General features: G+C 44.4%; 2 protein-coding genes and 2 long non-coding RNA genes across 4 annotated transcripts; 1 reads left to right on the top strand and 3 right to left on the bottom strand.

The window, feature by feature from the left end:
• Positions 1 to 10360: 10360 nt before the first annotated feature.
• Positions 10361 to 23084, bottom strand: LOC135820142 (complement component receptor 1-like protein). Its single transcript, XM_065333454.1, has 7 exons — positions 23069 to 23084; positions 22800 to 22970; positions 21848 to 22021; positions 15342 to 15515; positions 12327 to 12497; positions 11724 to 11894; positions 10361 to 11396 (listed from the first exon to the last, which is right to left on the bottom strand). The coding sequence occupies exons 1-7, from the start codon at positions 23082 to 23084 to the stop codon at positions 10378 to 10380; spliced, it is 1896 nt and encodes a 631-aa protein (XP_065189526.1). The 3' UTR covers positions 10361 to 10377.
• On the top strand, positions 17319 to 18782 carry LOC135819749 (uncharacterized). The gene is made up of 2 exons (XR_010553971.1): positions 17319 to 17475; positions 18198 to 18782. It is a non-coding gene; the product is annotated as an uncharacterized LOC135819749 (long non-coding RNA).
• Positions 18013 to 19487, bottom strand: LOC135819750 (uncharacterized). The gene is made up of 2 exons (XR_010553972.1): positions 18925 to 19487; positions 18013 to 18330 (listed from the first exon to the last, which is right to left on the bottom strand). It is a non-coding gene; the product is annotated as an uncharacterized LOC135819750 (long non-coding RNA).
• A 17449-nt stretch (positions 23085 to 40533) lies between the features above and the next one.
• Positions 40534 to 65148, bottom strand: LOC135820141 (sushi, von Willebrand factor type A, EGF and pentraxin domain-containing protein 1-like). The gene is made up of 11 exons (XM_065333453.1): positions 64959 to 65148; positions 64161 to 64325; positions 63299 to 63478; positions 61390 to 61566; positions 51891 to 52067; positions 50317 to 50487; positions 49365 to 49538; positions 45512 to 45685; positions 42500 to 42670; positions 41897 to 42067; positions 40534 to 41569 (listed from the first exon to the last, which is right to left on the bottom strand). The coding sequence occupies exons 1-11, from the start codon at positions 65146 to 65148 to the stop codon at positions 40551 to 40553; spliced, it is 2769 nt and encodes a 922-aa protein (XP_065189525.1). The 3' UTR covers positions 40534 to 40550.
• Between the last annotated feature and the right edge of the window lie 6941 nt (positions 65149 to 72089).

Below are 72089 nucleotides of genomic sequence, written 5' to 3'. Positions count from 1 at the left end.
GATATCTTGAACTCTCTTACGCTCTCCTAAGATCTCAAAGACTCATAACTGTCAGCATTCCCTAAACCCTGGACCCTTTAGATCCGTTGCATCATTTCCATGAAACACTTCGTCAAATTAAAATTCGTTACTTGTAGTACTCCCTCATTGATTTGTTTCCGTCTTCTCTTTGGGCTTTGATCATGATTGTGTTTTCCTCTTCCTCCTTTTTTCTTATATGACTATTTATACAATAGAAGAAAGGGGCCAAGGAACTAAAAGTTATGCTATAATGTCCACTAGCAGCACCAGTTACAAAACAATCAGCTAATGTTCATGCGATAACTTATGATACCATGCGATAAAAGGGCACTGACCGACACTGACGAACTAAAACGATGACTACCTTCATCATTTTGCGAGAACTGTGACAATATGCCCAGCGACAAGGCAGATTTTGCCTGCGCTTCTGACGAAGAAAATTAAAGCAAAACAAACGAACAATCAGTCATAATCCTGCTGGTTTTTCTGTGCTCTAGGTGTATGTCAAACAATTATACCTAGCCGGCTGGACTTCTTACAGATTGTTGCGAGTGGAAATCTTTACAGGCGATTCAGAGTTTGAAATGCGTAAAGTTGATTTTGGATCCATAAACTCTGTGTCGGGAAGAGGGGGGGGGGGGGCGGGGGGTCTGGGGGGATACATGATAGAGCCCAAACTCCCTGCTAAATCAAACAGATAGCTCACGTACACTGTTTTCAGGTTTCCTGCGCATCTTATTAGACTTATTGTCGTTGCATCACATATGCATCCTCTACAGTCATAGGTTCCTTGGCAATATCCAATAAACGATGCACATAGCACCATTATGGTCCAGGTTAACATCTGCGCACAGGAGGTGGACAAGAAACATAAGAAAATAATCTGCATAGTTGAAGAATGGCAACTCACTAACACTCAGCCCTGCGCCCTAACCAGCACACTGGAAATTCACATACAATCAAAGCCGCTTAGCACATACTAGTAAGAACTTTGGCTAGGAAGAAAATTTTGATGTGCTCCCTAGTGGATAAATCCTATCAGGTTGCTGACTGCTGATTCCAACTCAAAACAGTGTATAACCACACCTACATGTATATCCTTTTATTTATGGTTGAATAAAACACTCTAGCACTAACTACCCTTCTCAATAGGTCATCTTGGCACCCACTGCGAATGGGCTGCTCTGCTATGAGTCATGGGGAAGCCCCATATGCACGCCAGCCCTTCTCGAAATCGCACTGCCACAAGTGACGCATTGCTGGAAAGGTCTTTGCCTTACCTTTCCAACAAGCTATCTTTTGAGAAAATCAAAGAAAGGACAACGTAGATATGAAGGTTTGTACAGTGACCAATGCTCGATGCGTACACAGTGCGTATTTGGACAAGTATACTCGTCCTTGGGAAATCACTATGGACGAGTATACTCATACTTGGGCTTCAAAGTGTTAAGGTAGCAGCCTACCCAAAAATTCGCTGAAAATGATTTTGTAAATTCATATCGAGTGCTATATCAGTTGAAAGAGCATGAATGGCTGCAACATCTCTGAAAATGTTGTCTCGATCTCACCAGCCGTTCATGAGTTATGGCCGAAAATGTGCCCTTGCAAGAAAGATTTTTTTGTTGCATGCCGTCATTTTTTGGCAGCACTGTATTTGATTCTGAGCAGACCGTGCGCAACTTGTCGTATCATGGAAACACGCGAAAGTGTGCAGAATTTTGCTCCAAGTCCAAAAAAAGTCCAACAAATCACGTTTTCTAGCCTCGTATTGGGCTGCACGGTGGCGGGCTTTGCCCGCCGCCGTGCAGCAGGACTTTTGCCAGCACCCTCGTGCAGTAGTGGAATGTGAGATGCGGATTAGACGGATTTAGACGGATTCATTTGCACCATGTCTACTCAAAACTCGAAATATGCGTACACTAGGTCAAGAGCTCACCATAATGGGTACAGATACAGCTAAATAGTGCGGGATGAACTGTAGCAATTTGGTTGCTGGTCTTGAAACGGTTTATCAGTTGTGCCAAGAGGGCCTGAAAACCAGAGTGTGTAGCTTGGGGCCTTTTCTGCTATGGGTGTCTGTCGCGGCGGAATTCCGTGATTACATCCTATTTGGCGCAGATCTGAGGCGGGAAATGGTGTAGTGCGTACAACTGAACTGCAGTTGTGCAGGAGGAGACCTGCTTGAATCCTGCTTGTACGCACTACATCACTAAAATGATGTAATCACGGAATTCCGCCGTGGCAGCAACCCTTCCGAGCTGCACACCCTGGTTTTCATATATTATTGGTTGTGCACATTCGATTGTATCCGTCGGATCAAAGTGATCTTGTCGGCTGGGATCAGGATCCAGTTTCCACAATCGAATGCAGCCTAGGAGAGTGGTCTGTTTGAATTCTTTATTCTCACAATGGCAGCATCGCCAATAAGAGATACGTTTATGAGAAGGTGAAATGCTGTGGGAGGGGCTGTGGGTTATGCACGTGGAAAGTAATTTACATATCTTTGAATTTTACAAGTATGGGAGAGGGTCAGCGCTGCAGGAGGAGATTGTGTTAATCAGCAGTGAGTATCTTTCTTGTTTGAAAGCAGGTCGGCAGGGGATGTCACGAATGCTAGTTGTTGTGGTTGTTGTTGTTGTTTGAAATGTATTATTCTCACGATGGCTTGTGGCCAATAAGAGAAAAATAACTACAGGCACGGATGTTGTTGTTGTTGCTGTTGTTGTTGTTGTTGATTTTTTTTAAGTCCCAACACAAGCAGGCGATGGCCTTCTTTTATACAATCATGTGAGTTACATGACAAGGTTGATAATACAGTAATAACACTGGTGAGGGGAGCAGAAAAATCACAAGTGAAAGAAGTCACCGAAGGTAACTGAATATCGGTATGTTACAGATGGAGCTGCGGGAAAAAGAACCCTGTTGAAAAACCGACAACACGGAGTACAACCGACCGATTTGAGGTCGGGAGGTTCGTTTATAGGGGATTCACACTCACGGGAAAACCCGAGGTCACGAGACAAGGTAAATGTTCAGGCCTTCGATCAACGGAGTGTTCACACCCGTGGTCAGTTTCCACTTGGCCGCATGTTTGGCCATGAATTTGTTTAGGGGCCATTAAAAAAATCTGTACTGCATTTTTGTATTACATTCTGTACTATATTTTGCATTCGCCATGCACGATTTTCCGATGGGCAATGTCTGAAAAATTAATGCAGGTTGCGATGCACTCGTACAACTAGGGTTCAGAGTTCTCGACAAAGACAAGATCTATGCATGCGCGTCTTAACCCTAGAACTACCGCAATTTCAACTACCCTAGAAGTACCGGAGGCATCATATGACTCCACCGGAATTAAACATACCAAATTGGAATTATTTTCGGCAATATGTGTAGAAACAGAAGTCCTCGGGGTAAAAGGTACCTTTTAAAAGGAAGAACCAATGACAGGTGCACTATCTTGGAGACCAGCAGCTGGCATTGCGCACAGCAAAAGGGCGACCTCTCGTCAGTTTACTGAAAAATATAAGAGCATTTGCTTGCCATGCTCATACTGCAAACTCTACATTTCAGTCCATTACCCCGGAAATGGCTGCTGCTGGGCCAACTTGCTGGATTTTTCTCAGCCAGGTTGGTCATTCTTTGAATGCTGTGATAAATACATTTACGAGCGAAAGGAGAACGTGGTGTCGCAACTCATAGCGAATGAATAATTTCGGTTCGACGTCGTGTCCGGAGACCATATTCGTGATCAAACCTCAAGTAGCAGAGTGGTTCCTGGAAACTATTTTTAGGGGTTTTACTTGACTAGATTAGCCAGCGCACGCGAAAATCGACCTTAGTGACACGCACTTCAAACTGAGAAAACGCACTTCAAACATTCTCTGTTTCTCTGTTTTCGTGTGATGTGTGATATATCAGGGAAAATGCTCTATCTTCTAAGACCCGTAACTCAAGTTTTACTCAAGATTTTTCAAACGTTTTTGCATTGAATTCTGCATGAATCCATCTGCCTTTATCCACTGTCATCTCAGTTTCTGAAAATATGTCACTAAGGGTGATTTTCACGTGTGCTGGCTCGTTCACACCCGTGGTCAGTTTTGCCTTGGCCGCACGTTTGGCCATGAACTTGTGGCGGGGCAACTAAACAAATTATCTGTACTGCATTTTTGTAGTACATTCTGTACTGTATATTGCATTCGCCATGCATGATTTTCCGATGGGCACTGTCTGAAAATGAAAGTTGCGATGCACTCGTACAACTAGGGTTCAGAGTTCTCGCCAAAGACAAGATGTACGCATGCGCGTCTTATAGCCATGGGATTTTTCCCTTGACGAACGCTCTGATGCCAACGTCCACGGCTTTGCCAATTTTTTTCCTGAGAGGTTCTTCCTTTCCCCCAGTACCATAGTTTCCATAACAACTTTCCCATAACCGTGGTTTTACCCGTGTGTGTGTGTGAATCCCCTATTAGCTACATTGTAGATGTGCTGACCAGGGGGAATGTATACCGATATGTACATAGTGGGGTGTGTGATTTGGTTAGTGCAAACAAAATTGATATTTACGTCAGAATGCAATAGCCACACCATGACATGTACGGGTTAGAGAAGAAAGACAAACAACTTCTACGTGACAGGCAGGATTTCCCTAATCAGGATCAGGACAAACCAAGCATACCGAGATTGTACTAAACCCTTGCATTACCGATTGAGACTTTACAAATCAAACACTGTTCAAAGGTCCTCACCTCACTTCTACTCGATTTCCAACCGTCCATCTTGATCGCATGACACTCTGTCTCCAGACGCTAAAATTATATTCGCTACACTGATAATCTCTGATCCGACTTGTCCTCCAGCAACAGGGTGTTCGCACGCTGTGATATTTTCAAAAACACTAATTTAGAAACGCGATCCTGTCAGCTTATCTATTGTAGTTCCTTCTGCTGGAGCTCCAAATTCCATGTCGAAATTTAGTTTTCCACAAGTTGCCTCGAATACTTGAGGTAAAGGCATGATTCAGTCGTGCGTAGCCCATGATTCGGTCGTGCGTAGCGTAAGTCTTGCACCGTAGCCCAAAAGCACGACGCATCGACTATGCACGATCACTAGGAAGAGTACATAACCCACATACACGTACTCCTGCCACCAGCTACAAAAATCGTGCCGAGAGGTTATGCGATAACGTCAAATCCGCCATATATAGGAGCCAGTTGGGGTGGCAAAATGCCCAAAGCGAATACAGAAACCCCTTATATTGAAGAATTTGGGGTGGCAAACGTACTATAATTATCGTCAGTACGATTGAGCATGGAGCAATACTTTCAGGCACCCGAGGGGAGGTACCGTGTGCATGGGAGGCCTAGGGTGACACTAGGGGCCTTTCGTACCACGCGTACGGATACGAAACGAATGCTGATTCGTCACCTGGGTTCGAGGATTCGTCAGAGTCGCCGCGCGGAGAGCTCGTTTTCACGAATGGAAGCAGGGAGTAGTACAATACCGGTATTGTACTACTCCCTGAATGGAAGCCTCTTCATTCGTGGCACGCTCCGAATCCGTCAGGTACACATAGTTTTGCAAGGTACACATGTTTTGCCAGGTACACATTTTTTCCCTTGATTCCATGATTCATATCCATGCATGTACGTGTGCGCGAACACACCCGTACGCCAAACTACCGGCCGTATTCGTAGTTGCCATGCACATTTGCATTAATACGACTTGCGAAACCTGAATTCTGTTTTCAACGAAACGATTACGAGCCGAATCAAACTTTCGTTTCGCATTCGATTCGTAGCAAATGCGAAAGGTCCCTACTACCAATAAAGCTCCACACCAGCCACACTGCACGAAAGCAAGTAGTAGTACTCTTGACAAGTCTTGTTTCGTTCCATAGAGATGATAACGGGGAACTCATCAGAGGAGAAGCAGTTGTTGAATGATTTAGCACTTGTTATAGTAGCACTTGTTATAGTTGTGTCTGGTAGGGTTCAGAACACCTCCATTCTGCACTATTCCTTTTGTGTTGATATGTCACATATGTGAGTTAGTTGAGCGGTTTACACCTCAGTGCGCCAATATCTTGTCCATAAAAATAAAAATTAATAGCATTACAGGTCTACTCTCCATATAACGTAATGTCTGGGACCACGCAAACATTATGTTATATCGAGAGTTAAGTTATGTAGAAAACCGTGTGTAAAATACAATATGCACCTCAAAATGAAGGGTATTACAAGGCGGGTTTAGCCGTGCAAACATATACACACTGTACCACTATCGACATCAGATACCATCAATGCCGCAGAATATATGCACAATAGGACTAAACTGGCTGGATGTCTTCAAATGTAAGAACAATGTTTATCTAACCAATTCAACCCAAACTACCCTGTGAGTGACATCTTTATCCTGCCCACATTCCCACACTTCAATCCTGTTGTGGACATTGAAATCCGGTGGAATGATTGGGGCCGGTGTTACATAGCACACTGTACTGGTAAACCTCCCCCCCCCCCGAATTTGTCCCCCGGGCAATCTGCTATATACATGCAGTACATTGACTCCGCGGGAAGAGTACTATGTCCTACTCCCCCCCCCCCCCCGGGCCCCACGCCTTCCCCCCACCATAGCAGTTTTCTTCTTCACGCTCTGTTACATCACAACCGGTACATGTACATGTACGTGCCACACCTTACTTCTACAGTCACACTTAGCACCACATTCGTCGACCCCCGCTCTTCTTTTCTATGTGTTAATACTTCACCTCATTCCGCCACTCTTGCTGGTTGTAAGCCGCATTATGTTGCTCTCATTATAGTTCACTGCTTAGTTTAGGTTGGTTGTCTCAATCTGACATCCAATGAATATTGTTTCAGTAGTTCCCGTATGTCACATGACTGTCGCCTTGGAGTCGACCAATGACTGATCAAACTGCGCGGGCTGGAATGCGCGGTCCAGCCTGCTCAAACGGGATGGAACTAGTTTCACAGCCCATTGTCAAGTGACGACGGGCAGTGGACAGAATCCACTGCCCGTCGTCACTTGACGACGGGCAGTGGACGGAATCCACTGCCCGTCGTCACTTGACGACGGGAAGGAGCCACTGATCTGCTGATTTTTCGTTCACTGACATGATCATTGGACATGATTGGTTCAGGAACTTGGCGCGTGTTTCGTAAAATACAAGGACAACGGACAAGGACAAGGACAAGGACAATGCGCGGTCCAGCCTGCTCAAACGGGATGGAACTAGTTTCACAGCCCATTGTCAAGTGACGACGGGCAGTGGACAGAATCCACTGCCCGTCGTCACTTGACGACGGGCAGTGGACGGAATCCACTGCCCGTCGTCACTTGACGACGGGAAGGAGCCACTGATCTGCTGATTTTTCGTTCACTGACATGATCATTGGACATGATTGGTTCAGGAACTTGGCGCGTGTTTCGTAAAAAAAAAAGGACAACGGAAAGAGGGACTAAGTAGAAAAACAACAGGAACTTGAAGAAGAGCGACCGTTTCAGTGTTTGCAACCACAAGAGTCATTAATTTTATTATGGCGCTCCCAAATTTTGATCTGGATCTGGAAGAATCCCCTCAGTGGCTGGACGATATTGGCGATGTGAATGAGCTCCTCCAACAAGTTGAGGACGAAACGGAAACTTTCATTGCGGAATCGCTCGCAAAGGAGATCTTCGACGAGCTGGATGAACCTCAGCCAAAGCGTGCAATCGCTCAGCAACCTGCAGGACCCGCGCGATTTGCCGAAGTTTCGGATAAAGACCTAGAAAACCTCCGCTTGGGCAGAACGCCCCAGTCGACTATGGCCGCCACGAAAAAGTGGCTAAGCACTATCAACTACTACCAGAAACGGAAGGGAATAGCACTGGACTTCGCAACCGGCGGCAACGAGCAGCTGGCCTCTTTCTTGCGCGGAATGTATGTAGAGCTGCGCCAGAAGAACGGGCAGCCGTATTCAAGGTCGAGCCTATTGGGATGCCGCGCAGCAATCCAAAGTCACCTGCGCATTCTGAAACGGAAGGTCAACATCTTCACCGATTCTCAGTTTCAGGATGCGAATGAAACCCTCGATGGCCATTTGAAGGCAATGAAAAGGCAAGGGCAAGTGAAGCCAGTACAGCACAAAGCAACCATTACCAGTGAGGACATGGCCAAGCTGGCCTTGTATTTCAAGCAGTCGGACACTGATCCTGTCGTGCTGACCGAAGCCGTTTGGTTTCTTGTAACGTTTCATTTCTGTCTGCGCGCCAGAGAGATCCAGTCCCTCCTTCGTGTGTCTGATTTGGAGGTGAAGAAGGACGATAATGGATCAGAGTACGTCGTACTGAGCACCGCATTCGCTCAGAAGAATTACCAGGGTGGCAGCAGCGACAGTGATGCGGTTTCTGCCGGACGAATCCAGTCACCAGAGCAAGTCGCCGCCGTCAAGCTTCTGATACGAAAGCTAAATCCGAAACATGACCGGCTGTTTCAGATGGCGTGCAAGAGGAAGCCAGTAAGCACGACCGAGCCATGGTACACTGGACAACCGCTTGGCAAGAACACCATGGCGGTGATGATGACCCGGATTTCGGAGAAGGCCAAGCTCAGCCAACGTTACACAAACCACTGCATCCGAGCATCGGTCATCACCAGGCTCACCGAAGCCGAGGTCGCACCGCATGTGATTATGGCGACTTCACTGCACAAATCTGTGCAGTCGTTGTCGTCATTCAACCAACCTACAGAAGCTGCGAAGAAATCGAATGCCGCAATCCTGGATGCCATGCTGGAGCTACCAAAACTAGCTGACGAGGAGAACTGCGCTGGAAAGGAGTCCAGTTCAGTGCCGCTCAACCCAGCTTCAACAGTCGCTGCTCCAACAGCGGCTGTTTCGTCAGCTCCTGCTACTAGTACTACTGAAGGGTCCCGTCGCCAACTTGAAGTCCCTTTCCAACCTACGTTTCAGAACTGCTCGGGCAATGTGTCTATTGTGTTTAACATGACATGCTAGTAACATATTTACCGACGTGAGTACGTTCTCTGCAGCTGTTTTCTTGTTGCCTATTTGGTGCGTTTCTTTCTGTACTGTAGTAACTTCAGTAACTTACTTCCGTGACAGTCACAATGTCACGCGTGATAGCTTGGACTATTTGTATTTTAGTTTCATTCTTTTGTTGTGAGGAGCAGCTACCGAACGTGAATGTCAGTTTTGCGTTTTTTATTATTTTGTTCCGAGTCACAATCACGCCAACGTGGCCCAACTGAGTTGTTAGTTTGCTTATTATCATCTCCGCGTTGAAGTGCATTTTCATGATGAGGCAGCTGAGTCCAGTAATCATTACTGATTGACAAGCTTGATTGGGTCATTTTGTGGTCTGAAATAGGGAAAGTACACGGTCGGTTGTTGTGGAAGTCTCTCTTTGGCTTTGGTGCATACGGGAAACACGTTCCAGTCACTCATACTCGGTCAGTACCGCTGTTCATCCAGCCCTTGCCGCTATCGCGGCGCGGGCTGGATTCCGCGGTACTGCCCTCTTACTCGTGCAGGAACCTGTACTTCTGCCATGGATATAGAAGAGTTGGAGACAATAATTATGCCATTGCAAAACTACTGGTGTCTGTCCCAAATCCATTGTCAATATGGACGACAAGGTAGAACGCACACGCAAAAAAAAAGCTGAAGCAGAACTTGAGAAAGAAGTTTGACACTTTCAGTTCCTTAGTTCAGAATGAGGTGCTGTTTCACTCGCCAACGAAGCCGCGTTCAAACTTGATGCAAGAGATCCCTACGATACAAGTCACCTTTGCCGATACTGGCTTTCATGTGTCCTGCGTACGTGTTGGCTAGTAGCAGAGCCCCCATGGATACCGAATCCAATACTATACAGAGCTTCAAGTTGATGATAGTGGGTTTGGGAGGATCATAACTCAATATTTTGTTCCGTGAAAAAGATTCTAAAATGACGGATGGATCCATTATAGGGATACGATGGGGAATTCTCTGTGTTGCATCGCGCAAACAGATTAAACACAAACCTTTCCACATCAGCCTCTTCTACAGGTTAAAAAATAATATTGAGCAATAGCGACTCTTTAACCATTTCAAAAGTTGTTCGTAACAGTACAGATTGTGTTGAAAACATATACGTATGTGAATTGCAAAGTGCAATTTATATGCCGAAAGATTGGACTGGAGGGGGGGGGGTTGTACAAGTAAAGACATGTGAGAGAACAGAGAAATACCTCAAAATCCTAAAAAGAAACGAAACAATTTTAACCGATGAGGGTGATTTTCACACCAGGGTTCTGCACAATTCTGCATGCATGTCAGGCTACTTCGTGCAGCCTCATTGCAAGACTTTATCAAGAGTGGCGTATGCGCTAAGGTCGTCAGTTTTTGCTGACGACGCTGTGTCGTTGGAAATTCGGCGTTCTGGGAGTCTCCTGGTGGACGTCCGGTGTATTGGGGTTCCCGTGCCTTTCACAACTGTAGTATACACGTCGTCCAGAGACTGCAGGTCAGTTTCAATGTCCTTGTCCAGTTGAGAGCAACCCACATCCGTTCCCTTGGTTATTGCTGAGTAGACATCAGTCTGGGAGTGCATTGTGACAAGAGTGGCCCGCTTGTCAGTGTGAACGTCTCCAGATGTTCTTTTCACTATAGGGGAGTACCCGCTGTCCTGCTGTTGCGTGTCTGCGTAAACACCCACATCAGTCTCCCCGTCCTCGTGGGCTGAGCTCGCCTGAGAGTATAAATCAGAATGGGAGATCAGGCTCTGCTGTGTGCACAGAGCGTGAGAAGAAGGTGATCCACGGGATGCCTGTGGGGAGAGCACCATCTTCGACTGGGAATACATGCTGGGCCGAATCCTGAGGCTGCTGCGTTGAGCATCCTTGTTGCCATTCGGCACACCAGTGTACACATCTGTCATAGAGTATATGCTGTCCTGAGCGCACAGTTCCGCCTGTGAGGTCCCATTTCCCGTCTGGCCTGCAGAGAACGAATCTACCCGTGAGCATTTTTCTCTTTCGGAATGCAGGGAGCCTTTCACCTTTGCCCAGTGGTTGGCCGAACGAGCATCCTTTCCTGAATGAGAGTGAGTGGTGCGTAAGGAGTCAGGTGTTGCTCTGAAACTTGAGTTAGCCGCAGTTTTGTGTTCCTCCATCTGAAAAGGACCTGCACTTGTACGGTTGGTAAGTGTGAGCTTATCCGGAGGGCTTGGGGTACATGACCAATGTCGCCGTGTGAACTGGAGGATGAAGACGAACGCCATTGCAGCCAGTATTGGGAATGCTATTATCATGATGAGGTTCTGTGTAGACTTCGACGCCGCCGCATTATTGAATGTGCCTGTTCGTGATTTATCTAATCAGGAAATGAACATCACATCAGAAAAGCAAACAAGAACAGGTCAGGCTCCCGTTGAAGTATCAGCCAAACATGATAAAACCTTAAAATTTATGTTTCAACAATAACATGTATGCACACGTAACTCCCTTTCCAATAAAAAGATTATATAGTCTGAAGTCGTGATACCTGTCACGGCAGCATTCGTGTGGTTTCTTTGGCGGAAGTCCAGGAGTCTATCAGCACCAGAAGCCGACACGCAGCCCCCCCCCCCCCCCCCAGCCTGATCACAGCCTAAACATTGAAACCAAAGACGCAGACTGTGAAGGGGACACATAAACTTACCAACGCAGTATGGGCTGTCAGACCAGCTCCCATTGGACAGACAGACAATGATGCTACTTCCATTGACTTTGTATCCTCTATTGCATGTCACATGAGCAATACTGTACACTTCAGTTGAAGACAGTGTGAGATTACCATCCCCGACCGGAATCATGGCACATGTTGCTTTCTCTACTCACAGAAAAAAAAGAAAAATGGACACAAGGAACATGTTGCATACCTAGAGTTAATATCAACCCGTGACTATAGCGGAGCTATTCAAATAGTCTCTCCATCATCAGGCTACCCCGGACTGAGACTGTATGATACAAACTTCTAGACAGCTAAAAACAATGGTACCTTCATAATGAACAAGACACCATGTTTGCTCAATACACGACTTTGAGGAACTTAAAAAGAACAGCATTCTGACCAAGGAGGGTTGTTACACAAGCAAGATTACCATGAGAGTGACGAAACGTTCCGATAGTTATACTAAATTTTGATCGTTACAATACTAAACCTACGGTGAATTCCATTGTTTAATGCACGTAGTTACGGTAATTTGTGGTCTTTATGAAGAAATCAGCATAGCGGTGGTTACAACAGGTTCCCATTACTTACTTGTACATCGTGGAACATTAGACCAGTTGCCTGCCGGCATGCAAACCATTGCCTTGTCGCCACTCAGCTGATAACCGTCATTGCAGACGACAGATCGCACGCTGTTTACACTCACATGACCAGGGTAAGACAAGCCGTTGGTGATAGTTACGGCTGGACATGTAACCATCGCTGCAATAAACGAAAACGGCGAAATTATTATAATATTATGAGTTACACATTGAGTTTTACTACAGTCCATTCATAAAAAGATGGGCTCTGGCTCTGGCGAGCTCCCGTATTTGGCGATTTTTCGTGATTTCATCGTACACAGTGCAGTTGAAATTTGAAAAAGGGTCCAAAAAGGGTACCTGAACTGGGGTTCGAACCGCACAATGCACTGTTGCAGACGGGGTCAAACGGCCTGGATTTTTATGGTTTTTCCCAATTCAATGCTTTGGGGGCAAAACCTGGCCGAAATCCTATTCTTGTTATGGCTTGCTTTTTGGAGAAAAAAACTTCAGAAACATAATTGGAAGAGGATTCCATAGAGGATTGCAGAAAAAAATTCTAAAAAAACTCAACGTTTGACCCATTTATGGCCAAAAGCTAGAAGTTCATTTTTTTCTGAATGGACTGTAGCCGACTACGAGTGTCATATCCTAACGAGAGAGCTTGGAAGCTCAGGGCCCTACGCTATGCTTTTTTTGCCTTGATGACCTAGACAAAAAAAGCATAGGGATGTTATAAACTATTTAAAAAAATCCTTTTTTTTAAGACATAACCTGGGATTCGAACCCGCACTATCGCGCGCCCTGCATGCATCCCCCGATACACTTCGCATACATACTAATTCTTCCAAGTTGTTTCACATTGTGATCTTGCATTTGAAAGCCCTATTTGAATATGCATTGTGGCAAGCCGTCTTTGATGGCACGGTACGGTAGGGGATAGGTACGGGACAGGTACGATCGAGGGTAATACGACACCGTCTCCCGTACCGTACCGTACCATCAAACACAGCTGGCCACATACAGCTGCCCGCAATATTCAAATAGGGCTTTCAAACGCAAGATAATAACGTGAAGCAACTTGGAAGAATGGGTATGAATGCGAAGTGTATGGGGGAATGCATGTAGGGCGATAGTGCGGGTTCGAATCCCAGGATATGCCTGAAAAAAAAATAGGAGAATTGAAAAATTTATAACATCCTATGCTTTTTTTGCCGTCAGATACGGATAGCGCCAGGCGTGACACAAACAAACAAACAAACAAACACACACACAAATACCAAATTAAAGCTGTGTAGACCCTGGCTAGCGCCAGACATTACTGAAGTAACGTCTTCTGCATAGCTACGGGAATAAAACCAGGTACCCCTGCGCATTTCCAGAAAAATGTACCTGATATGGAGATCTCCTAGCTCATGCAGTACATGAACATGTTCTGATGGTTATCAGTAACTGTTGCCAATTGAAAGATTGGTCAAGCAACATCAGGACGAGATTCCTCTGTGTCTGTTTGGCATGAGATTTCCTTTAAATTCTAGTGCAGATTGTAGCATATCGCCCCAAGGCTATACAGTCGTCCCTCTCTAATCCGGCACTTGTTTATCCAGCACCCTTGCAAACCAGCACCCTTGCAAACCAGCACCCTTTCTGGCAAAACGGATTCTTTCAGTTCATTTTCTACGCTTTAATCCGCCACTTGAATTCCGCCTCCAGCAGCGATTTTCTGCAACAAATCTTTCAAACTGTACATAATTCGATTTTCTAATCCAGCAGTTGTATTTCGCATACTGTCAGGGAGCATTGTAACCTACACAACACATGTAACATACACTTGGGAATATCCTATGCCAGTGCATAGGATATTCCCGGCAAGTGTATGTTACAGACATGCATTCCACAAAGTACTTGGATTGACACAGAAAATCCCTATGTTTTGACATACAACACAAACATGTATGTTAACTTGTGGGCCGGGTTGGAGGGCAGGATTTGATAATCCAGCACCCTTGTTTATCCAGCAGAAAATGCCGTTGCAAAAGGTGCCGGACAAGTTAGAGAGGGATGACTGTACTTATGGTACAGTGCTGATTGTCACACACGGAATTGTGCTATCTGTTTGGCTTAGATGCATGTGCCTACACTGGTTTGTATCACTGTATCACATTTCATTCCATTCTAACAATTTCCGATCAGTTTAGGCGGATTTGACGTACCCACTGTATCATAAAATCCGTTACTAATCAGACAGCCTGTTGATGGTCTTCAATTCTTCGAAGTACATATATATTGCTGATTGATTCTTGACACTTCGCATATTCAACATTCTTTATCCTCGGATTAAGTATAATAGAATACTTCGTAGACGAGTTCCAGGTCATTCTTCTTTTCCATTGTGTGTTGCTCCTCGTCAGTACTCCCGTTCCATGTCGAGTGTTCCCATGCATAGGGTATCTGTTGTGTCTGTTGTGAATGGTCTGTTGGCAGTGTGCTGTAAAACGGGTAACGCTTGCGACAATAAAATGCTTGCGTTTTACAAATTGTGACTGGTTTGCGCGGTTTAATGTTTGCGATTGAATACATATGTACGACATACATGTACGACACAGTCGAGTCAGTCCTTGCACTGGACTTTACATAGCGTGAGTTTGCGGAGTTCAAAATTTGCGATTCGGGGCCTCTCGCAAAATTCGTATTTTTACGTCGCAATAGTTACCCGTTATACAGTACCGGTTCGGTGACAGTGCCGTAGTGCACCCACCGTGTGCCGGGATTTATCTTCAACATAAACATTCGTATTGAGTAAGAGAATCGGCCTTGCCGTTGAACTGAATGCAAGAGATTAGTACCCCCCCCCCTCCCACACACACCCCCTCCACCCCCCCCCCCCCCTCCACCCCACTACCCGCACCCATTCCCTTCACTGAATATGTAAAGCAGTATCATGACGTTCCATTTATTATAAGTCATGCCCTGCAAATTTTGCGGCATTAGGACAGATTTAACAGCAGTTATTGGTTGTACTCACGATAGCAAATGGGTGTTGTTGATGACCATGTTCCGTTCAGAAGACACGTCGATGTTGCATAGCCGGATAAGACAAATCTATCTTGGCATTTGTATTCTCGCACTGATTGAAAGTCATCACCTCCCGTTACCAGAAAGCCATTCGTGAAGTTTTGCAACGGCGGACAAGTAACTCCTGAGAATTGATTAAAAGGGGAAAAGAACTATCTTGATTTACTGATGATCTTTTAACTTGGGCCGTGCCAACCAAAAATGTATCTCGGGATTTTGTAAGCAAAATTATTTGAATTTATCCAACTCCTTCATGAAAAATTTGGAACTCACCTGAAATTTATATAGCATAAAGACTTGTATAAAAGCCACAGCTCATACGACATTGTTTTGGTTGGTTTTACATTATCCTAGTTGTGACAGGAGCACAAGACGGACTTTTGTGAGGATTGAAGTATTGATGTAAAATTATCACAAATGTCACTAGCATTGCAGGTATAGTTGGCATACTATAGCCCTTTCAGCCAGATTGGATTTCTAAACGTTTCTTGAGCTGCACACTTCCTTTGTTGATATCAAAATAATTCATGTTACGAGTCGAACGTGTGGCTTATACATCTTCTACATAAAACCATAGTTGTGATGTAGCCTGTCCGCTCTAGGAAGGAGCATAATGCCATGTTTTGAAGCAGTGGCTAGTATGCCAAGATCATATACGTAAAATTGTTCCAATACAAGAGTGGCATCTAATCAAGTGCGGCTTTTATCCTCGACTTTACTGTATGCCGTAAATAGGCATGAAGAGAGCATGTCTGAGAATACCAAAGTATGTGTGCAAGTGGATCTCTCCGATTTCGCTCAAATTTTGCAGGTAGGTTCCCTTTGGTGTGTGGATCGATTGTGCAAAGCCCTTGGAAAAGTTTCTGAAGGGAACCTTGAAATTTGCATACCCCTCAAAAATGGCCGAAATATCACATTATTTATGGGTCTAGAAACGAGTCGCGCCACAGAGTATACGAACAAGCTATGAACAAAAACTCCATCAAGCCAACATTCCCTCACCTTAGAAGAGTTCCTGGAGCAGTACCGCTTAGCTACGCCAGGATCCCAGAAGACGAGGTCTATCGCCCCTGACGCCACAAATTATCGTCTTGAAAATAGCCAATTTACAAGCGCTGGCAAAACAGCCAGCTACGTCCTCAATTGGCCAGAACTATACACTGGCAGATAGTAGAACACCTCTTCTAGCGCTGAGGACATGTCCCCCATATTCCTTTTGGGGTTTTCTTGAAATAAACTTTTTTGAATTTTTCCTCCCGACCATGCTGAAATACGGCCAAAGTCATACATGGGCAGGAAAGCTAGCCCCTCCGCGACGTCTCCTCAGCAATTTCTACTCCAACACTACTCCCAAGGCCGCAGAACTAAGTGTATTGTTGACTCTGACAAGGAAAAGCAGCAGTGATCACTTGTCACTCCAAACGACAAGCATCTCCGTGCGCCACCAATATTTGTTTGTGCGACTGCTGATGCAAAAGTGACTGAAAGGGAAACTGAACGCCAAAAATAAGTATGGCTTATCCGAAGGAGAATTGGGCACTGATTCCGATGAGCTATGTCTCGAGCCGATCAGAGAAGAGGAACCGTGTCAAATTTCATAAATAACACCTTCCATATTTGGAAATTGGGCTTGATGACGTGCGTACTGCTTAGCTGTCACCATGCTGTGCATGCTCAGCAGTGTAATTGAATGGAAGAAAACAATTACTTTGGTGTTTTGCAGCTCTATTTCGTTCCCTGGCGGTACCCAAATCTAGATGTAGGAGTCTGTTGAGCAGGAGAGTGACACATGTCTTCCCGAAGGCTGTCCAGCCTGCAGTGGTGATGAAGAAGACACGAATATCACCCCAAGATCGATTGTAGCGAATTGGAAAACTCATGGTGAATTTGCTTCCACTCCAAGGCAATGTCGAGGTATGAAGGGTGCTTGTACTGCCTTCCAAAGTGCAGCGGAGATGAACATGGCTTTGCATAGCTGTTGCTCTACGCCAACTTACCTACTCTTGCTGGTTCCGTAGTGGTATATTGCAAATTTCGTGGACGAACAATTCGAGTCACTAGTGGCTAGTGAGCACCACTAACAGGTGAGATTTTTCAATTTGATAAAAATTGTTTTTGTTTGAGAACTGACGGTGGCAATCATTTGACTCAGTAGGTGTCTCTGCTGCTTCTTTCCCTTCATTGGTAGGGTTGTGCTTGATAGTACAAGTGCTTGAAGTAAAATAAAATAAATAGAACATGTGGAACATAAATCTAATCAAGCATCAGTACATGTATTGCGAATTTCAACTTCAAAGCACATAAAATTACAATGATCACAAAGTTTATGGAATCAGGAGGACTCCCTGTGTTCAACGAACACAATACACACATTCTATATTGCGCGCACACATGTACACATGTGCGTGCACCCCCACCCCATCCCACAGACACACGCATGCAACGCGCACATCCATACACATGTGTGTGAACCCCCCCCCACACACACACACACACTCCTACCCATACACATATGCGTCTACCCCCAGCTCCCCCCCCCCACACACACACGTGTGCACAGACGGATACACAAACACACACACACACACACACACACACACACACACACACACACAAGTTACTTGTAAGTGTACATGGTCTTCCTGGTGCAGATGCTGGGCCAGCACAATGGAAAATACCTCCATCAAGATGCTTGATCAAGTGTTGTGATAATGGCACTGTTTGTTTGTTTTTACAAAGATGTGTGGGAAGGATTACAATGCGTTATAATTCATAATATTATTGTTCTTTGCCTTGTACTGTGCAGACCAGAATGCTTCGCCATCAACTCCTGGCTTTCCATCGGCATGGTGTTCAGCTGCAGCGGCATCTGGTCCGGGGAGTACGTTGCTGCACGTTTATGTAATTTATATTGTCGCTCGTCCAGCAACGTCAAGGCTCTGCATGTAAACACAGGAGAACACCATAATAATTATACTACTCAGGGGATAATAATTATAATTTTGGATTATCAATTTCTTGACATTTATGAGTTCCTGTCTAAACCATGTCGTGATATTGATTGCTATCTGCTCACAAAGTACCTCGTATTGTAACAATACTCTGCTTAATCACTACCCTCTGCCAATTATTAGATTCGCACAATATTCACAACATATGCAACACAATGCTGTCTATTGACACTACTTCGAACTGAAATGCTTACTACTCGTCTCCCGTTTTCAACTCCCTCTACCTTATGAATACTCTACTTTACTGGTTTCGTTTCTACCCTTTCCATTGCTGCCAGCCCCCAGTCTTTTTCAGTGGACAGCACCATATTGAAATTTTTGTGATTTGATGTACACATACTTTGAAATTGAAATTCGAATTACATGATCAGATTTTTGTTCCACATGTTCTATTTATTTCGACTTCAAGCACAACCCTATCGATGAAGGGAAAGAAGCCGCAGAGAGACACCTACTGAGTCTAATGACTGCCACCGTCTGTTCTCAAACAAGAACAATTTTTGTCAAATTGAAAAATCTCACCTGTTAGTGTTGCTCACTAGCCACTAGTGACTCAAATTGTTCGTCCACGAAATTTGCAATATACCACTACGGTACCAGCAAGAGTAGGTAAGTAAGTTGGCGTAGAACAACAGCTATGCCAAGCCATGTTCATCTCCGCTTCACTTTGGAAGGCAGTACAAGCACCCTTCATACCTCGACATTGCCTTGGAGTGGAAGCAAATTCACCATGAGTTTTTCAATTCGCTACAATCGATCTTGGGGTGTTATTCGTGTCTTCTTCATCACCACTGCAGGCTGGACAGCCTTCGGGAAGACATGTGTCACTCTCCTGCTCAACAGATTCCTACATCTAGATTTGGGTACCGTCAGGGAACGAAATAGAGCTGCAAAACACCAAAGTAATTGTTTTCTTCCATTCAATTACACTGCTGAGCATGCACAGCATGGTGACAGCTAAGCAGTACGCACGTCATCAAGCCCATTTTCCAAATATGGAAGGTGTTATTTATGAAATTTGACACGGTTCCTCTTCTCTGATCGGCTCGAGACATAGCTCATCGGAATCAGTGCCCAATTCTCCTTCGGATAAGCCATACTTATTTTTGGCGTTCAGTTTCCCTTGAAGTCCTAAGCGTAGTTTTTGAATTTTACTACAAGAGGCTTGGTGAAATCACGTGCCGTGTGACGCAAGAATGCCAAGTCGCGTTGATCACGGATCACGATGTTTCAGAGTCACCTTCGTAAAGTGCGCTTGTTACTCGCCTTGAACGCCCGTTGGTCTGGAAGTGATCACACTTGTGTTGTTACTGCGCTCAAGAACATGCTGACCGTGTTGTAGGCCTACGAACTGGGACTTTCCCTGACCATGTAGGTCGAAGACCAGTGAAATGATGATGAAATCACATTCTTTATGACGTAAGAAATCTGTCATGCAGTGCACGCGACAAGTGCGTGCAGTCAGTGCTGGTCGCGTGCCAGTCAACACAAAGCGACCGAGCTCGCGAGATAGCAGCTTTCGTCGAGCAGCGACATGAAAACAAGGGGCTTTTACCATGTTTACTGTTGGACTATGTTCGGGATTGCAGGAGGTAAGTGTGAAAGATGAATAACTCTCCATGCTGTACGAGGGGCATACCGTATTTCAACGGCTTGCTGCTATTGCAACACTCCTAGGACAGTTTGTGGGGGTTCTCAGCAGATCAAGCAGGAAATGCAGCTCATCTTACCTCTGCCATCACGGTCTGTTCCGAGTAGCGTTCCAGGCACATTCGCGATCGATGGCCGCGTATCGTGGTGCAGGAAGCGTCATCGTACGTCACAGAGCACACGATCTCACCGTGCATCTTGCAATAAAATTTAAAAATTGCGCTCTCATGCCTTCAGTCACTTTTGCATCAACAGTCGCACAAAAAATTATTGGTGGCGCAAGGAGAAGCTTGTCGTTTGGAGTGACAAGTGATCACCGCTGCTTTTACTTGTCAGAGTCAAAACTACACTTTGTTCTGCGGCCTTGGGAGTAGTGTTGGAGTAGAAATTGCTGAGGAGACGTCGCGGAGGGGCGAGCTTTCCTGCGCAGGTATGACTTTGGCCGTATTTCAGCATGGTCGAGAGGAAAAATTCAAAAAGTTTATTTCAAGAAAACCCCAAAAGGAAGATGGGGGACATGTCCTCAGCGCTAGAAGAGGTGTTCTACTATCTGCCGATGTATAGTTCTGGCCAATTGAGGACGTAGCTGGCTGTTTTGCCAGCGCTTGTAAATTGGCTATTTTCAAGACGATAATTTGTGGCGTCAGGGGGTGATGGACCTCGTCTTCTGGGATCCTGGCGTGGCTAAGCGGTACTGCTCCAGGAACTCTTCTAAGGTGAGGCAATGTTGGCTTGATGGAGTTTTGTTCGTAGCTTGTTCGGATACGCTGTGGCGTGACTCGTTTCTAGACCCATAAATAATGTGATATTTCGGCCATTTTTGAGGGGTATGCAAATTTCAAGGTTCCCTTCAGAAACTTTTTCAAGGGCTTTGCACAATCGATCCACACACCAAAGGGAACCTACCTGCAAAATTTGAGCGAAATCGGAGAGATCCACTTGCACGCATACTTTGGTATTCTCAGACATGCTCTCTTAAGTTCTCAAGTGCAGAAGAATGGCAAGCTGCTACCATTGGTCAGTTCAAGCACGAGGTTTAAGCCAGCAACCCGTCGAAGTTGGGCTGGCGTTTTTTCGTACACACACTCACAGCTCTGAATGCAACACATAACTGAGGATAGACCAGTGTACAACTGCTTTAACTTTGGCCCCCCTATTTCAAGTTCAACATAATTATTACGACTCACTGGAAATCCAATGAATGTAGTTTGTCCTCAATGTGTCGAGTAAAATAGTAGGACTGGTTGGTGTTTACCGTATTTTACCGGTTGTAAATCGACCTCGGTTATAGGTCGACCCCCGTATCCGGAGGCCTCAATTCTGCATTTTAAAGTTTTCCACCAAAAAAGCACTACTAACCACTCCCTGCTACTAACACAACAACTAATCATGTAAACATTCCTTATTGGAGGGTATAACATCCCTATCTTTGAAAAGGCCAATAAACTGGCAAAAATGTGTACACATGGTGCACTCGTGCATGCAGTGCAGGTAATTTTTTTGTAAGATACTGATAGTTCCCGGTTGTAAGTCGAATCCCGGTTGTAAGTCGACCCCCACCATTTCTCCTTCTATTTTTAGTTGTAAAAGGTCAACTTACAACCGGAAAAATACGGTATTTGAATTCGCAAACCGAATGTACTGATCATATCCAATGACAATGAAGCGAATGAGGTCCACGTGACCCAAGCAGGGGAAAACTTGCAAAGGAGACACAGATTAAAAGAAAATATGGAAAAGGAAAGCTCTCAGCAAAAGAAAAAGAAAAGAAGAAAGAAAGAAAGTGTAGACTTACGGGTGCAGGTGGGATTGATTGAAGACCAGAGGCCATTATCTGTACATGTTAAAGCGGGCAGCCCTATGAGGTTATAACCAGCTTCGCACGTAAATGAGGCTACTGAGCCGGACGTGTTTCCACTCACATAAACCATTCCATTGATCGGTTTGGCCAGCATTGTGCACGTGCGAGCTGTAATTCAATAATTGTAACAATAGAATGCAAAACTCAGAGTTGTAACAAAGCTTCGGATCTCTCCCTTGTGTAACAAAAGAGTGCAAAACAAGAATGCAGCATCTTAATGGCCACACCGCTCTACCTACATCACTCCGCATTAAACACAAGGACTAGCGGGAAGCGGCACTTGTTATGGTTCCTTTGATCCAAGGATCAGAATTATTGAGGATGTGACAACAACACGATGATATCAATCCAATGCCTCATCTACGCATGCATTCACCCAAGTACAGTAAAACTTGTCAAGGTGCCCACTCGGATAACACGACCACCTGCCCTAGAAGATCACTGCAACGAGAACCAAGGGATGCTATTTCCAGTCAATTGACCCTGGATAAGGCGACCACCTGGTGACAGAGACCATATTTTGAAGGTCCCTTGAGCGATCTTTTTAGTCAGGTTTCGCTGTACGAGCACAAGCAGCCAAGTAGGATATTTCATGGCTATTGAATGTTTTTGTACCCTTCTTCTCAACCATACTACAGGAAAGAATGTACATTATATAAGGGGCAATGGCTCTAAAGATAAGCAGTTTCTAGTTTGAGCACTCTCATAAGGTACATTCGGGCCTGGTTAAATCTGGCTTTGGAACATTTATTTTTCATTGATATCAGGTTCGGCCTCATTTTCTCTGTGCTGCGCTGATGAGTCCACAAACGACGAAACAGTTCTGTCCGCCGATTGAAGATAAGCAGTTCAAATATACGGCACTCTATAATAACGAGCAACTTACCAATGCATGTCAATTCGGTCCAATTCCCAGCAGCCGTACATGTGATATTGTCACTGCCAGTGTACCCATCATTACACTCTACAAACACGCTGTCACCGTACGCATAGGATTTTGACGAGTTATGTATGACCACTGCGTTGGCGATAGTCGGTGAGCCAGGGCAGGGTCGAGCTGTGTGAAAGGAGACAAAATGGGAAAAGTAATACTTGGCAACTGACGGTAATACTAGAGAGCTTGAAAGCTCAGTGCCCTATGCTATGCTTTCTTGCCTTGGTCATCATCCATGTTATTAGAACAACCGGCTACATAATTGTATCTAAAGCGTTTCCCTCACGTTATTAGACTCCATAGCCATTATTCGGACCATGTGTCCATGTGTCATACACAACGGTATTCCACCTTCGGCGCATAGTTTTTTCTCTTTGTACAGTTTCTTTCACGTCAGTCCGCTTTGTACGCTTCACTCGCTCTTTCTTTTCCTTTCCAAGATCTTTTCCGTTTGGCATTCTTCGGCAACTGCTCTCGGCTCCAACTCTGTTGGGGTGTAAAATAGGGACTTCATACATGCATTTTGGTGTATGTAAATCATTATTCATAAAGATCAAGAACCATCCTCCTCTGTCACCCATGTTTCCTCTTTCCCTTTCCTGCATTTTCTCTACCTTGTCATACACAACGGTATTCCACATTCAGCGCATAACTTTTCTCCCAAATGGATTTTACTATTCATGTATCCTGAATATAATTAAAATCGAAGGAATCACATGGAAACGAGTTATGTGATTACTTCTATTTTAATTACATTTATTGGCTCGGTGTCCGAGTATCATGAACAGCCAACCTATAACTCTGTACTCTACAAACTTTCCACCTTTAGGAACATGCTCGACTCGCCATCCAACTCCAAATACTTATTCTGACTCTTACATTATACTCCGAATACAGCAGGCAGACGAATATGACTGTAGTAGCCGGATTTTCCCCTGCACAAATCACTTTGTATTATTATGTATTGCACTATCCATTGCTGGCCCCATCAGGTCCCTTGCTTTTAATTTAGACTAAATTAGAGATCGCTAGCTAACGCTCAGAGCTGTAACTGGCAATCTTGTACCGTATATAGATCCGTCTTTCAGTTCCTCAGCTCAGTTCTTGTAGAGTCTTTGCTTCCGTTGTTTCTGTAGTCTTACCTTCACTTGAGTCTTTCGATAATACTATACGTTCTGTGCTACCTACGTTTGTCCTTTCGTGCAATATTGTTCCCTGAGAATACCGTCTTTTGTTTTGAGTCGGAGAGACTGAACCAGTTTTGCCTTGTCACTCGGTCGCTTATCACAATGCCATTGAAGGTTTTGTTGATTCTTTTAAACTGGCCAACGGCGAGGGCTTCCCACAGATCTTGGTCAGTCCAGAAGAGAGCGTTTGATTTTCAGTGCTGCATGAGTGCCGGTGTTACCAATAGTCGTGCAGAACACCAGAAGAATATTATGCCGACGAGTAGTTATGGGAGTCAGGAATAATGATAGAATATTGTTTCGTTATTTTTAGATACAGGCCAAGTAGATTTCACTTACGCTCGCACGTTGGTGGCCTCCCGGACCATGTTCGATTTGAAAGGCAGGTGGTAGTGCCAACACCGACAAGTCTGTACCCCAGTTGGCATGAGTAGATGCGCACTGATGGAACGCTATCATCACCAGAGGATAGTTGTCCATTTGCGGGAGCGGTCGGTGCAGAGCCGCATGTTATTTCTGAAAACATCATGAAAACATACAGCAAAGAGTTACAGTGGTACAGGTCTTTCCGGAAATGTTTGGAATTACTGTCCATTCTTAAAAAATGGACTTCAATATGTAGCGTTTGGCCATAGAGTGGTCAACCTTTTGAGTTTTGTTCAGAATTGCTTTCTGCAAACCCCTATGGAATCCTCTTTTTTTCTTTCAATTACGCTATAATATAACACCAAAAGCAAGCTCTGACAAGAAAAGGGTTTCGCCCAGGTTTTACCCCAAAAGCATTGAATTGGGAAAAAACTATGAAAATCCAGGCCATTTTACTCCCGCTGCAACAGTACATTGTGCGATTCTCACCCCAGTTGAAGCACTTATTTGGAGCCCTTTTCAAATTTCAATTTTCGCAGCACTGTACTGTGTAAAAAGATCATGAAAATCGCCAATATGGAAGATCGCCCTAGCCAGGGCCCCTCTTTTTATGAATGGACTGTGGGAACTTATAATTCGAAATATCCGCCATCTGAGATCGCGTGTTTCGAACGGTTTCTTAATGTTGCAGTTTGACGAGGTAATATCTGTTTCATGTAAGAGATCGGCGTATTTGCGGTGTGTTGAAGGCAAAACAAACTATTGATTTCTTTCTGCTCTGGGTGGTAGTGAAGGTATTCTTCTGTTTTTCCGCACATGGCTCATGAAATACATGTCATCATTCACTCAATTCACTCCCTTTTGAACTAAAGGGCCAATAAATATTTTTATCACTCCATTAGTATTGACTCACATAGATTTTTGCCATACCTAAGCAGTCAAATATTCCTGCATATTTCACTCCTTAGGGCTATATTGACTGCTTATATTTGACTGCTTAGGGGTTGCGCAGTTGAACGGTGCCTAGTGCAGCATTGTCACTGCATGAGTAGGTGGTGGTGCAACGATTGTGCAATCATAAAACCGGGATTCATGAGGTTATCGTTCTGGAATTTGAAATACGGACTGTTTGTCGTGATAAATCTAATATTGACTTCGTACTTGGTCAGTATAGGAAATAAAAACCTCGTAAAAGACCTCGGCTTCGCCTCGGTCTTTTACTCGGCTTTTATTTCCTATATTGACCTCGTACTCAGTCAATATTAGATACATATCCAACACCGGTCAATGTTTATGTAAGCAGAGCTATCAAGCAAGTCACAGAGCACCACGAATAATCCGTGTACAGTGAAGAACCTTAAGCCGTTAGCGTGCATGGTTCGAGATCGCACCATAGAAGCTTGGGCACTTGCGCATATACTCTACTCATCTTAACCCTGCACCAGCCGCAGGATTTATATGTAAAAAAAACTGGGTCCACTACATGGATAATAGAGACTAAACGGTAAATATTTTGTATTGACATCTTTACAGTTCTGGAAAGCTGGTAGTATTACCTTTCATATGAGACAACTAAGCTGATAACATGTAGAAACGTTGCCATTCATGGTGACCAATAACTTGGGCAATGCGGCCGAATTAGCAAATTCGAGGACCATGACAATATGTACACTGTTCGGCTTCAGCTCATGCACCAGTTCATCTGTCAAGATTCAAACACCAGCAGAACCAGGTTGCTCTAGCGCTTATTTTTTGGTGCATGTCACGCATGGGCTGTGCACTGGGGAATTCGCAAACACATACTTCAGCATGAAGCGCGTCACAGCCACACGCTTGAAATTTCAACTCCACCCGTTTGCTGGACCTCGAGCTTCGGCGCTTGAGTATTTTACGTTGCTCTATATCGAATGATACATTGTTAGAAAGCTGCGTTCAATAGCTTTCCAATGAGCCTGCATATGTTGAATTTGAAGTAGGCAGACCGAAGTTATAGCTGTTTGTACACTGCTCTATGCTCGTTTGTAGCATGAAATACGCCACAGTCACACGCTTGAAATTTCAACTTCAACCTGTTTCCTGGACTATGAGCTTCAGCGCTTGAGTATATTTTACCTCGCGCTATATCGAATGAAACATTATTGGAAAGCTGCGTTCAATAGCTTTCCAATGAGCCGTCATTTGTTGAATTTGAAGTAGCCGATTTTCTCGAAAAAAAATTATGTGCAGCACACGGTTTTCTCGATGGTAGGTGATTCCGTAGGTTTTCAGCAGTAGTTTGCGATTATTCCGACCGCGGTGTGGCAAAAGACCATGGTTTACAGAGCGAAAATGAATGCATCGAATTCGACGCGTTCGCGCTATGTACGGCTGGTAAAGGATTAACTCAGCCACTTCTCAAACGAAATTTAAAATCGAAATATCTAGCAGGTAGCCGAGAGACTTAGCTATCGGCTCGAACAACTCACAGCTAACTACGATGATGTTTGCGCCAGCCGCGTGCGAACGAACATTCACGCTTTTGTGCTGAACAAAAATTCCAACATTCTTTTTGCGCACAACAGAGATTTCCCCTGCGTCGGCCAAGGATGCGTGTGTCATCACTCCCAAAGAAGATGGCCAAGGATGTGTTGCATGTTTTCGAGAAAAAAATGATGACTTTTGATCAAAGGAAAGTGTGATGGCAGGACAAGCGAATTTGGCACTGTGACTTGGAGTTGTTGTGTTGTTCCTGGAGGTGTAGTGGTGGACAGTGATGGTTTATCATGATCAGTTTGAGATCGTTGTTCTCCTCTTTCCAAGAGCTTTCAAGTAAGCCCAAGCTCATCTAAATTGGCGAAGCACAACTGATGTTATGGTGAAAAATCGAACAATTAGTAAGGACAGGTTGTTGCCAATTTCGTAAAATTGAACTCTGAAGGGTAAATATGGTTGTGATAATTAAAAAAACTCGACCCTAGTAGTGACAATAGCGACGACAATGACGACAATTACCGATGTTTTCCTGTAAAGTAAGCGGTAGATGTGAACTGATGTTTGTCATTTGGATGCTTTGCACGCGTGCAAGTGGGGTTTCAACCAATACAAATGGCTGACGTGGGATAGTGCCCTGTGTTTACAGGCAAATACTGCAACAATGTGGAGGTGTATTGGACTCGGCTCATGTGAAATTTATGTAGCCTTGAAAATACTGGAAATAACAAACATTTCACATGTTTTGAAAGGTTTAGCAAACTTCAAACTCCAAGGATCAGGCTGGGAAGTGAACTTCCTAGAAAGGGAAAAAAAACCAACACAACTAGCGCTCAACCCTTAGCCCATGATGGATTGGCATGGTCTTGATAATCAATGACCTAATGTTTAGTTCTGTGACATCTCGCAAGTGAAAACAAACATCTGTCAAGCCATTGGTGCTTTCTTTTCTTTACCCTTTGCATGCTGAGCCCTTTTCTCCAATCCACTGGCTTTCCAGCGCACTGACTCTCTTGGTGGAGTATGCACTCACAGCTCCGAACGAAATTTATTCTCATTTCACTCCACCTTGTTGGATTTTCATCGTCCTTGTCTCGTTGGAAAGATCAGGACCAAGCGAATCCATCCTGGCAGCTCTCAGCTCCATAGACACATCAGGGCCACTTCCATGTCCTCTCCAAACTACTCCACCGGGCCTCGGAACAGCACAACTCAATTTCACATTCTTGTTCGGCTTCTTGCCCAAATTCAACAGATTTTCACAATTCAAACTGCGCTGCAAAGCTCAGATCCAAGCGCTTCATTTGATGTCCATCACGCATGCGCCGTACGAAAGGAAAATCCCCTGGCAGGCTCCTCCACAAAAAGAAATCATGAACAAAACACTTCACGTTCACTCTGGGCCGTGATTTCCGTGTTCATCTTGTCACCACTCAATGAATTCTTATCCTATCGCAAAGAAAGATGAGGTCAAGACCTTTCCAACGCTGTATTGATTGTCACGATGTGTTTATGTTTGACGAAGTTACGAAAGTTTGTACACTGGTCTTTGTGGATCAGGTCATGGCCTGCAATCGAGAACATCTGAGAGTTGTAATTTTTGTACTCCTCAGAGGTGTGATTTTTGGCGTGCTGGGCCAAGCACAAGGAAGCCATCTGCAAAAAAACTGCAGAAAATGGTTGTTGTTTGATCCTTTGGTGTAATCTTTGTTTCTAGTCGAAGCTAGTTGCTGTTTGGAGCAGAAACGCTGAAATTGACTATTTTCTGCATGTACTCATACATGTACTCATGTACTCAGGCATGCAGTCTCACTCGTATTTTAGCTCTTTCTTCCTGGAACGGATGCTGCTCTGCGCCCCTTGGTGAACATTTCCTGCGCTCGTAGAGCAGCTGAAAAGGACCTCTGGTATGTCTGGTTCCTGGTTGGAAAGTGGAGAGTCGACTTTTGTGCCTTGAAAAAGGACTAGAGGGCGATAAAGGTACGTCTGTGGCTTTTTTTTGAGTGCTCCTCGTACATTTTTGATCGTGATAGAAATTCTCAGACCAAAGTCAGACCAAAGTCAGATGATGGCCGTACAGTTTTCTTGTGGATTTTTTAGTTGTTTCATCTCGTATCTATGTCAGCATCGTGATGGTGAAGTGGAGAGGGTGAATTTCTTCCTCTAGGCTTCGTTCGGCCGACTTTGCTTCGTCCTCGTCGAAAAGTGATCCAGAAAAAAAGGTCAATTCGCAAAATTATGTTGATTTTGAATGTACGTGATGACATGCGATTGCTGGCTATGCATGCATAAAGTCCGAGTTAACTCGTACTCAGCACGCAAAGGGTTAATCCTTTGCCCTCTATCAAAGTAAAACAATGATGTAACTTAAACATGTGAGAACATGTGTTAGGTACCTCATCTCGTAGTTTCTACAACCTTTTCCAAGCTGGCCTGCATGCACCCCATACTCACCTTGTGTCTTCTTTTGTCACCTTTTCGTTCTGGTTGCCTGAGCAGCTACTTGCTCGCCCATATTTGCCATACATGTCAGTACTCAGGCCCTTTTATCCTGCATTCACCCTGACTCGATCTCGCTCTCTATTCCATAACGTTGCCATTTCGTTCATCCTTGTCTCCGTCTCTTCATCTATAATAAATGTCTTCCCTACAACCCGCTCCCATTGTCCGTCGTGTCTAGGAGTATGACTCCTTTTCATCTCAACACATGCACCATGTTGGAAGTTTGACTGTGATCAATAATGGCAAATGTGAGATTTCAGAGACCCAATTCTTCCCCAGCAAAGGCAGGTACATGAGCCCCAGCCAGCAGATACCTGAACATGTGTAATTTGTTCGCTCGAAATTGATTCTACACTATTAATCATTCAAGTAATCAAGTTTGGTGACAATCTGATAAGTGAAAGCATGGATCATAGAGTTTGAAGTCACACAGGTCAAGATTCGGTACAGTTGGCGCAGCATCCATGCCCAGTGACTCCATGCATGTTGATCCTACAGTTTCTGATTGTGATGTGGAACAGGTACATGTAAGTAAATAGAATGCAAGTCAGGCTTGCCCTCTTGGTGCTGCAGGCATGAGTAGTTCAGAAGTATGACGATATTCCGTATACACCACTACCTTCTTTACAACACCAGAGTGCAAAACGATGATTGGTGGCTGGCTTTCTAAATTGTGTTCAGGGACCTCTGTGCTGGCAGTTTGAGCGTTGTCCCAAAGCTTACCATGCTGATAGATGTACTGGCCAATACCACTGACATCCACTCCCTTGCACACTTTCACTCAGACCATGATTTCAGCCTAATTGTATTTCAATGATATGAGCGAATACTCGCGTTTTGTAGCACGTGAAGATGTTGCCCCAAAGCGTTCAGCCGGTTTGTTTTTTTAGGAATCCCCTTTCTCAGCACAGTCTGCAGCCAGCTTGGCATTGTCTGGCAAGGTAGAGTACTGATAATACTACGCTCTGTTTTGCGCCGTGAGAAGCCCTCCATCAGTGTCTGCAACATGATTATTGTCGATGTAGAAATACGGATCGCGCAGCGGGTCGACATTCAGCTTCTCCTCGCAGTCGCTATTACGCCAGCACTATCGTCGCCACCAGTATCCAGTGTCGATTTTATGAGGGCTCTTCGTTGCTATGAATATGAGACTTGCCACTGCTGGACAAACACAGAGCGATCGCCACCAAAGAAATAATTCCGATCGCGAACTAACTTTCAGTGCCGCTTCGTACAGTGAGTCTCACGCTGACAACTCTGGACCTAAGTCCTTGTCGCGACACCTTTCGCCATCGCTGTGTCTAAACTCAACCTCCATTTGACGAGCTCTCACCTAGCGCTAAAATCAATTGACCAGACTCATTTGAACACACTTGAAACTCCTTTGACAATGAAGACACCCACTCGATCGAAAAAGAATCTTCCGAAGCCAGCTCACTGCGCGTCCCAAACTTTGACGTCACATTTTGATGATTGATATCAAGCACACCAGTGCTGGTTTTTGCTAGCCGGGGCTCATTTTACTTACTTGTACACGTCGGTTTACTCAGAGACCATGTAAAGTTCGGTTGGCAGACAGTGAAACTGACTCCAGACAACTCATATCCAGGATTGCAAGAAAAGGTGCGGAGTTTTAACACCCTTCTCCCTTCACCAGATACTTTTCCATTAGGAAGAGTCTTAATTGGCGGCGGGCATTTATGTCCTGTGAGCAGAGAAATATCCATACATGATGCTCACCCAAACATTCTGAGCAACGGTCTTCTAACATCGACAGAGCTTCAATGGCGTGAAACAAGCGGAGCAAGTCAGTAGTAAAAACATCATAATGCCGAGTTTCAAAGTGTGCCCAGAGTGCACTTTCCAACGGGACACAGCACACCCTAGCCATGTTTGTTGTGTCCAGCATGCATACTGTTGCAGTCAGCGAACAGCGTAGCAAGTGCTGTGTTATGATCACACTCAGGTATAAATAAGGTGATCATGTGTATTCAAAACTTGTGTTGACAATAACATTGGCACACATCAGTATTCTTCAACCAACATTTCTCATGGTGTCGATCCATTGGTTAAGTTGTCATCGATTTCCAGTATCATATTTCACTTGTGAGAAGAATGACGTCATCAGTGCTAGTTTTTATGTTCAGATTTCAACTCCAAACACGGAGAAAACGAAAAATGGCAAGGCAGCGCATCCAGGTGAATTGGATAACCTTTGGGCTCTAGATAAAGGATATTGTACGTAGAGAATAACATTTCGCTGGAAAAACTGTGTCGACTTGTTTTGACATACGCACTGTACACGTTCAGTATACAAAGTTGTCGTGCCTCGAGGTCTGCTCAGACTCACCACCGCGACGAACGGGTGTTTAATATCGATATCCAGCACATTTCCGCTAGCTGGGATAAACAGCTAGGCAATGCAACAGCTCTCATTCGCCAGAAACAAACCCCACACGTTGTGTTGATGGAGGAAGCTGTCGTTGTTGTTTTGCAAATGGATGACATTGTCTCCTAAACACAAAATGACTATGAAGCTTATTATGCACAACAACAATGTAGCCGTACCATTCCCTTGAGCCTCGCATGCCGGCATGCACTTGAGTAGGGCACTTGACTCCCACGCTCGACCGCTTGTCACAACTGAGTCTCGTATGCGACTGTGCTTGTGATTTGCCATTGCACTCTGTACTGTACTGATGTACAGAAACAAGACGCATGGACGTGCGTAGACTCTCAATCGACACTGCGCTTTGAGCTAGATGTGTCCGTGGGGCATTGCCCAACTAGAACTGGAGTCGTCACATGTCGAAGGTCGCGCCGTGCTGATCACTTTTGTCAGCAGAACTCCTGATCACGACTTAACACACGGATTCCGTCCGATGGCATCCCCCCCCCCCCCCCCCCTGCGAGTGGGGAACTCCATGCCCGCGCGTTAAAGGAGAAAGTCATGATCTTTGAATCCTTCGCCAGAGAAAGCCGGTTGGGCTCGAAACAACATAAAGCAATAGCCATGGTACTCGTACAGGTCGCGATGTGACTCGCCTCTCTCCGATCCGAGTGCTGTGAAAAGACTATCTTTCAAAACGAGATTTTGAAAAAGACCCAACCGCGTCGAATGCGGCTAAACGAAGTATTTTCCTTGGTAACATGATTTCAGTCACATTATTACCATGGAGAGCTGCAGTGCAGATCTTGAAGCACAGCGGCTCCAGAAAAGTGTCCGTATTCTAATTGAGCAACTGTTTGAATTCGTGCGTTACCGGAATTAACCCCTTTACCACTGCAGGGTCCTGGCACCTGGTCACTAACGACCAGCCAAAATGGGTCATGTTTAGTGTTGAAACGAGCGTATCTATAACAAACGAGCGATCAGTTCCACTAACGAGCAAGCTATCAAGCGAGCTAACGAGTTTCATTGATGTGGCAAATATAAATATTTTTTTGAATAATCTTTTTCTAAGTTCGATTTTTTTCAGCTGGTTCAAATTATCACCGCCGGCATTTGGGGTTGCTGCTGCTTCACTTCGGACTGCTGTTTGGTGTCGAGAGGTCTTTTCAGCGCCATCGTCGATTAGCCTTTGTAGGAAAAGACCGTTTTGCAAAGATTGCAAGTAGCCCTGGTCTTCGCTGCATCGCGGGAAAAAACTTCCAAACGACTGAGCGTAACTTTCACTCGAATGGAGAGGTGACCGAAGCATATCCTGCGACAGGTCAGCAGATGCGGAACAAGACATCACTCAAGTGTCGTGCAGGCATACAGTAACCTGTAACTGCGAGTGATTTTCACTTTGCGCGGGACTGGACTCTCGATCGACCAGGGAGTCGTAAAATATTTTACGACTCCCCGGTCGCCATGTACTGCCATGTGTACGGAGTACGGTGTACAGTGTTGTTCGTTAGTGCAAACGAGCTGGCCGCACAAACGAGCCGAGTTTCTGGCGAGCAAGCTAACGAGTATCCGGTGAGATCGTTTCAACACTAGACTCATGTTTACTGAAAATGCGGGACCTCTAAAAGGTTCACAACTTTGGCATCCTCTCTCCGATTTCCTATATCCAGACTTTCCAGGAAAACTAGAAGTTGCCATGGCACCAAGCAAAAAATGAAGAAAAAAAGAAAATCAAGCGCCCATGCATGGTGCAAAAAAAAGTGGTTTTGCCTGTGTTAAGCTGTATAGCCGTCGAGTTCCACAACTTGGCGGTCCGTTCTCCAGTCACTTCGGCAATAATTACCAGTACGTATATATACACCCTTCGCGGTGAAAGGGTTAAACATTAGTTTGCATGAGTGGGAAGGATTTTTTCCACCGTGCTGCGAACCATAGTTGAATAAAAACTCGTAGCCTGGCTTCAGGGTTCTAATTATGCGAAAAGGAATTCGCAGTATCTGACAACTTTTATAAGTCTGATCTGTCCATCTACCATTTCTCTCGGATAAAAAAGTGCGAGATAGCTGAGGCCTATTACTTCCACAAATGTGCCCAAGCATTGTTACTTACTGGTACAAATTGGTGGATTTGCCGACCATCTTCCATTCGGTCCACACACGATAGCACTAGCACCTGTCATTTCGTATCCAAGATGGCAGGAAAAGTGCCGGATTTCCAGGAAAGCAGTGCCTCCAGCTGATACGTTTGCACTCTTGGGACCGAACGACAGGCGCGGACATGTTATCTCTGCGTGCACAGCAATTACCACACGTCAAATCGCACTTCAAAACTTTATTAAGCCGTACCAAGATGCGTAATTTTGGCCAAACAAAGATAGAAGGTTTTCAAACGAATTCCAACTGCTATTGTCATTATGCACTTTCCACTCTCCCATCTGCATTTGCTAGTCTTACCTGTTTGTGAATACATAATGACGTGAAGCATTTAAAATATTTTCATAGTGCAAAAAAACACCCGTCAAAGCGACTTCATAATATTTATAAACCCGACACCATCAAAGACTCAAATGCTTTATATTTTGCAAACCTATTCTACGTAAAGTTAAATTTGAAAACCGACCGGCTTGCAGCTATGAGAAATAATCAAAGAACCGTGTCACACCCAGAATTCTTTGCTGCATGATTAGGGGTTGAGCGACTTGTCAGGGGGGGGGGGGAGGGGGGAGGAGGGGGGCGGAGGGGGGGGGGGGGGGGGAGTGCCAGGTGCTATTAATGCAGATGAGTGTGATCACAGTGTGGCGTTGCAAGAAACGAAACGTTCGCCTTCAGTCCACACAGAATATGGTCTCTTCTAATTGGATTTTCGTCTCAGTGCAGTTTGTGATGAGATTCATACTCAGACTAATTTTACAGCTAACCGCTTTAGGCTTCAACTATAACAGGTACAACAATCACATACAAACAGCATTCCGGTATAAATCATCCTGGCGACGCGCGCGAAATGCAAAATGCGCTGTTCAGGTTTTCAGCAACCGGCGCACCCTGTAGAAAGCCACGTTTGTTGTTTCCGTCGTTTTCGCGCTCCATTTCCCGTGCACAACCTTTTTCCTGTAACTGTCGTCAAACGTATAGCATTACCATCAGCATCCAATAATTTTTTTTAATTTCCTGGTTTTTTCCAGCACGTGGCACACACGCTTTGCTACGACAAGGTCACATGCTGGCTGTGTGAAAACGTCATCTATGCAGACCAAAAATTGTAACGTTGTTGCGTACCGACTTGCATTGACATATGCACGAACGTTTGCACAGTGATTTTACGTAGTGTGGTTGCGGCCTTTGAAATACTTTACAACAATAATGTACAAGGTACGAATTACCTAAGGACACATGTGTAAGAGTTGTTTTGATTTACTTTCCACTACTGTACCGACATCATAGGCCGTCAGAAAGCGGAAAACTGACAGACTACTCAGACAACCAAACGACCTGACACATAGTTCTAACTCATCTCCAGTTGCCAAACCGACATTCAAACACATGGCTGCTTTCTTATGTTTTCTATTGATATTGGCTCAGTACCCGATTTCAATACAATTTTAGCCTTTTTCATGTTGTCACCAAAGAATGTGTGATCACCCTAAAATCACGGCATGCAGTAGAAATATGGTGGAAATTTGCATTGCTGACTTTTACGACACGTAGATGGCATGATATCCTGAGAAAGGATGTTTCGTTCCCTGCATTTCTCCTAAGGAGCAGGTGAATCTGAGTCGGGTGCAATACTCTTGCTCATAATGAAGAATTGCACAGTTTGATGTGATTGGATTGGCCATCCATCAATACATTTGAGAAACAGTCGGCATCCAAGCATCCAACCATATTCTTGAGATTGCTAAAATCTACAAACAGAGTGTGTGCAACACCACAGGGGGACCGATCAAAGGTGCTGTGGGGTCGCATTATTCTTTTATTGAAAGGTGGATTTGTTAACTGCGATTATCATTGTTTTGTTAACCGTACCTTTGCATTCAGGTCTTCGTGACCAGCGCCTGCTGGACTGGCAGATTACCATGTTACGCCCTTCTAACTTGTACCCTTCATTGCATCTGACGAATCCGACAGCACCTGTGGTCAATGGCACTGTGCTGTGTTTCACAATAGCACCGTTAGCGATGCTCGGCAAAGCACTGCATGTTGCATCTGTCCAAGAGAGCACAAGAAGGAGCACCATCAGGGAGGTGCATCAAAAGTGAAATATCTACCGTATTTCCCGGTTATAAGTTACACCTTTGTACACTAAAATTCAGGATAAGAAAGGGGGTGCGACTTACAATCGAGCATGAATTACTACTGAAGTGAATATATTGCAACAATAGTGCTCAAACCTGAAAATGGTGGTGCGACTTGTAATTGAGTGCGACTTATAATCGGGGAAATACGGTATTCCCATATTTGGTAAAAATGAGAAGGACAAAATGTTACGAGTTGTGACGAACTGTCCACAAACGGAACCAGATCTTATTCACTTTCCAACTGCTTAACCCACAACCTCACCTTCTCATAAATTTATCTCTTTTTGGCGATGGTGCCATCGTGAGAATAAATAATTCAACAACAACAACAACAACACCACAAGCACCACCTAGATAACCACCACAGTCTCGTTGGTTCTTTGAATTTTCCAATACACGGGGTCCTCCAGGGACTTCATTTTTAATGTCTCAATACAATGTGTACAATGTGTCAGGAAATTGGCTGCTTTGATTGAGCTTGTACCCTGCACTCATGTCCAAGTGAGGATACTGACTGAACTACCGCATTTCCCAAAATACCCTATTAACCATGAAAATCCATAATATCAGCACCAACGGAACACACTAACTTGTACAAATCGGTAGCGTGGACCAGCTACCCGCCATGCATATTGCTGTTTTTGGCCCGATTAGCTGATGGCCAGAGGAGCATGCTACTGTCACGACCACGCCGGATGCTGTTGCAGTTGAGTTGAATAGGGCGTTGCTGATGCTCAGACGCGGGCAATGGATTACTGAGCGAAGCACAACAAGAAAAGAGAATGTTGCATTACAATGGAATGGGAAAGATTTTGAGGTCTGAATTATTACTCGATGACAGACACAACAAATGAAATCTCTGCACATCCATGTGTATAGATATCAGGTTTACTTTTTCGTCTTTTTTGTGTTCATCTTAACCGTGGTCTAACGCCGAAATCGTGCAGTATTCCAGTAACGAGCCGGAATCCAAAATGGGCACTGAGCTTAAACACAAACATATCACGACTATTTGTTGTGTAACTTGAGGTACTGTATAGCAGGAAATTTTCGGACGGAATTTATTGTCGTACGATTTCGTACACGGCCTCTTTTGTACTAAAATTAATTCCGTACTAAGATTTGTTCCTAGATCCTGTGAAGTTATGTACACTATACATGCAAACCACATGCAAACACGTGCATTTAGCATGCAGCACTGTGCGAAAATTAAATCCGTACGAAAGGTCGAAATTCGACTTTGTTTGAAAATGTTCCCGTCCGAAAATTTCCTGCTGTACAGTTAATAATGTGGAACTTGTGGTAGTGGTGAGATGACAGTCCGCGAACCACTTGAGCCCACCTGCCACGTGTAACGCAGTACCCAAAAACCCACAGAGGTCACATACCTATGCAAGTAGGAAGGGTTGTCGTGTTCACATTACTTTCACATGTTACATTGGGGCGCCCGGCTAGCCTGAATCCATTGTTACAGGCAGCGGTGTAGTGAGGCGCATCGCCGTTGATGAGCCCGTTGGTTAGACTCGGTGCCGGGCAGTCGTATGCTGTGTTTAGGAGCACACCACATGACATCACCATACCTCGGTGAGTCATAAAGCCTCAGCGAGTCATAAGAGTTACCTTCTTTTATGCTAGGATAGACCACCAGGTGATGCAAATGGACCAAGTATTGCCCTTTTAAAAAAATTGCAAGAGTAGAAAAGCCACATGTGATCGGAAAACGCCGGATTCAGGAGCAAAAATATTGAAAGTGATGCCAGAGGCTGGAAGTTCGACGCAACGTTTGTCAGCTGCTATGCATCATCTGTCGTGAGTTGTACAGTGACAATGTACTTTCTGGTTCGTTGCAGATTGCAGTTTCACCTCTCTGATTTAGAGGCATTGTACATTCGTAAGTTGTCCCCTGATGTGTGTGTTCGGAAGTAAAATGTATTGGTGTTAGTCCACGTGTCTGTGCCAAGAATAGCCTTTCCTCATGATACGTTCGATGTTTTAGTATTATTATTAATTTTCATGCTGTTTCTGACTTGCTGGCTTTTCACACTTGTAGCGTGACGTATATCTCTCAATTCTTTGAGACAGATAAAACCGTTTTTTGTTTATTGCAGTTCACACCATTCTCTGAAAATCGTCTCCACAGTAACTTTCTGTCAATTTCTGCCTTTGTCATCTTTGCTTCAGTTCCTGCAAGAACTACAAAGAGAAGGGACCAGAAAGCTTCGGTTCCAAAAAATAATGTCTTTGCGTTCTTTTCAACTGGCGTAGACTGAGCAGATACATTCACTATATTGAACAATTGGAAACTTTTCCAGTTTGTTCTACATTGAAGAATAATAAAAAGATTTTTGCTGGTACAAGCCCATGGTAGTGTGGAGTTCCATTACACCCATATCAGCCTCTTTGTTATTTTGCTTCTGCAACTTGGTTTAGACATAACTGCAAATAGAGTGAATATTTTACTGGACAGTCTCCTTCTTTCTTTTTTTATTCTTCTTTTACCAGGGAAATCCCAACAGCTGCCGGCGCCTTTTTACAGGGAACCCTAGGTATAATTTGATGGATGAGCGAAATTCAGCTGGTGAAGTAGACATGCGGCAAGCCGGTGGAAGTGTATTCCACCTGGCAGCGCCCAAATAAGAAATTGCACTAAAGCCATATCGGGTGTTAGCGGGGAGCAGAACAAGAGCAGCAGAGACTTGGCCATGGGTGGTGGCTGCAGTGTGAGCACCATGGGCCCGCAAGGTAAGAGCGGTCTCGCAGAAGAGGACTAGCAAGTCCATTCAGGCAGCGGTAAACAAATACATAGGTTTTGAAGTTGAGGCGTTTCTCAAGGACGTACAAGTTAGTATCCTAAAAGTGATGAAGTGAATTTTATGGGGCCTTGCTTCCTAGCTCTTCAGATGGCATTAGAAGAACACCCGGCAAAACTCTGTGAAACAAAGGCCGTTCTTTTGACAATGCCTTTTTGCTGTGAGAATATCGAGTGTTAAGTCTTGTGTTTACCGCCAATTTGCTGGGCATACTTTAACGACGATTCACGAACAGTTTGCAAAAAAACACATATGCTGCTCACCTTCACAGGATATATTGGAGAGAAGCCAATTGTCTTTCCCGGCACACTCTACAACGTTTTGCTCTCCACTAAATCCGTAGCCCGGCTGGCAAGTGATGAATGCTGCCGATTTGTAATGGTTTCCGGATGGATAAGAGACCACTCCATCGCCTATGGATATGTTCATTGGACACGTTAGCTCTGAAAATGTTCCTACGATTCACACAGAATAAAAACATCCAAGGTCTGGTGGTTGGGTAAGACAATCCCAAAAAAGTGACAAAAATGACCAAAATCTGACATATCTTCAGCTGATTCAAGCTGCAGCATGCAGTTGGCGAAGTGTCACATGTTCTCGAACGGCTTCCGCAGTCTGTACTAAAAAAACGTGAGTGTGGGCAAGGATCGAGGGCCCTGGATGCAATTGCACCTTAGCTGGGTAATCTAGTGAATGACATTGTATTACACTTCCATATTTCACTGTGTTCAATTGAACCGAAGGACTGCTAGAGCTGGTGTGCGAATATGACAAGATCTGAAAGCTGTTTAGAGCAGAACTGGTCTTTCCAAACAATTGGATAACAAAAAAATTAATTGCAGAGTGCATGTTAACTTCACCTCTTACTCGTGCAGGAACCTGTACTTCTGCCATGGATATAGAAGAGTTGGAGACAATAATTATGCCATTGCAAAACTACTGGTGTCTGTCCCAAATCCATTGTCAATATGGACGACAAGGTAGAACGCACACGCAAAAAAAAAGCTGAAGCAGAACTTGAGAAAGAAGTTTGACACTTTCAGTTCCTTAGTTCAGAATGAGGTGCTGTTTCACTCGCCAACGAAGCCGCGTTCAAACTTGATGCAAGAGATCCCTACGATACAAGTCACCTTTGCCGATACTGGCTTTCATGTGTACTGCGTACGTGTTGGCTAGTAGCAGAGCCCCCGTGGATACCGAATCCAATACTATACAGAGCTTCAAGTTGATGATAGTGGGTTTGGGAGGATCATAACTCAATATTTTGTTCCGTGAAAAAGATTCTAAAATGACGGATGGATCCATTATAGGGATACGATGGGGAATTCTCTGTGTTGCATCGCGCAAACAGATTAAACACAAACCTTTCCACATCAGCCTCTTCTACAGGTTAAAAAATAATATTGAGCAATAGCGACTCTTTAACCATTTCAAAAGTTGTTCGTAACAGTACAGATTGTGTTGAAAACATATACGTATGTGAATTGCAAAGTGCAATTTATATGCCGAAAGATTGGACTGGAGGGGGGGGGGGGGGGGGGTTGTACAAGTAAAGACATGTGAGAGAACAGAGAAATACCTCAAAATCCTAAAAAGAAACGAAACAATTTTAACCGATGAGGGTGATTTTCACACCAGGGTTCTGCACAATTCTGCATGCATGTCAGGCTACTTCGTGCAGCCTCATTGCAAGACTTTATCAAGAGTGGCGTATGCGCTAAGGTCGTCAGTTTTTGCTGACGACGCTGTGTCGTTGGAAATTCGGCGTTCTGGGAGTCTCCTGGTGGACGTCCGGTGTATTGGGGTTCCCGTGCCTTTCACAACTGTAGTATACACGTCGTCCAGAGACTGCAGGTCAGTTTCAATGTCCTTGTCCAGTTGAGAGCAACCCACATCCGTTCCCTTGGTTATTGCTGAGTAGACATCAGTCTGGGAGTGCATTGTGACAAGAGTGGCCCGCTTGTCAGTGTGAACGTCTCCAGATGTTCTTTTCACTATAGGGGAGTACCCGCTGTCCTGCTGTTGCGTGTCTGCGTAAACACCCACATCAGTCTCCCCGTCCTCGTGGGCTGAGCTCGCCTGAGAGTATAAATCAGAATGGGAGATCAGGCTCTGCTGTGTGCACAGAGCGTGAGAAGAAGGTGATCCACGGGATGCCTGTGGGGAGAGCACCATCTTCGACTGGGAATACATGCTGGGCCGAATCCTGAGGCTGCTGCGTTGAGCATCCTTGTTGCCATTCGGCACACCAGTGTACACATCTGTCATAGAGTATATGCTGTCCTGAGCGCACAGTTCCGCCTGTGAGGTCCCATTTCCCGTCTGGCCTGCAGAGAACGAATCTACCCGTGAGCATTTTTCTCTTTCGGAATGCAGGGAGCCTTTCACCTTTGCCCAGTGGTTGGCCGAACGAGCATCCTTTCCTGAATGAGAGTGAGTGGTGCGTAAGGAGTCAGGTGTTGCTCTGAAACTTGAGTTAGCCGCAGTTTTGTGTTCCTCCATCTGAAAAGGACCTGCACTTGTACGGTTGGTAAGTGTGAGCTTATCCGGAGGGCTTGGGGTACATGACCAATGTCGCCGTGTGAACTGGAGGATGAAGACGAACGCCATTGCAGCCAGTATTGGGAATGCTATTATCATGATGAGGTTCTGTGTAGACTTCGACGCCGCCGCATTATTGAATGTGCCTGTTCGTGATTTATCTAATCAGGAAATGAACATCACATCAGAAAAGCAAACAAGAACAGGTCAGGCTCCCGTTGAAGTATCAGCCAAACATGATAAAACCTTAAAATTTATGTTTCAACAATAACATGTATGCACACGTAACTCCCTTTCCAATAAAAAGATTATATAGTCTGAAGTCGTGATACCTGTCACGGCAGCATTCGTGTGGTTTCTTTGGCGGAAGTCCAGGAGTCTATCAGCACCAGAAGCCGACACGCAGCCCCCCCCCCCCCCCCCAGCCTGATCACAGCCTAAACATTGAAACCAAAGACGCAGACTGTGAAGGGGACACATAAACTTACCAACGCAGTATGGGCTGTCAGACCAGCTCCCATTGGACAGACAGACAATGATGCTACTTCCATTGACTTTGTATCCTCTATTGCATGTCACATGAGCAATACTGTACACTTCAGTTGAAGACAGTGTGAGATTACCATCCCCGACCGGAATCATGGCACATGTTGCTTTCTCTACTCACAGAAAAAAAAGAAAAATGGACACAAGGAACATGTTGCATACCTAGAGTTAATATCAACCCGTGACTATAGCGGAGCTATTCAAATAGTCTCTCCATCATCAGGCTACCCCGGACTGAGACTGTATGATACAAACTTCTAGACAGCTAAAAACAATGGTACCTTCATAATGAACAAGACACCATGTTTGCTCAATACACGACTTTGAGGAACTTAAAAAGAACAGCATTCTGACCAAGGAGGGTTGTTACACAAGCAAGATTACCATGAGAGTGACGAAACGTTCCGATAGTTATACTAAATTTTGATCGTTACAATACTAAACCTACGGTGAATTCCATTGTTTAATGCACGTAGTTACGGTAATTTGTGGTCTTTATGAAGAAATCAGCATAGCGGTGGTTACAACAGGTTCCCATTACTTACTTGTACATCGTGGAACATTAGACCAGTTGCCTGCCGGCATGCAAACCATTGCCTTGTCGCCACTCAGCTGATAACCGTCATTGCAGACGACAGATCGCACGCTGTTTACACTCACATGACCAGGGTAAGACAAGCCGTTGGTGATAGTTACGGCTGGACATGTAACCATCGCTGCAATAAACGAAAACGGCGAAATTATTATAATATTATGAGTTACACATTGAGTTTTACTACAGTCCATTCATAAAAAGATGGGCTCTGGCTCTGGCGAGCTCCCGTATTTGGCGATTTTTCGTGATTTCATCGTACACAGTGCAGTTGAAATTTGAAAAAGGGTCCAAAAAGGGTACCTGAACTGGGGTTCGAACCGCACAATGCACTGTTGCAGACGGGGTCAAACGGCCTGGATTTTTATGGTTTTTCCCAATTCAATGCTTTGGGGGCAAAACCTGGCCGAAATCCTATTCTTGTTATGGCTTGCTTTTTGGAGAAAAAAACTTCAGAAACATAATTGGAAGAGGATTCCATAGAGGATTGCAGAAAAAAATTCTAAAAAAACTCAACGTTTGACCCATTTATGGCCAAAAGCTAGAAGTTCATTTTTTTCTGAATGGACTGTAGCCGACTACGAGTGTCATATCCTAACGAGAGAGCTTGGAAGCTCAGGGCCCTACGCTATGCTTTTTTTGCCTTGATGACCTAGACAAAAAAAGCATAGGGATGTTATAAACTATTTAAAAAAATCCTTTTTTTTAAGACATAACCTGGGATTCGAACCCGCACTATCGCGCGCCCTGCATGCATCCCCCGATACACTTCGCATACATACTAATTCTTCCAAGTTGTTTCACATTGTGATCTTGCATTTGAAAGCCCTATTTGAATATGCATTGTGGCAAGCCGTCTTTGATGGCACGGTACGGTAGGGGATAGGTACGGGACAGGTACGATCGAGGGTAATACGACACCGTCTCCCGTACCGTACCGTACCATCAAACACAGCTGGCCACATACAGCTGCCCGCAATATTCAAATAGGGCTTTCAAACGCAAGATAATAACGTGAAGCAACTTGGAAGAATGGGTATGAATGCGAAGTGTATGGGGGAATGCATGTAGGGCGATAGTGCGGGTTCGAATCCCAGGATATGCCTGAAAAAAAAATAGGAGAATTGAAAAATTTATAACATCCTATGCTTTTTTTGCCGTCAGATACGGATAGCGCCAGGCGTGACACAAACAAACAAACAAACAAACACACACACAAATACCAAATTAAAGCTGTGTAGACCCTGGCTAGCGCCAGACATTACTGAAGTAACGTCTTCTGCATAGCTACGGGAATAAAACCAGGTACCCCTGCGCATTTCCAGAAAAATGTACCTGATATGGAGATCTCCTAGCTCATGCAGTACATGAACATGTTCTGATGGTTATCAGTAACTGTTGCCAATTGAAAGATTGGTCAAGCAACATCAGGACGAGATTCCTCTGTGTCTGTTTGGCATGAGATTTCCTTTAAATTCTAGTGCAGATTGTAGCATATCGCCCCAAGGCTATACAGTCGTCCCTCTCTAATCCGGCACTTGTTTATCCAGCACCCTTGCAAACCAGCACCCTTGCAAACCAGCACCCTTTCTGGCAAAACGGATTCTTTCAGTTCATTTTCTACGCTTTAATCCGCCACTTGAATTCCGCCTCCAGCAGCGATTTTCTGCAACAAATCTTTCAAACTGTACATAATTCGATTTTCTAATCCAGCAGTTGTATTTCGCATACTGTCAGGGAGCATTGTAACCTACACAACACATGTAACATACACTTGGGAATATCCTATGCCAGTGCATAGGATATTCCCGGCAAGTGTATGTTACAGACATGCATTCCACAAAGTACTTGGATTGACACAGAAAATCCCTATGTTTTGACATACAACACAAACATGTATGTTAACTTGTGGGCCGGGTTGGAGGGCAGGATTTGATAATCCAGCACCCTTGTTTATCCAGCAGAAAATGCCGTTGCAAAAGGTGCCGGACAAGTTAGAGAGGGATGACTGTACTTATGGTACAGTGCTGATTGTCACACACGGAATTGTGCTATCTGTTTGGCTTAGATGCATGTGCCTACACTGGTTTGTATCACTGTATCACATTTCATTCCATTCTAACAATTTCCGATCAGTTTAGGCGGATTTGACGTACCCACTGTATCATAAAATCCGTTACTAATCAGACAGCCTGTTGATGGTCTTCAATTCTTCGAAGTACATATATATTGCTGATTGATTCTTGACACTTCGCATATTCAACATTCTTTATCCTCGGATTAAGTATAATAGAATACTTCGTAGACGAGTTCCAGGTCATTCTTCTTTTCCATTGTGTGTTGCTCCTCGTCAGTACTCCCGTTCCATGTCGAGTGTTCCCATGCATAGGGTATCTGTTGTGTCTGTTGTGAATGGTCTGTTGGCAGTGTGCTGTAAAACGGGTAACGCTTGCGACAATAAAATGCTTGCGTTTTACAAATTGTGACTGGTTTGCGCGGTTTAATGTTTGCGATTGAATACATATGTACGACATACATGTACGACACAGTCGAGTCAGTCCTTGCACTGGACTTTACATAGCGTGAGTTTGCGGAGTTCAAAATTTGCGATTCGGGGCCTCTCGCAAAATTCGTATTTTTACGTCGCAATAGTTACCCGTTATACAGTACCGGTTCGGTGACAGTGCCGTAGTGCACCCACCGTGTGCCGGGATTTATCTTCAACATAAACATTCGTATTGAGTAAGAGAATCGGCCTTGCCGTTGAACTGAATGCAAGAGATTAGTACCCCCCCCCCTCCCACACACACCCCCTCCACCCCCCCCCCCTCCACCCCACTACCCGCACCCATTCCCTTCACTGAATATGTAAAGCAGTATCATGACGTTCCATTTATTATAAGTCATGCCCTGCAAATTTTGCGGCATTAGGACAGATTTAACAGCAGTTATTGGTTGTACTCACGATAGCAAATGGGTGTTGTTGATGACCATGTTCCGTTCAGAAGACACGTCGATGTTGCATAGCCGGATAAGACAAATCTATCTTGGCATTTGTATTCTCGCACTGATTGAAAGTCATCACCTCCCGTTACCAGAAAGCCATTCGTGAAGTTTTGCAACGGCGGACAAGTAACTCCTGAGAATTGATTAAAAGGGGAAAAGAACTATCTTGATTTACTGATGATCTTTTAACTTGGGCCGTGCCAACCAAAAATGTATCTCGGGATTTTGTAAGCAAAATTATTTGAATTTATCCAACTCCTTCATGAAAAATTTGGAACTCACCTGAAATTTATATAGCATAAAGACTTGTATAAAAGCCACAGCTCATACGACATTGTTTTGGTTGGTTTTACATTATCCTAGTTGTGACAGGAGCACAAGACGGACTTTTGTGAGGATTGAAGTATTGATGTAAAATTATCACAAATGTCACTAGCATTGCAGGTATAGTTGGCATACTATAGCCCTTTCAGCCAGATTGGATTTCTAAACGTTTCTTGAGCTGCACACTTCCTTTGTTGATATCAAAATAATTCATGTTACGAGTCGAACGTGTGGCTTATACATCTTCTACATAAAACCATAGTTGTGATGTAGCCTGTCCGCTCTAGGAAGGAGCATAATGCCATGTTTTGAAGCAGTGGCTAGTATGCCAAGATCATATACGTAAAATTGTTCCAATACAAGAGTGGCATCTAATCAAGTGCGGCTTTTATCCTCGACTTTACTGTATGCCGTAAATAGGCATGAAGAGAGCATGTCTGAGAATACCAAAGTATGTGTGCAAGTGGATCTCTCCGATTTCGCTCAAATTTTGCAGGTAGGTTCCCTTTGGTGTGTGGATCGATTGTGCAAAGCCCTTGGAAAAGTTTCTGAAGGGAACCTTGAAATTTGCATACCCCTCAAAAATGGCCGAAATATCACATTATTTATGGGTCTAGAAACGAGTCGCGCCACAGAGTATACGAACAAGCTATGAACAAAAACTCCATCAAGCCAACATTCCCTCACCTTAGAAGAGTTCCTGGAGCAGTACCGCTTAGCTACGCCAGGATCCCAGAAGACGAGGTCTATCGCCCCTGACGCCACAAATTATCGTCTTGAAAATAGCCAATTTACAAGCGCTGGCAAAACAGCCAGCTACGTCCTCAATTGGCCAGAACTATACACTGGCAGATAGTAGAACACCTCTTCTAGCGCTGAGGACATGTCCCCCATATTCCTTTTGGGGTTTTCTTGAAATAAACTTTTTTGAATTTTTCCTCCCGACCATGCTGAAATACGGCCAAAGTCATACATGGGCAGGAAAGCTAGCCCCTCCGCGACGTCTCCTCAGCAATTTCTACTCCAACACTACTCCCAAGGCCGCAGAACTAAGTGTATTGTTGACTCTGACAAGGAAAAGCAGCAGTGATCACTTGTCACTCCAAACGACAAGCATCTCCGTGCGCCACCAATATTTGTTTGTGCGACTGCTGATGCAAAAGTGACTGAAGTCCTAAGCGTAGTTTTTGAATTTTACTACAAGAGGCTTGGTGAAATCACGTGCCGTGTGACGCAAGAATGCCAAGTCGCGTTGATCACGGATCACGATGTTTCAGAGTCACCTTCGTAAAGTGCGCTTGTTACTCGCCTTGAACGCCCGTTGGTCTGGAAGTGATCACACTTGTGTTGTTACTGCGCTCAAGAACATGCTGACCGTGTTGTAGGCCTACGAACTGGGACTTTCCCTGACCATGTAGGTCGAAGACCAGTGAAATGATGATGAAATCACATTCTTTATGACGTAAGAAATCTGTCATGCAGTGCACGCGACAAGTGCGTGCAGTCAGTGCTGGTCGCGTGCCAGTCAACACAAAGCGACCGAGCTCGCGAGATAGCAGCTTTCGTCGAGCAGCGACATGAAAACAAGGGGCTTTTACCATGTTTACTGTTGGACTATGTTCGGGATTGCAGGAGGTAAGTGTGAAAGATGAATAACTCTCCATGCTGTACGAGGGGCATACCGTATTTCAACGGCTTGCTGCTATTGCAACACTCCTAGGACAGTTTGTGGGGGTTCTCAGCAGATCAAGCAGGAAATGCAGCTCATCTTACCTCTGCCATCACGGTCTGTTCCGAGTAGCGTTCCAGGCACATTCGCGATCGATGGCCGCGTATCGTGGTGCAGGAAGCGTCATCGTACGTCACAGAGCACACGATCTCACCGTGCATCTTGCAATAAAATTTAAAAATTGCGCTCTCATGCCTTCAGTCACTTTTGCATCAACAGTCGCACAAAAAATTATTGGTGGCGCAAGGAGAAGCTTGTCGTTTGGAGTGACAAGTGATCACCGCTGCTTTTACTTGTCAGAGTCAAAACTACACTTTGTTCTGCGGCCTTGGGAGTAGTGTTGGAGTAGAAATTGCTGAGGAGACGTCGCGGAGGGGCGAGCTTTCCTGCGCAGGTATGACTTTGGCCGTATTTCAGCATGGTCGAGAGGAAAAATTCAAAAAGTTTATTTCAAGAAAACCCCAAAAGGAAGATGGGGGACATGTCCTCAGCGCTAGAAGAGGTGTTCTACTATCTGCCGATGTATAGTTCTGGCCAATTGAGGACGTAGCTGGCTGTTTTGCCAGCGCTTGTAAATTGGCTATTTTCAAGACGATAATTTGTGGCGTCAGGGGGTGATGGACCTCGTCTTCTGGGATCCTGGCGTGGCTAAGCGGTACTGCTCCAGGAACTCTTCTAAGGTGAGGCAATGTTGGCTTGATGGAGTTTTGTTCGTAGCTTGTTCGGATACGCTGTGGCGTGACTCGTTTCTAGACCCATAAATAATGTGATATTTCGGCCATTTTTGAGGGGTATGCAAATTTCAAGGTTCCCTTCAGAAACTTTTTCAAGGGCTTTGCACAATCGATCCACACACCAAAGGGAACCTACCTGCAAAATTTGAGCGAAATCGGAGAGATCCACTTGCACGCATACTTTGGTATTCTCAGACATGCTCTCTTAAGTTCTCAAGTGCAGAAGAATGGCAAGCTGCTACCATTGGTCAGTTCAAGCACGAGGTTTAAGCCAGCAACCCGTCGAAGTTGGGCTGGCGTTTTTTCGTACACACACTCACAGCTCTGAATGCAACACATAACTGAGGATAGACCAGTGTACAACTGCTTTAACTTTGGCCCCCCTATTTCAAGTTCAACATAATTATTACGACTCACTGGAAATCCAATGAATGTAGTTTGTCCTCAATGTGTCGAGTAAAATAGTAGGACTGGTTGGTGTTTACCGTATTTTACCGGTTGTAAATCGACCTCGGTTATAGGTCGACCCCCGTATCCGGAGGCCTCAATTCTGCATTTTAAAGTTTTCCACCAAAAAAGCACTACTAACCACTCCCTGCTACTAACACAACAACTAATCATGTAAACATTCCTTATTGGAGGGTATAACATCCCTATCTTTGAAAAGGCCAATAAACTGGCAAAAATGTGTACACATGGTGCACTCGTGCATGCAGTGCAGGTAATTTTTTTGTAAGATACTGATAGTTCCCGGTTGTAAGTCGAATCCCGGTTGTAAGTCGACCCCCACCATTTCTCCTTCTATTTTTAGTTGTAAAAGGTCAACTTACAACCGGAAAAATACGGTATTTGAATTCGCAAACCGAATGTACTGATCATATCCAATGACAATGAAGCGAATGAGGTCCACGTGACCCAAGCAGGGGAAAACTTGCAAAGGAGACACAGATTAAAAGAAAATATGGAAAAGGAAAGCTCTCAGCAAAAGAAAAAGAAAAGAAGAAAGAAAGAAAGTGTAGACTTACGGGTGCAGGTGGGATTGATTGAAGACCAGAGGCCATTATCTGTACATGTTAAAGCGGGCAGCCCTATGAGGTTATAACCAGCTTCGCACGTAAATGAGGCTACTGAGCCGGACGTGTTTCCACTCACATAAACCATTCCATTGATCGGTTTGGCCAGCATTGTGCACGTGCGAGCTGTAATTCAATAATTGTAACAATAGAATGCAAAACTCAGAGTTGTAACAAAGCTTCGGATCTCTCCCTTGTGTAACAAAAGAGTGCAAAACAAGAATGCAGCATCTTAATGGCCACACCGCTCTACCTACATCACTCCGCATTAAACACAAGGACTAGCGGGAAGCGGCACTTGTTATGGTTCCTTTGATCCAAGGATCAGAATTATTGAGGATGTGACAACAACACGATGATATCAATCCAATGCCTCATCTACGCATGCATTCACCCAAGTACAGTAAAACTTGTCAAGGTGCCCACTCGGATAACACGACCACCTGCCCTAGAAGATCACTGCAACGAGAACCAAGGGATGCTATTTCCAGTCAATTGACCCTGGATAAGGCGACCACCTGGTGACAGAGACCATATTTTGAAGGTCCCTTGAGCGATCTTTTTAGTCAGGTTTCGCTGTACGAGCACAAGCAGCCAAGTAGGATATTTCATGGCTATTGAATGTTTTTGTACCCTTCTTCTCAACCATACTACAGGAAAGAATGTACATTATATAAGGGGCAATGGCTCTAAAGATAAGCAGTTTCTAGTTTGAGCACTCTCATAAGGTACATTCGGGCCTGGTTAAATCTGGCTTTGGAACATTTATTTTTCATTGATATCAGGTTCGGCCTCATTTTCTCTGTGCTGCGCTGATGAGTCCACAAACGACGAAACAGTTCTGTCCGCCGATTGAAGATAAGCAGTTCAAATATACGGCACTCTATAATAACGAGCAACTTACCAATGCATGTCAATTCGGTCCAATTCCCAGCAGCCGTACATGTGATATTGTCACTGCCAGTGTACCCATCATTACACTCTACAAACACGCTGTCACCGTACGCATAGGATTTTGACGAGTTATGTATGACCACTGCGTTGGCGATAGTCGGTGAGCCAGGGCAGGGTCGAGCTGTGTGAAAGGAGACAAAATGGGAAAAGTAATACTTGGCAACTGACGGTAATACTAGAGAGCTTGAAAGCTCAGTGCCCTATGCTATGCTTTCTTGCCTTGGTCATCATCCATGTTATTAGAACAACCGGCTACATAATTGTATCTAAAGCGTTTCCCTCACGTTATTAGACTCCATAGCCATTATTCGGACCATGTGTCCATGTGTCATACACAACGGTATTCCACCTTCGGCGCATAGTTTTTTCTCTTTGTACAGTTTCTTTCACGTCAGTCCGCTTTGTACGCTTCACTCGCTCTTTCTTTTCCTTTCCAAGATCTTTTCCGTTTGGCATTCTTCGGCAACTGCTCTCGGCTCCAACTCTGTTGGGGTGTAAAATAGGGACTTCATACATGCATTTTGGTGTATGTAAATCATTATTCATAAAGATCAAGAACCATCCTCCTCTGTCACCCATGTTTCCTCTTTCCCTTTCCTGCATTTTCTCTACCTTGTCATACACAACGGTATTCCACATTCAGCGCATAACTTTTCTCCCAAATGGATTTTACTATTCATGTATCCTGAATATAATTAAAATCGAAGGAATCACATGGAAACGAGTTATGTGATTACTTCTATTTTAATTACATTTATTGGCTCGGTGTCCGAGTATCATGAACAGCCAACCTATAACTCTGTACTCTACAAACTTTCCACCTTTAGGAACATGCTCGACTCGCCATCCAACTCCAAATACTTATTCTGACTCTTACATTATACTCCGAATACAGCAGGCAGACGAATATGACTGTAGTAGCCGGATTTTCCCCTGCACAAATCACTTTGTATTATTATGTATTGCACTATCCATTGCTGGCCCCATCAGGTCCCTTGCTTTTAATTTAGACTAAATTAGAGATCGCTAGCTAACGCTCAGAGCTGTAACTGGCAATCTTGTACCGTATATAGATCCGTCTTTCAGTTCCTCAGCTCAGTTCTTGTAGAGTCTTTGCTTCCGTTGTTTCTGTAGTCTTACCTTCACTTGAGTCTTTCGATAATACTATACGTTCTGTGCTACCTACGTTTGTCCTTTCGTGCAATATTGTTCCCTGAGAATACCGTCTTTTGTTTTGAGTCGGAGAGACTGAACCAGTTTTGCCTTGTCACTCGGTCGCTTATCACAATGCCATTGAAGGTTTTGTTGATTCTTTTAAACTGGCCAACGGCGAGGGCTTCCCACAGATCTTGGTCAGTCCAGAAGAGAGCGTTTGATTTTCAGTGCTGCATGAGTGCCGGTGTTACCAATAGTCGTGCAGAACACCAGAAGAATATTATGCCGACGAGTAGTTATGGGAGTCAGGAATAATGATAGAATATTGTTTCGTTATTTTTAGATACAGGCCAAGTAGATTTCACTTACGCTCGCACGTTGGTGGCCTCCCGGACCATGTTCGATTTGAAAGGCAGGTGGTAGTGCCAACACCGACAAGTCTGTACCCCAGTTGGCATGAGTAGATGCGCACTGATGGAACGCTATCATCACCAGAGGATAGTTGTCCATTTGCGGGAGCGGTCGGTGCAGAGCCGCATGTTATTTCTGAAAACATCATGAAAACATACAGCAAAGAGTTACAGTGGTACAGGTCTTTCCGGAAATGTTTGGAATTACTGTCCATTCTTAAAAAATGGACTTCAATATGTAGCGTTTGGCCATAGAGTGGTCAACCTTTTGAGTTTTGTTCAGAATTGCTTTCTGCAAACCCCTATGGAATCCTCTTTTTTTCTTTCAATTACGCTATAATATAACACCAAAAGCAAGCTCTGACAAGAAAAGGGTTTCGCCCAGGTTTTACCCCAAAAGCATTGAATTGGGAAAAAACTATGAAAATCCAGGCCATTTTACTCCCGCTGCAACAGTACATTGTGCGATTCTCACCCCAGTTGAAGCACTTATTTGGAGCCCTTTTCAAATTTCAATTTTCGCAGCACTGTACTGTGTAAAAAGATCATGAAAATCGCCAATATGGAAGATCGCCCTAGCCAGGGCCCCTCTTTTTATGAATGGACTGTGGGAACTTATAATTCGAAATATCCGCCATCTGAGATCGCGTGTTTCGAACGGTTTCTTAATGTTGCAGTTTGACGAGGTAATATCTGTTTCATGTAAGAGATCGGCGTATTTGCGGTGTGTTGAAGGCAAAACAAACTATTGATTTCTTTCTGCTCTGGGTGGTAGTGAAGGTATTCTTCTGTTTTTCCGCACATGGCTCATGAAATACATGTCATCATTCACTCAATTCACTCCCTTTTGAACTAAAGGGCCAATAAATATTTTTATCACTCCATTAGTATTGACTCACATAGATTTTTGCCATACCTAAGCAGTCAAATATTCCTGCATATTTCACTCCTTAGGGCTATATTGACTGCTTATATTTGACTGCTTAGGGGTTGCGCAGTTGAACGGTGCCTAGTGCAGCATTGTCACTGCATGAGTAGGTGGTGGTGCAACGATTGTGCAATCATAAAACCGGGATTCATGAGGTTATCGTTCTGGAATTTGAAATACGGACTGTTTGTCGTGATAAATCTAATATTGACTTCGTACTTGGTCAGTATAGGAAATAAAAACCTCGTAAAAGACCTCGGCTTCGCCTCGGTCTTTTACTCGGCTTTTATTTCCTATATTGACCTCGTACTCAGTCAATATTAGATACATATCCAACACCGGTCAATGTTTATGTAAGCAGAGCTATCAAGCAAGTCACAGAGCACCACGAATAATCCGTGTACAGTGAAGAACCTTAAGCCGTTAGCGTGCATGGTTCGAGATCGCACCATAGAAGCTTGGGCACTTGCGCATATACTCTACTCATCTTAACCCTGCACCAGCCGCAGGATTTATATGTAAAAAAAACTGGGTCCACTACATGGATAATAGAGACTAAACGGTAAATATTTTGTATTGACATCTTTACAGTTCTGGAAAGCTGGTAGTATTACCTTTCATATGAGACAACTAAGCTGATAACATGTAGAAACGTTGCCATTCATGGTGACCAATAACTTGGGCAATGCGGCCGAATTAGCAAATTCGAGGACCATGACAATATGTACACTGTTCGGCTTCAGCTCATGCACCAGTTCATCTGTCAAGATTCAAACACCAGCAGAACCAGGTTGCTCTAGCGCTTATTTTTTGGTGCATGTCACGCATGGGCTGTGCACTGGGGAATTCGCAAACACATACTTCAGCATGAAGCGCGTCACAGCCACACGCTTGAAATTTCAACTCCACCCGTTTGCTGGACCTCGAGCTTCGGCGCTTGAGTATTTTACGTTGCTCTATATCGAATGATACATTGTTAGAAAGCTGCGTTCAATAGCTTTCCAATGAGCCTGCATATGTTGAATTTGAAGTAGGCAGACCGAAGTTATAGCTGTTTGTACACTGCTCTATGCTCGTTTGTAGCATGAAATACGCCACAGTCACACGCTTGAAATTTCAACTTCAACCTGTTTCCTGGACTATGAGCTTCAGCGCTTGAGTATATTTTACCTCGCGCTATATCGAATGAAACATTATTGGAAAGCTGCGTTCAATAGCTTTCCAATGAGCCGTCATTTGTTGAATTTGAAGTAGCCGATTTTCTCGAAAAAAAATTATGTGCAGCACACGGTTTTCTCGATGGTAGGTGATTCCGTAGGTTTTCAGCAGTAGTTTGCGATTATTCCGACCGCGGTGTGGCAAAAGACCATGGTTTACAGAGCGAAAATGAATGCATCGAATTCGACGCGTTCGCGCTATGTACGGCTGGTAAAGGATTAACTCAGCCACTTCTCAAACGAAATTTAAAATCGAAATATCTAGCAGGTAGCCGAGAGACTTAGCTATCGGCTCGAACAACTCACAGCTAACTACGATGATGTTTGCGCCAGCCGCGTGCGAACGAACATTCACGCTTTTGTGCTGAACAAAAATTCCAACATTCTTTTTGCGCACAACAGAGATTTCCCCTGCGTCGGCCAAGGATGCGTGTGTCATCACTCCCAAAGAAGATGGCCAAGGATGTGTTGCATGTTTTCGAGAAAAAAATGATGACTTTTGATCAAAGGAAAGTGTGATGGCAGGACAAGCGAATTTGGCACTGTGACTTGGAGTTGTTGTGTTGTTCCTGGAGGTGTAGTGGTGGACAGTGATGGTTTATCATGATCAGTTTGAGATCGTTGTTCTCCTCTTTCCAAGAGCTTTCAAGTAAGCCCAAGCTCATCTAAATTGGCGAAGCACAACTGATGTTATGGTGAAAAATCGAACAATTAGTAAGGACAGGTTGTTGCCAATTTCGTAAAATTGAACTCTGAAGGGTAAATATGGTTGTGATAATTAAAAAAACTCGACCCTAGTAGTGACAATAGCGACGACAATGACGACAATTACCGATGTTTTCCTGTAAAGTAAGCGGTAGATGTGAACTGATGTTTGTCATTTGGATGCTTTGCACGCGTGCAAGTGGGGTTTCAACCAATACAAATGGCTGACGTGGGATAGTGCCCTGTGTTTACAGGCAAATACTGCAACAATGTGGAGGTGTATTGGACTCGGCTCATGTGAAATTTATGTAGCCTTGAAAATACTGGAAATAACAAACATTTCACATGTTTTGAAAGGTTTAGCAAACTTCAAACTCCAAGGATCAGGCTGGGAAGTGAACTTCCTAGAAAGGGAAAAAAAACCAACACAACTAGCGCTCAACCCTTAGCCCATGATGGATTGGCATGGTCTTGATAATCAATGACCTAATGTTTAGTTCTGTGACATCTCGCAAGTGAAAACAAACATCTGTCAAGCCATTGGTGCTTTCTTTTCTTTACCCTTTGCATGCTGAGCCCTTTTCTCCAATCCACTGGCTTTCCAGCGCACTGACTCTCTTGGTGGAGTATGCACTCACAGCTCCGAACGAAATTTATTCTCATTTCACTCCACCTTGTTGGATTTTCATCGTCCTTGTCTCGTTGGAAAGATCAGGACCAAGCGAATCCATCCTGGCAGCTCTCAGCTCCATAGACACATCAGGGCCACTTCCATGTCCTCTCCAAACTACTCCACCGGGCCTCGGAACAGCACAACTCAATTTCACATTCTTGTTCGGCTTCTTGCCCAAATTCAACAGATTTTCACAATTCAAACTGCGCTGCAAAGCTCAGATCCAAGCGCTTCATTTGATGTCCATCACGCATGCGCCGTACGAAAGGAAAATCCCCTGGCAGGCTCCTCCACAAAAAGAAATCATGAACAAAACACTTCACGTTCACTCTGGGCCGTGATTTCCGTGTTCATCTTGTCACCACTCAATGAATTCTTATCCTATCGCAAAGAAAGATGAGGTCAAGACCTTTCCAACGCTGTATTGATTGTCACGATGTGTTTATGTTTGACGAAGTTACGAAAGTTTGTACACTGGTCTTTGTGGATCAGGTCATGGCCTGCAATCGAGAACATCTGAGAGTTGTAATTTTTGTACTCCTCCGAGGTGTGATTTTTGGCGTGCTGGGCCAAGCACAAGGAAGCCATCTGCAAAAAAACTGCAGAAAATGGTTGTTGTTTGATCCTTTGGTGTAATCTTTGTTTCTAGTCGAAGCTAGTTGCTGTTTGGAGCAGAAACGCTGAAATTGACTATTTTCTGCATGTACTCATACATGTACTCATGTACTCAGGCATGCAGTCTCACTCGTATTTTAGCTCTTTCTTCCTGGAACGGATGCTGCTCTGCGCCCCTTGGTGAACATTTCCTGCGCTCGTAGAGCAGCTGAAAAGGACCTCTGGTATGTCTGGTTCCTGGTTGGAAAGTGGAGAGTCGACTTTTGTGCCTTGAAAAAGGACTAGAGGGCGATAAAGGTACGTCTGTGGCTTTTTTTTGAGTGCTCCTCGTACATTTTTGATCGTGATAGAAATTCTCAGACCAAAGTCAGACCAAAGTCAGATGATGGCCGTACAGTTTTCTTGTGGATTTTTTAGTTGTTTCATCTCGTATCTATGTCAGCATCGTGATGGTGAAGTGGAGAGGGTGAATTTCTTCCTCTAGGCTTCGTTCGGCCGACTTTGCTTCGTCCTCGTCGAAAAGTGATCCAGAAAAAAAGGTCAATTCGCAAAATTATGTTGATTTTGAATGTACGTGATGACATGCGATTGCTGGCTATGCATGCATAAAGTCCGAGTTAACTCGTACTCAGCACGCAAAGGGTTAATCCTTTGCCCTCTATCAAAGTAAAACAATGATGTAACTTAAACATGTGAGAACATGTGTTAGGTACCTCATCTCGTAGTTTCTACAACCTTTTCCAAGCTGGCCTGCATGCACCCCATACTCACCTTGTGTCTTCTTTTGTCACCTTTTCGTTCTGGTTGCCTGAGCAGCTACTTGCTCGCCCATATTTGCCATACATGTCAGTACTCAGGCCCTTTTATCCTGCATTCACCCTGACTCGATCTCGCTCTCTATTCCATAACGTTGCCATTTCGTTCATCCTTGTCTCCGTCTCTTCATCTATAATAAATGTCTTCCCTACAACCCGCTCCCATTGTCCGTCGTGTCTAGGAGTATGACTCCTTTTCATCTCAACACATGCACCATGTTGGAAGTTTGACTGTGATCAATAATGGCAAATGTGAGATTTCAGAGACCCAATTCTTCCCCAGCAAAGGCAGGTACATGAGCCCCAGCCAGCAGATACCTGAACATGTGTAATTTGTTCGCTCGAAATTGATTCTACACTATTAATCATTCAAGTAATCAAGTTTGGTGACAATCTGATAAGTGAAAGCATGGATCATAGAGTTTGAAGTCACACAGGTCAAGATTCGGTACAGTTGGCGCAGCATCCATGCCCAGTGACTCCATGCATGTTGATCCTACAGTTTCTGATTGTGATGTGGAACAGGTACATGTAAGTAAATAGAATGCAAGTCAGGCTTGCCCTCTTGGTGCTGCAGGCATGAGTAGTTCAGAAGTATGACGATATTCCGTATACACCACTACCTTCTTTACAACACCAGAGTGCAAAACGATGATTGGTGGCTGGCTTTCTAAATTGTGTTCAGGGACCTCTGTGCTGGCAGTTTGAGCGTTGTCCCAAAGCTTACCATGCTGATAGATGTACTGGCCAATACCACTGACATCCACTCCCTTGCACACTTTCACTCAGACCATGATTTCAGCCTAATTGTATTTCAATGATATGAGCGAATACTCGCGTTTTGTAGCACGTGAAGATGTTGCCCCAAAGCGTTCAGCCGGTTTGTTTTTTTAGGAATCCCCTTTCTCAGCACAGTCTGCAGCCAGCTTGGCATTGTCTGGCAAGGTAGAGTACTGATAATACTACGCTCTGTTTTGCGCCGTGAGAAGCCCTCCATCAGTGTCTGCAACATGATTATTGTCGATGTAGAAATACGGATCGCGCAGCGGGTCGACATTCAGCTTCTCCTCGCAGTCGCTATTACGCCAGCACTATCGTCGCCACCAGTATCCAGTGTCGATTTTATGAGGGCTCTTCGTTGCTATGAATATGAGACTTGCCACTGCTGGACAAACACAGAGCGATCGCCACCAAAGAAATAATTCCGATCGCGAACTAACTTTCAGTGCCGCTTCGTACAGTGAGTCTCACGCTGACAACTCTGGACCTAAGTCCTTGTCGCGACACCTTTCGCCATCGCTGTGTCTAAACTCAACCTCCATTTGACGAGCTCTCACCTAGCGCTAAAATCAATTGACCAGACTCATTTGAACACACTTGAAACTCCTTTGACAATGAAGACACCCACTCGATCGAAAAAGAATCTTCCGAAGTCAGCTCACTGCGCGTCCCAAACTTTGACGTCACATTTTGATGATTGATATCAAGCACACCAGTGCTGGTTTTTGCTAGCCGGGGCTCATTTTACTTACTTGTACACGTCGGTTTACTCAGAGACCATGTAAAGTTCGGTTGGCAGACAGTGAAACTGACTCCAGACAACTCATATCCAGGATTGCAAGAAAAGGTGCGGAGTTTTAACACCCTTCTCCCTTCACCAGATACTTTTCCATTAGGAAGAGTCTTAATTGGCGGCGGGCATTTATGTCCTGTGAGCAGAGAAATATCCATACATGATGCTCACCCAAACATTCTGAGCAACGGTCTTCTAACATCGACAGAGCTTCAATGGCGTGAAACAAGCGGAGCAAGTCAGTAGTAAAAACATCATAATGCCGAGTTTCAAAGTGTGCCCAGAGTGCACTTTCCAACGGGACACAGCACACCCTAGCCATGTTTGTTGTGTCCAGCATGCATACTGTTGCAGTCAGCGAACAGCGTAGCAAGTGCTGTGTTATGATCACACTCAGGTATAAATAAGGTGATCATGTGTATTCAAAACTTGTGTTGACAATAACATTGGCACACATCAGTATTCTTCAACCAACATTTCTCATGGTGTCGATCCATTGGTTAAGTTGTCATCGATTTCCAGTATCATATTTCACTTGTGAGAAGAATGACGTCATCAGTGCTAGTTTTTATGTTCAGATTTCAACTCCAAACACGGAGAAAACGAAAAATGGCAAGGCAGCGCATCCAGGTGAATTGGATAACCTTTGGGCTCTAGATAAAGGATATTGTACGTAGAGAATAACATTTCGCTGGAAAAACTGTGTCGACTTGTTTTGACATACGCACTGTACACGTTCAGTATACAAAGTTGTCGTGCCTCGAGGTCTGCTCAGACTCACCACCGCGACGAACGGGTGTTTAATATCGATATCCAGCACATTTCCGCTAGCTGGGATAAACAGCTAGGCAATGCAACAGCTCTCATTCGCCAGAAACAAACCCCACACGTTGTGTTGATGGAGGAAGCTGTCGTTGTTGTTTTGCAAATGGATGACATTGTCTCCTAAACACAAAATGACTATGAAGCTTATTATGCACAACAACAATGTAGCCGTACCATTCCCTTGAGCCTCGCATGCCGGCATGCACTTGAGTAGGGCACTTGACTCCCACGCTCGACCGCTTGTCACAACTGAGTCTCGTATGCGACTGTGCTTGTGATTTGCCATTGCACTCTGTACTGTACTGATGTACAGAAACAAGACGCATGGACGTGCGTAGACTCTCAATCGACACTGCGCTTTGAGCTAGATGTGTCCGTGGGGCATTGCCCAACTAGAACTGGAGTCGTCACATGTCGAAGGTCGCGCCGTGCTGATCACTTTTGTCAGCAGAACTCCTGATCACGACTTAACACACGGATTCCGTCCGATGGCATCCCCCCCCCCCCCCCCCCTGCGAGTGGGGAACTCCATGCCCGCGCGTTAAAGGAGAAAGTCATGATCTTTGAATCCTTCGCCAGAGAAAGCCGGTTGGGCTCGAAACAACATAAAGCAATAGCCATGGTACTCGTACAGGTCGCGATGTGACTCGCCTCTCTCCGATCCGAGTGCTGTGAAAAGACTATCTTTCAAAACGAGATTTTGAAAAAGACCCAACCGCGTCGAATGCGGCTAAACGAAGTATTTTCCTTGGTAACATGATTTCAGTCACATTATTACCATGGAGAGCTGCAGTGCAGATCTTGAAGCACAGCGGCTCCAGAAAAGTGTCCGTATTCTAATTGAGCAACTGTTTGAATTCGTGCGTTACCGGAATTAACCCCTTTACCACTGCAGGGTCCTGGCACCTGGTCACTAACGACCAGCCAAAATGGGTCATGTTTAGTGTTGAAACGAGCGTATCTATAACAAACGAGCGATCAGTTCCACTAACGAGCAAGCTATCAAGCGAGCTAACGAGTTTCATTGATGTGGCAAATATAAATATTTTTTTGAATAATCTTTTTCTAAGTTCGATTTTTTTCAGCTGGTTCAAATTATCACCGCCGGCATTTGGGGTTGCTGCTGCTTCACTTCGGACTGCTGTTTGGTGTCGAGAGGTCTTTTCAGCGCCATCGTCGATTAGCCTTTGTAGGAAAAGACCGTTTTGCAAAGATTGCAAGTAGCCCTGGTCTTCGCTGCATCGCGGGAAAAAACTTCCAAACGACTGAGCGTAACTTTCACTCGAATGGAGAGGTGACCGAAGCATATCCTGCGACAGGTCAGCAGATGCGGAACAAGACATCACTCAAGTGTCGTGCAGGCATACAGTAACCTGTAACTGCGAGTGATTTTCACTTTGCGCGGGACTGGACTCTCGATCGACCAGGGAGTCGTAAAATATTTTACGACTCCCCGGTCGCCATGTACTGCCATGTGTACGGAGTACGGTGTACAGTGTTGTTCGTTAGTGCAAACGAGCTGGCCGCACAAACGAGCCGAGTTTCTGGCGAGCAAGCTAACGAGTATCCGGTGAGATCGTTTCAACACTAGACTCATGTTTACTGAAAATGCGGGACCTCTAAAAGGTTCACAACTTTGGCATCCTCTCTCCGATTTCCTATATCCAGACTTTCCAGGAAAACTAGAAGTTGCCATGGCACCAAGCAAAAAATGAAGAAAAAAAGAAAATCAAGCGCCCATGCATGGTGCAAAAAAAAGTGGTTTTGCCTGTGTTAAGCTGTATAGCCGTCGAGTTCCACAACTTGGCGGTCCGTTCTCCAGTCACTTCGGCAATAATTACCAGTACGTATATATACACCCTTCGCGGTGAAAGGGTTAAACATTAGTTTGCATGAGTGGGAAGGATTTTTTCCACCGTGCTGCGAACCATAGTTGAATAAAAACTCGTAGCCTGGCTTCAGGGTTCTAATTATGCGAAAAGGAATTCGCAGTATCTGACAACTTTTATAAGTCTGATCTGTCCATCTACCATTTCTCTCGGATAAAAAAGTGCGAGATAGCTGAGGCCTATTACTTCCACAAACGTGCCCAAGCATTGTTACTTACTGGTACAAATTGGTGGATTTGCCGACCATCTTCCATTCGGTCCACACACGATAGCACTAGCACCTGTCATTTCGTATCCAAGATGGCAGGAAAAGTGCCGGATTTCCAGGAAAGCAGTGCCTCCAGCTGATACATTTGCACTCTTGGGACCGAACGACAGGCGCGGACATGTTATCTCTGCGTGCACAGCAATTACCACACGTCAAATCGCACTTCAAAACTTTATTAAGCCGTACCAAGATGCGTAATTTTGGCCAAACAAAGATAGAAGGTTTTCAAACGAATTCCAACTGCTATTGTCATTATGCACTTTCCACTCTCCCATCTGCATTTGCTAGTCTTACCTGTTTGTGAATACATAATGACGTGAAGCATTTAAAATATTTTCATAGTGCAAAAAAACACCCGTCAAAGCGACTTCATAATATTTATAAACCCGACACCATCAAAGACTCAAATGCTTTATATTTTGCAAACCTATTCTACGTAAAGTTAAATTTGAAAACCGACCGGCTTGCAGCTATGAGAAATAATCAAAGAACCGTGTCACACCCAGAATTCTTTGCTGCATGATTAGGGGTTGAGCGACTTGTCAGGGGGGGGGGGAGGGGGGAGGAGGGGGGCGGAGGGGGGGGGGGGGGAGTGCCAGGTGCTATTAATGCAGATGAGTGTGATCACAGTGTGGCGTTGCAAGAAACGAAACGTTCGCCTTCAGTCCACACAGAATATGGTCTCTTCTAATTGGATTTTCGTCTCAGTGCAGTTTGTGATGAGATTCATACTCAGACTAATTTTACAGCTAACCGCTTTAGGCTTCAACTATAACAGGTACAACAATCACATACAAACAGCATTCCGGTATAAATCATCCTGGCGACGCGCGCGAAATGCAAAATGCGCTGTTCAGGTTTTCAGCAACCGGCGCACCCTGTAGAAAGCCACGTTTGTTGTTTCCGTCGTTTTCGCGCTCCATTTCCCGTGCACAACCTTTTTCCTGTAACTGTCGTCAAACGTATAGCATTACCATCAGCATCCAATAATTTTTTTTAATTTCCTGGTTTTTTCCAGCACGTGGCACACACGCTTTGCTACGACAAGGTCACATGCTGGCTGTGTGAAAACGTCATCTATGCAGACCAAAAATTGTAACGTTGTTGCGTACCGACTTGCATTGACATATGCACGAACGTTTGCACAGTGATTTTACGTAGTGTGGTTGCGGCCTTTGAAATACTTTACAACAATAATGTACAAGGTACGAATTACCTAAGGACACATGTGTAAGAGTTGTTTTGATTTACTTTCCACTACTGTACCGACATCATAGGCCGTCAGAAAGCGGAAAACTGACAGACTACTCAGACAACCAAACGACCTGACACATAGTTCTAACTCATCTCCAGTTGCCAAACCGACATTCAAACACATGGCTGCTTTCTTATGTTTTCTATTGATATTGGCTCAGTACCCGATTTCAATACAATTTTAGCCTTTTTCATGTTGTCACCAAAGAATGTGTGATCACCCTAAAATCACGGCATGCAGTAGAAATATGGTGGAAATTTGCATTGCTGACTTTTACGACACGTAGATGGCATGATATCCTGAGAAAGGATGTTTCGTTCCCTGCATTTCTCCTAAGGAGCAGGTGAATCTGAGTCGGGTGCAATACTCTTGCTCATAATGAAGAATTGCACAGTTTGATGTGATTGGATTGGCCATCCATCAATACATTTGAGAAACAGTCGGCATCCAAGCATCCAACCATATTCTTGAGATTGCTAAAATCTACAAACAGAGTGTGTGCAACACCACAGGGGGACCGATCAAAGGTGCTGTGGGGTCGCATTATTCTTTTATTGAAAGGTGGATTTGTTAACTGCGATTATCATTGTTTTGTTAACCGTACCTTTGCATTCAGGTCTTCGTGACCAGCGCCTGCTGGACTGGCAGATTACCATGTTACGCCCTTCTAACTTGTACCCTTCATTGCATCTGACGAATCCGACAGCACCTGTGGTCAATGGCACTGTGCTGTGTTTCACAATAGCACCGTTAGCGATGCTCGGCAAAGCACTGCATGTTGCATCTGTCCAAGAGAGCACAAGAAGGAGCACCATCAGGGAGGTGCATCAAAAGTGAAATATCTACCGTATTTCCCGGTTATAAGTTACACCTTTGTACACTAAAATTCAGGATAAGAAAGGGGGTGCGACTTACAATCGAGCATGAATTACTACTGAAGTGAATATATTGCAACAATAGTGCTCAAACCTGAAAATGGTGGTGCGACTTGTAATTGAGTGCGACTTATAATCGGGGAAATACGGTATTCCCATATTTGGTAAAAATGAGAAGGACAAAATGTTACGAGTTGTGACGAACTGTCCACAAACGGAACCAGATCTTATTCACTTTCCAACTGCTTAACCCACAACCTCACCTTCTCATAAATTTATCTCTTTTTGGCGATGGTGCCATCGTGAGAATAAATAATTCAACAACAACAACAACAACACCACAAGCACCACCTAGATAACCACCACAGTCTCGTTGGTTCTTTGAATTTTCCAATACACGGGGTCCTCCAGGGACTTCATTTTTAATGTCTCAATACAATGTGTACAATGTGTCAGGAAATTGGCTGCTTTGATTGAGCTTGTACCCTGCACTCATGTCCAAGTGAGGATACTGACTGAACTACCGCATTTCCCAAAATACCCTATTAACCATGAAAATCCATAATATCAGCACCAACGGAACACACTAACTTGTACAAATCGGTAGCGTGGACCAGCTACCCGCCATGCATATTGCTGTTTTTGGCCCGATTAGCTGATGGCCAGAGGAGCATGCTACTGTCACGACCACGCCGGATGCTGTTGCAGTTGAGTTGAATAGGGCGTTGCTGATGCTCAGACGCGGGCAATGGATTACTGAGCGAAGCACAACAAGAAAAGAGAATGTTGCATTACAATGGAATGGGAAAGATTTTGAGGTCTGAATTATTACTCGATGACAGACACAACAAATGAAATCTCTGCACATCCATGTGTATAGATATCAGGTTTACTTTTTCGTCTTTTTTGTGTTCATCTTAACCGTGGTCTAACGCCGAAATCGTGCAGTATTCCAGTAACGAGCCGGAATCCAAAATGGGCACTGAGCTTAAACACAAACATATCACGACTATTTGTTGTGTAACTTGAGGTACTGTATAGCAGGAAATTTTCGGACGGAATTTATTGTCGTACGATTTCGTACACGGCCTCTTTTGTACTAAAATTAATTCCGTACTAAGATTTGTTCCTAGATCCTGTGAAGTTATGTACACTATACATGCAAACCACATGCAAACACGTGCATTTAGCATGCAGCACTGTGCGAAAATTAAATCCGTACGAAAGGTCGAAATTCGACTTTGTTTGAAAATGTTCCCGTCCGAAAATTTCCTGCTGTACAGTTAATAATGTGGAACTTGTGGTAGTGGTGAGATGACAGTCCGCGAACCACTTGAGCCCACCTGCCACGTGTAACGCAGTACCCAAAAACCCACAGAGGTCACATACCTATGCAAGTAGGAAGGGTTGTCGTGTTCACATTACTTTCACATGTTACATTGGGGCGCCCGGCTAGCCTGAATCCATTGTTACAGGCAGCGGTGTAGTGAGGCGCATCGCCGTTGATGAGCCCGTTGGTTAGACTCGGTGCCGGGCAGTCGTATGCTGTGTTTAGGAGCACACCACATGACATCACCATACCTCGGTGAGTCATAAAGCCTCAGCGAGTCATAAGAGTTACCTTCTTTTATGCTAGGATAGACCACCAGGTGATGCAAATGGACCAAGTATTGCCCTTTTAAAAAAATTGCAAGAGTAGAAAAGCCACATGTGATCGGAAAACGCCGGATTCAGGAGCAAAAATATTGAAAGTGATGCCAGAGGCTGGAAGTTCGACGCAACGTTTGTCAGCTGCTATGCATCATCTGTCGTGAGTTGTACAGTGACAATGTACTTTCTGGTTCGTTGCAGATTGCAGTTTCACCTCTCTGATTTAGAGGCATTGTACATTCGTAAGTTGTCCCCTGATGTGTGTGTTCGGAAGTAAAATGTATTGGTGTTAGTCCACGTGTCTGTGCCAAGAATAGCCTTTCCTCATGATACGTTCGATGTTTTAGTATTATTATTAATTTTCATGCTGTTTCTGACTTGCTGGCTTTTCACACTTGTAGCGTGACGTATATCTCTCAATTCTTTGAGACAGATAAAACCGTTTTTTGTTTATTGCAGTTCACACCATTCTCTGAAAATCGTCTCCACAGTAACTTTCTGTCAATTTCTGCCTTTGTCATCTTTGCTTCAGTTCCTGCAAGAACTACAAAGAGAAGGGACCAGAAAGCTTCGGTTCCAAAAAATAATGTCTTTGCGTTCTTTTCAACTGGCGTAGACTGAGCAGATACATTCACTATATTGAACAATTGGAAACTTTTCCAGTTTGTTCTACATTGAAGAATAATAAAAAGATTTTTGCTGGTACAAGCCCATGGTAGTGTGGAGTTCCATTACACCCATATCAGCCTCTTTGTTATTTTGCTTCTGCAACTTGGTTTAGACATAACTGCAAATAGAGTGAATATTTTACTGGACAGTCTCCTTCTTTCTTTTTTTATTCTTCTTTTACCAGGGAAATCCCAACAGCTGCCGGCGCCTTTTTACAGGGAACCCTAGGTATAATTTGATGGATGAGCGAAATTCAGCTGGTGAAGTAGACATGCGGCAAGCCGGTGGAAGTGTATTCCACCTGGCAGCGCCCAAATAAGAAATTGCACTAAAGCCATATCGGGTGTTAGCGGGGAGCAGAACAAGAGCAGCAGAGACTTGGCCATGGGTGGTGGCTGCAGTGTGAGCACCATGGGCCCGCAAGGTAAGAGCGGTCTCGCAGAAGAGGACTAGCAAGTCCATTCAGGCAGCGGTAAACAAATACATAGGTTTTGAAGTTGAGGCGTTTCTCAAGGACGTACAAGTTAGTATCCTAAAAGTGATGAAGTGAATTTTATGGGGCCTTGCTTCCTAGCTCTTCAGATGGCATTAGAAGAACACCCGGCAAAACTCTGTGAAACAAAGGCCGTTCTTTTGACAATGCCTTTTTGCTGTGAGAATATCGAGTGTTAAGTCTTGTGTTTACCGCCAATTTGCTGGGCATACTTTAACGACGATTCACGAACAGTTTGCAAAAAAACACATATGCTGCTCACCTTCACAGGATATATTGGAGAGAAGCCAATTGTCTTTCCCGGCACACTCTACAACGTTTTGCTCTCCACTAAATCCGTAGCCCGGCTGGCAAGTGATGAATGCTGCCGATTTGTAATGGTTTCCGGATGGATAAGAGACCACTCCATCGCCTATGGATATGTTCATTGGACACGTTAGCTCTGAAAATGTTCCTACGATTCACACAGAATAAAAACATCCAAGGTCTGGTGGTTGGGTAAGACAATCCCAAAAAAGTGACAAAAATGACCAAAATCTGACATATCTTCAGCTGATTCAAGCTGCAGCATGCAGTTGGCGAAGTGTCACATGTTCTCGAACGGCTTCCGCAGTCTGTACTAAAAAAACGTGAGTGTGGGCAAGGATCGAGGGCCCTGGATGCAATTGCACCTTAGCTGGGTAATCTAGTGAATGACATTGTATTACACTTCCATATTTCACTGTGTTCAATTGAACCGAAGGACTGCTAGAGCTGGTGTGCGAATATGACAAGATCTGAAAGCTGTTTAGAGCAGAACTGGTCTTTCCAAACAATTGGATAACAAAAAAATTAATTGCAGAGTGCATGTTAACTTCACACCATTCTCTGGAAATCGTCTCCATGGCAACTGACTGTCATCGTTCATAATAGTGCTTGTTACCCCTGCGGGCAGAGCACTCTAACAGCATCCCCTCTACGTATGAACTCCCAGGAACAGTCATGCCGTTATTATTGAAAATAGCAACACGAGCCAAAGATATCGGTTTATCACAAGGCGTCTATGATGTTCTCTTCAAAGAGCCGTCTGGAGCAGACGATGACACTGAACAGCGCCATATACACATGCATAATGCGGGACCAATCCCCAAGTCAGATACGGTCATGCGAGGTTGCACGGTACAAATGCCAAGGAATGAAGGGTTCTTCACGGAACATCCGTGTCTCACATGCAGGCCACAAAGAGAACAGAGATACATAGAGAGCTTGGACAGAGGGCAGCAGCTACAGTGTGGTTGATTGTGTCAACAACAACTCTACAGTGCTTGAGACACAGTTCTGTCCTGGTGTGTTGCATGGTTCAGGTTTGAGCCTTTCGCAGCAGTGTATAGTGTGCGGTGCTGTGCTGTGTAGGTAATGCAGGAAAGGAATTTGAAGGCCAGAAAAGTTGACGGAAATGCACCGTCCACAATTTGGTGTGAGATGCCCTTTCACATTAATTTGGTCGTTTACCGGACTGGCAACAGTGCATGGAGTCAGTGCGCCTAGGCCTGTGCGATGTACACAGGGTATTTTCTTCTTCTTTTCTACGCGGAATTTTCGGTAAAACAGAGATAATACACACAAAGAATGAACACTTTGCATTAACCCAAGAGGTGCCACTGAACGCCTGAAAATATGCAAGTGCATGGCACTCCACCATTTCCACCATAACTTACATTCTGTTTGCTTGATTTAGCAATCTAGGGGTCTTTGAAACGCTCTTTCTGCTGCAAAGAGAATGAGGCCGCTCTCAACTCCATGGATGCCACAAAGGCTGCTCCAGAGCGCAGCGATTGGCCATAGGTTGGGCCTCGTGAAAGAAATACTTCTAAATTTTGTTCCAACGCCATTTCGAAGTCGTTTCTTGCCCAACTCTGGATCTGTTGCATCTCAATCGGTAGATTCTACGTCATTACACCCACATGTCATGAGCTGGCTACACCATGTAATCCACGGGAAATCCCCGCAAGCACGCAGCAAAAAAAAAGATTTTGAAAAGTTTGAACAATTTAGTGCCGCGGTCCAACTTTCGAGCGCCATATCTTTATCATCGTTTCTCCTATCGCAAAGGCGATTACTGTAAAAGCCATTATTCTAACGAGGCGCATATACATGTACAATGATTTCCTAAAATTGACTGGTTTACGTGTACGAAAGGTAACGATTCTCACTCAACGCTCAATAGAACAGTGTATGTATCGATTTCTGTATAACGATTTATATTTTAACGACAGATTTCTCCTCGTTAAATCATTAGAATTAGCACTTCGTTATACATATACGGCTTTTACAGTAGTCGGATTACACCATTGGACAGATTTTCCCAACAGGACTAACAACATAATAAGTCACCACCACTACACACAGGACTAACAACATTGGGTTTTTTAAGTCACAAGTCAACAAACAAGCTCCCATCTTACCATTCGAACTTGCATTGTCCATTTTACCCAAACACACAAGAACAGATTTGTGAAGGGGACATCTTTCTCCTGCGGGCGTTATTTTGCTTCCGTTACTCGAAAGCGTACAAATTGTTGGCTCATACCCCAGGGAAGATTTAATATGTGCTTTATAGCTCACGAAGCAGTCTGTTCTGTAAGTATTCGTTTCCAGCCTGGCGAATGGCCCCTGACAGAAGCTGCTGGTGTCGTTTGTGTCGGCTGGACGACTTTCGTACACGTGCCCTTTTTGGTTGTTGCAGTTAAAGAGCGCTGTGAGAAAAAGAATAAAACAAAACATAGTCAGCAATCGCATGTCATCACGCACATTAAAAATCAACATAATTTTGCGAATCGACCTTTTTTTCAGCATCACTTTTCAAGGAGGACGAAGCAAAGTCGGCTGAACGAAGCCTAGAGGAAGAAAATCACCCTATCCACTTCACCATCACGATACTGACATAGAAACGAGACGAAATAACTAAAAAATCCACAAGAAAACTGTACGGCCATCTTCGCGCTGACTTTGGTCTGACTTTGGTCTAAGAATTTTCTATCACGATCATACATGTCTTGTTTGTACATGTAATATCTGAAATCGGGCAGCGTTCTTGAATGTAAGATATTCCTCTGCCATTGCCAGTAAGGTTTGCGCTATGATTGACTATCTTTCAACATTACGGGTGTATTTACCGTTCAAGTAAATTTCCCTTTGGGCCTTGACCGGGCTGTCAAGTGTCGGTCAGAGCTACTTTATCCAGGGGTTGTGGTGGTCCGCTGCATGAAATCTCTTGTGTTCTCAACTTACTACATGCCCCTGCACACCAATTAGAGTAGATCTACTTCAGTACTCGGTTTTCACATTTGCTCCGTATGTAGTATCACTGAGTTGCTAGTACTGAATTGTAGCTGACTACTACTATACAGCATGTTTAGCGTATCCCCGTGTGTTAGTGTACGGAGTTTGCCGCCCTATAAAAGCTGCTGCGCTTTACTGAATTCTAGACAACAAGTGTTTTACTGATTTCTACAACTGCAACACCAACAGAGCCGTGCAGAAGAGCTGTTCTGACCTCCAGGTGTGAAACGGAGAAGGGTTCCTATATTGCCTTTTTACATGTAATCCAGGTGTATACCTGAGTTCGATTAAAGTTAATTGGTGTTGATTGTCGTGCCTACACTCGGCTACCCACTACACAGACATGTTGTTGTTGTTACCTTTATTTTATTTCACCATAGGTACAGGCATTGCTGCCTTATTGCTGTGGATCATAAATTTTAATGATGCCACAGCTCCTAGGCTATGATGAAAAATAAAGTATGACATGTCCAGTGTATCAGGCTGTAGAGCAGAACACTTGAACAAAATAACAACTCTGCGTACCAGGATTACAGGCATACTTTAAAAGCCATTATTCTAACGAGGCGGATATATAACGATTTCCCAACATTGGCTAGTTTACGTGTACCAAAGGTAACGGTTCTCACTCATTCTCGACGCTCAATAGGACAGTATATGTATCGATTTCTGTATAACGATTTGTATTTTAACGACAGATTTCTCCTCGTTAACTCGTTAGAGTTAGCACTTCGTTATTATATACATGGCTTTTACAGTACCGGTGCATGTATAACATCTACACCAGTACATGAGTAGGCCAGTGCCTGGAAATCAGCCCTCCTCCCCCCCCCCCTTCCCCTAAATAATCTTCTTACGCCACTATGTGACTTACTGACATAAGGATGAATGGTGCTATTGAGTGCACATTCTGCGGCCATACATAGAAAGCTGAGAGCTAGGAGTGTCTGCAAGGGTAAGGGTGATAGCACCCCGGCCATATCGTGGATCTGCAGGCGAAACATAAAAACAAATAGCACGAAACGAGGTCTATTACCACGCTACAGCATTTGGGTATCACTGACATCAACATTCGTCTGTTGAGCATGGGCAGGGTGATTTAGTGCTGCTGCATTAGGCATCGCTCTCTACTTTGGTCTTCTGAGCACTTTGGCACTAGAGCGACGGACCATCTTTTAAAATATCTGTTGTGTTGCATTCGCACCTTGACCACTAGCTCGGCTTACTTGACGCTGTTAGCTGTACTTATGAAGCCTAAATGGCAGAAACAGCTTGCTGTTACCAGCATTGGATATTACCACGCTACTATCATCTTCTGCCCCACATCAACATCTCGCCTGGGGCTGGCAACTGCATATTTTGTTCTGCAGACATTACACTCAGATTGTGTGCAATTCATAGAAAATATATTGGGTGGAGAAGGGCAGGGAGAAAAATATGACTTTCCCTGACCATCATCGGGAAGCACGGTACACCAGTTACAGGTCCTACTTGTCCAGGTTGGTCAACCAGCATCGGTGTCTATTAGAGAGGTTCTGCTACACGGAACCACGTACCAAACTCCGTGTCAACTGCAGTGAAGTTTGACACGGATTGTTCGTAAGTTGCACCGGTTCTGCTGTACGTAGCATGCTCGAAGCATGCACGAACACCCCACCGCATGTACTCTGGACGCTAAGTTTTCACACGGAGTCCAGTCCGTGTGAAGCGCGCTTCACACGGAAAACGGTATGAAAAAATCCGTGTCAAACTTGATCCCGTACCGCGGCGAAGTTTCCATACGTACTTTGGCACGTTTTACCGTGTGGCAGAACCTCACTATTGTTAGACATATGTTACGTGTTGCAGAGCAACACGTAACATCTCTGATCTCTCACACTCTCCCAACATCCCGTTCTGCAGACAATACACCCAAATATATTGTGTGCATTTCATTGAAATTAGAATGGGAACCAAACTGGATGTGTTTTTAGGAGCATATTGAGTGCTGCCAGCTGGAATTCTTCCTTTTTTTGGTACAGCCCAACAAGGACCTGCAGTTTGACTCCAAAGTGTAATGTTTTCGCATAGAAAATAAGCAAGACAGCTTGCTCGGGACACTTCACTCTGCTTGCTCATTATCCATCGTGACCATTATGCTGAGGTCGCTTACGTCAGCAGTCAAGATTGTTCATGTGTGACGACTGCCAGTCCGTAAGAAAATGACGGATCGCACGCGCACCCTTGCTCGCATCACTCACAATCATATACTCACTTGTCTTAGAATGTGAACACAAACACACATACACATACACACACACACACACACACACACACTAGGTCCAGCCTACGCGGAATTCTACAACATAACTCGAAACATTTTCAAGCACTCTTTCATTGTATATAAT

Source organism: Sycon ciliatum, chromosome 6 (assembly GCF_964019385.1).
Source record: "Sycon ciliatum chromosome 6, ocSycCili1.1, whole genome shotgun sequence".
NCBI classification, from domain to species: Eukaryota; Metazoa; Porifera; class Calcarea; order Leucosolenida; family Sycettidae; genus Sycon; species Sycon ciliatum.
This window is presented reverse-complemented; position numbering and strand designations above follow the sequence as displayed.

Excerpts from the sequence above, each read along its gene's own strand:
- LOC135820141 (XM_065333453.1), bottom strand. The coding sequence starts at position 65,148 with ATGGTGATGTCATGTGGTGTGCTCCTAAACACAGCATACGACTGCCCG. Across the intron at positions 64,326-64,958 it reads AACCCTTCCTACTTGCATAG|TAATCCATTGCCCGCGTCTG; the intron begins GTATGTGACCTC and ends TGCTTCGCTCAG. Across the intron at positions 50,488-51,890 it reads GAGGCCACCAACGTGCGAGC|CTCGACCCTGCCCTGGCTCA; the intron begins GTAAGTGAAATC and ends CCTTTCACACAG.
- LOC135820142 (XM_065333454.1), bottom strand. Across the intron at positions 22,022-22,799 it reads GACCGAATTGACATGCATTG|CTCGCACGTGCACAATGCTG; the intron begins GTAAGTTGCTCG and ends ATTGAATTACAG. Across the intron at positions 12,498-15,341 it reads AACAACACCCATTTGCTATC|CGATGGTTACATGTCCAGCC; the intron begins GTGAGTACAACC and ends CGTTTATTGCAG.